Raw genomic sequence first — 72,089 nt, forward strand, 5'->3', positions numbered from 1 at the left:
AAAAAAATCAAACCAAAAATTAAAGTTTTCAAGTGTTTTTCCCCTTCCAGCCAAAATAAACATATTCAGAAACCTTCTTTTTTTAGTGATATGAACATAGTTATAAAGAGAAAGTATATGGAGCCAATGGCCTAAGCGTACCATGTGTACAATGAAAGTTTAGAAAGTATTAGAGATATGATTATTAGTGTTACATTGTCTTGTTAGGTTATGTTTTTGGGATGAATGGTTTTATGACGATGTATTAGAATTCTAGATTTAGAAGGTCAAGAATTCGAACCTTAGTGAACCCCAAAATCAGGTTTTTATAACATGAGATGTTTATTATCTCTGGTATCCGGATGACTATTCTGGATAGTATGGATAATGTTCATTTTATTCATAAACCAAAGATTAAAAATTGGAATGGATTGACGAGTCGAACCAATCAGACCGAGAATTAAAAACTTCTACGGTTTGGTCTATAAAAAAACCGCCATTTTAAAAATCGTATGGAAACTGTTGAAGTGGTCAGTTGGATTGAACTGGGATTCGGCCGGTTTACATGAAACGACGCCATTTTATGGTTCGTTTAAATAAGAGAAGGCAATCAGATTCCTTCGTTCCTTGTTCTCCTTCTCCCAGCCCTTCTCCTTTTCTTTCCTTTTCTTCCCTCTTCGTCCTGTCGGCGTGCTCCAAGTCTCCGATCCCTGCTCTCACCGGTCGCAGCTTCTTCCTCGAGGTCGCTCGGCATCCGTCGTCTTCGTCTGCTCAGCTGCGCTTCCGCCACCGTCCGTCGCGCTCAGGAGCTTCGGTCCTTGTCTGGTGCTCATGCTTCAAGTCTTCGACCCCTCTCCACCATTGCCGTCGTTGAGTCGTCCGTCGTGCTTGTCCCTTGAAGGTAATGGTTGCTCATCCGTCGTGCTCATCAAAGCTTTTTTTTTTCATGTTTTTTTCAAAAATCATATTGAAATGTTTAATGGCTACTCTGAGTTTGTTTTGTTCAGAAATCAATTTTTTGTGATCAATGCTCATACTCTGAATGTTGTTCTGTTTTGTTTTAAGGCCGTGTTTGGAAGAGGTGATTGATTTCTGAGTGTTGTTCTGTTTCTGTTTTAAGGCCGTGTTTTGTGCTCAGTTTTCTTTTTGTAGGAAATCGTTTGAGATATATAAGAATTAAGAAGAAGGACTATCCTAACGGTACTACTCTGTTGATTCTGGCCTCCCACAAGCTTGAACATAGAATTGAAGAGAGAAACCCTTCATTATTTCATCATTGGCCTGTTTTGGCCATTGCATTTTATTGTAGTTTGTTTATTCATTGAACTTTCATAGAACCAGTAGTTTATGATCCCCTTTTGAAGTTAAAAAAATTGTGCTCACTGCTAGGGCTTGTTCTTCGTATTTTTTATGCTCTCTGGTCTGACTCGCTGTGGCTCTTCTCCTCCCCTTTGCCACCCGTTTAGGCAAGTCCTCCCCTTTATCTTCTTCAATGTTCAATCTGTTGTACTTGTGCTATATTGTTTTCTTCTTTGTTTTGTTCTTAATATGCTTATGATGTATTATTGATGATTTTGCTGAGTTTTGAGTTATTAATTTACTGAATTTTTATTTGGATTCAGATTGTTGATATTGAATTAATTCTGCTGAGATTGATTTATAAATCCAATCTGTTGTACTTGTGTTGTGCTGTATTGAATTTTTCTTATGAGCTATTAATCTGTATGATTGAATCTTCTCTGCTGCATTGAACTGAATTTACTTATTTAGACTTTAGTTAATTAGTTGTTCATGGCTAGTAGTTTGGTTGTTTTATTTGCTAATTGAATTTATTTTTGTGTCATATAAACTTGTGAGTTGTAAATTTTTGTTTTGATTTGTGAGTTGGGTTGTGAATGTGTTATGAGTTGTAACTTTTGATTTGTTCTGGTATATATTAGGTTGAATTTGTTGCTAATTATCATCACTGAACCTTGAATTTGTTGCTGTCTTACTAAAATAATTACTTAGCTAAATTTTGTTGCTATAAGTCATCTTTGGAGCTAAATTTTTTGTTGATGAAAATTATCATAGTTGAATTTGTTTTTAATTCAATGAAGGGATAGATGAATTAAATTAACTCAATTAACTAGATGAGTAGATGATTGAATATTTGTTATTGGTTTGGTTAGTTCAATGAATTTTTTGTTTCTTGTGACTATCTTAATGATATCAATAGTGATATAACAACTAATGAATGATAAATTGTTAATAATTGATGAGATCAAATGTTATATTAGATTTTAGTTGATGTAGTTCTTTAAATTTTGAACATTTTAAGGTTTATATTAGACTATAATTATGTTTTAGGGTATTTATTTATATTTATTTATTATTTTATTATAAAACAGTTTTTATGGTTAAATCACAGTTGAACCGGTTGGACCAGTGAACCAGTGACTAGAGTTTGATGACTGGTCCAGTTTTCAGAACCTTGATTGCAACAGAAGAATCACTAGATTTTGAACTCCCTTTTCCCACGCCAAGTCCAGACTGATGAGGTCTGCCGTCAGTGCGTCACAAATACCAACCTTTTTGGCAAAACCAGTAACCCATCTTCCATCAGAATCTCTAAGAACTGCTGGTCATGGACAACCCTTCGCAGCGCCGTCGGCGTTGAGCTTATGCAACTTTACGGGTGGCGGGCTTCAAGCTATAAGGTTAGTTTTGTCTGCTGAGAATTAAAATAGGCTTCAAGTGTCTGTTGAGAATTATGATGTTAGCTAGTAGTAACTGGGATTAAAATGATTTATTATTTTTTTAAATAGAGTAGATACATTGCAAAATTTTCAAGAACAATATAAAGTAGATTTAGCATGAGGGGTGGTTGAAGACGCTGTTATGTTGGGGCCCACTTTAACCAGAAAAACAAATATTGAGGGCTTTACATGGTAGTGGACTAGTGGCATGCTTTGGGAGTTGTGTTGGTCAGAATATACCCGTGAGGTTGAGTGTGAGAGTTAGTGATGAAGCCCCAAGTTGTTCCTCACTGTATTGAGTATATTCCTAATCCCACAATCTCACTCTTCACCACACTCCAACCTAATTTTAATTTTGCATCTTACAGACCCAGAGCCATGGCGGTGTCCACTCCCAATGCGCCTCCCCACCTGAACCGCTTTGCCGACGTGGCCAACAAAGTTGCTGATGCTGCCGGAGAGGTCATCCGTCAGTATTTCAGGAGTAAATTCGACATTATTCAGAAAGACGACCTCAGTATGGCCCCCTCCAACCTTCCAATGCTTTTCATTTTCTCTCTTTGTTAATTGGAATTGTCGTCGTTGCATCAGGTCCAGTAACAAATGCAGATCAATCCGCCGAGGAGGCCATGGTTTCCATCATATTAGACAATTTCCCTTCTCATGCCATGTGAGTCGAGTCTTAACCACAAGGCCCTTTGTTGCCTTTTGCATTCACTCACTCATGGCATATTGAGAATTGCAGTTATGGAGAGGAAAAGGGGTGGAGATGTAAACAAGACACTGCTGACTATGTCTGGGTCCTGGATCCTATTGATGGCACAAAGAGCTTCATCACTGGTAACTGCTATCATTATTCATTGCCTCTCGTTAAATATTCATCCATTCATTTTGACTCTGCCTCTCATTGCCTCAGGAAAACCCCTTTTTGGAACTCTGATTGCTCTTCTGCACAACAGTACACCAGTATGCACGCGCCACTTTAAACTTGCTCCTTTACATTTGAATCCATGTAGCGTGTGATTGCCATTACCATCAACCATATTTTGTTTCCTTTCCTTTTGGTTAGATCCTTGGCATCATTGATCAACCTGTCTTGGGAGAAAGATGGGTCGGGATGACCGGAGAGATGACTACACTCAACGGAAAACATGTATCCACACGTGCTTGCTCCAACCTCTCTCAAGCATACCTGTATACCACAAGCCCTCATCTCTTCAATGGAGATGCAGAGGATGCATTCATCCGTGTTAGGGACAAGGTAGGTCTGTTGTGTTATTACATGGATTCCCTTTCTTTCTCAAGATGAATATTCTTAATTTGCATTCTGCAGGTTAAGATTCCGTTATATGGTTGTGACTGCTATGCATATGCTCTTTTGTCTTCTGGCTTTGTGGATCTTGTTGTTGAGTCCGGTCTCAAGGTACTATATTTTCTCAACTCTGCTTCCAAATTCAAACTAGTTTGTTACATGCCTATCTTTGCTGATCTTTTGTGTTTCAGCCATACGATTTTCTTGCATTGATACCTGTTATTGAAGGAGCTGGAGGTGTCATAACTGATTGGAAGGGACAAAAACTTCATTGGGAAGCTTCTCCGCTTTCAATTGCAACTAGTATGGCCATGTTTATTTCAATTGCTTCCTCCTACTCCTAGTCCTGTTATCAACTTGAGGTTTTCGTGAATTGCATGTCACAGGTTTTAATGTTGTGGCGGCTGGTGACAAACACATCCATCAACAGACAATAGATTCATTGCAGTGGAAGTGACATCGGGGATTCTTCAGAATTCAGTTGTTGTGATATCGGTTTCGACCATTATTTAACTAATAAGTAGTTCAAAGGCACTTACTCTAATATCTCTTGCCCAAGTTAGCATTCCTATATTGATTGGATGAGCTACAAATGATTATTTTTCCAACACCTTTAAAATGTGTTTTTCCCAAGTTTAAATATCGCATGATAATCCGAACAGTGAAGTATGTTAGCAGGCTCCATATAATTACATATCTAGGCCCACTGCTTGCTTTAACTATCACTAATAATATGATCATGTTATAATCAGAAGGAAAATCACTTTGCACTTGCTAGCTATACATAAATGTGAGAAATCAGAATTACTAAACAATTGGAGAATCAATTTGCTAAGGCTTGTACATGGTATTGAACCTAGTAATGTGGCAAATGCGTATTTTAAAATTGTGAAGAGGCCTCAGGACATCTCTAATGATCGACCAGCACACCGAAGTAGAAGTGTTCAAAATTCAAACTGATTAAAATTAAACTGTTTATGTAATTTAATTCAAACTAAAAATCGATTAAAATCGTACTAATTTGAATTTGATTAGATTCTAGTTTTTGTAAATTGCTGGATTGGATTAGATTTTTTATTTATTTTTCATAACAGATTTAATTCAAACTCAATAATATGTTATAATATTATTATTTTATTATTATATTTATAATTATATTTATAACATGTTCAATTTGTTATATATTTTTATATTATTCATATATTATTATTTAATAAATATTTTGAGTTTAAAATGTGGTTTATTTATTTATTTTAACTAACTTATAATTTTATTTTTATTATTATATCGTTAGTTTTTTAAGATATTGTTGATTATTTAAAATTTGATGTTGAGACTTGTTATATATATATATATATATATATATATATATATATATATATATATATATATATATATATATATATATATATATATATATAGTTTTTTTAATTTAAAAAATCACATCCAATTCAATTCAAACCGTTTGAAATTGGATTAGATCGGATAAACCATCCAATCTAAACCGTATTGCATATGTAAAATTAGTGTTCAAATCAGATTGGTTTTTGACTCAAAATCGATCCAAATTGCACTACAAACACCCCAATACGGGAGGGAATTTAGATCATCCTCAGTTTTTGAGGATTCGTTATTTGCAACCCGTAAATTGTGAGTACAATTACAAAATTAGAACCAAGTCAATTCACTAAAGCACTACATTAGCGGGGTATAAAATAGCATTTATAATTACAACTAGCTTTTACAAACAAACAGAATGCAACACTTTAATTTCAGCAAAGGGAAACATGAATTGCAGTCACGTTAGGCAGGCATATATAAATTTGTTTTCAAAGATGTCCTCAATTATGTTTAGTCACTTGCTATACTATAGAATACATAAATATTAATGCAATAAATTGTTAAATAAAATTATTTAAATTAATAATTTTATACTTAACTATGGCTTTGAGTATTTAAATTAATAACTTAGCTAATAATATTCATTATTTTTGTGTGGATTCAAGTGATAAGGAGAGTGCACAAGAGTATGCTGCCACTGGAATCGGTTTGTTGGCTGGTTCCTCCATCTTGCTTCTCACGCTTGTGTGGGGGCACTTGTGTCATTGTTGGCAAACAAAAGTTGAACTATGACCTTGAAGGAAGAATTATATCAAAAACGGGAAGGATAATAAATTTATTTTACGCTATCATCTTGGTTCCTTTCATACTTCTCTTGATTTTATAATGTTATAACAAATAATGGGTTTTGTGAAAAATAATTTTTGCCACTGTATTACCAACTTAGTGTACATGTACATGCTATGCTGACTCACCCTAACTACTATGAAAACAGAAAAAGATTCTTTTTTGTAAATAAGGCTAGTCATGTTAGGAAGCTAATAAAATATTTATACAATGTATATAATACGTTAAGTTATAAAATGAATATCACTCATAAAATTACTCATTCCAAAAGCTTAAGTTGATTTTGGTATTCACCAAGAATTAAACTCTTAACTTTTCGGATTTAGAATTTTAATACTATGTCATGATACCACTAATCCTAAAAGTTTATGCTGATAGGAAAAGGAAACATTAATGGTTATATCTCTAATACTCCCTTAACTTTTATTATACACATTGTACAAATATTCCATTAACTCCCTATACTTCCTCGTAAGGCTAACTCACTGCAACAAATTAATAGCAAGTACAGTGTGGCTATGCTATCATCTAAAATATAAGGTTTGGTATTTATCTTGGAATTGGAATAAAAAATATAATAATAATAGAGGTCAGTCAACTCTTGCATTTCTTCTGTTTGGAGTTACATACATTGACATAAAAGAATGTTGACAAAGTATTTGATGAGTGCTCCATTAGATAGGATTAGGGATTATCTAAATTATTTACAAAAGAGTAATTAACTCATGATATAATTACTTGTGCAACAACATTTCTTTTTTTGTTCATGTATTAATTTGGGTGGGTCAGACCACCCCCGATCTGAACCAGCTACCTACATAGACCTTATTGTTAGACTCATTGTTGTCAAATTCGCAAATTAATTCATAAACTCGTAGTTTACAGTTTAGGTAGTGAAATCGAGTTAACTCGGATATAAATTCTTTTTTGAGTAAACTCGAGTAGACTCGGCTAGAATCGCATAAACTCGATCAAACTCGCGAGTTTGAGAACGAGTTAACGAGTTTGCGTTGAGTGCTCATTTTGGCAAAAAACGACGTCATTTTGGCAAAAAAAAAAAACACTAAAAAACGCTACCCACTTATCCTAAATCCCTAGTTGGCTCGCTGACTCCCTCTTCTCTCACTCTCTGATGTTTTCTCTCTCTCACTCACTCATTGTTCTGACTTCACTCGTCTGCCATTCATCGCTGTTCTCTGCCGGTTGGCATTGGTTAGCACTGCTGCTCCTTTGTCTGCTCAGCTTCGCGCACAGCTCCGCGTCTCACTCTCTGCTGTGCTTCTCGCCTTCTCTTTATCTTGCTCTTTGTTCTCTTTTATGCACGTCGATCCTCTGTTGTGTTTGTTGCGCTGCCGTCGAGCCTCTACTGTCGCGCATAGTTGCATACGTTTGTCGAGCTTCTGTCGCCTCTGTTGATCTATTCTGCTTTGCTGTCATCGTTCACCGTTTCTCTATCTGCACTGTTTTGTATTTCAATCTAATTTTAAAATTTTCGATTTACTCAATTTAGTCTCCCAACTTAGTAGTTATGACTCACATTGGTTTCTGATCTTATTTTTGTCACAGTCTCAGAATTGTTAACGGCATGCTGAGATGGACTAACGACTGCTATGTTATACGTTCTAGTGACTATTTGATGTGACAATTGAAATTTTTTTACCTTAATATTTTTCCAACAAAACACTTAAAACCTTAATATGAGTCACAGATACCTAAGTCAGAAAATCAAATTAAGTAAATTGAAACTTTAAAAATCAGATTGAAGTTCGAATATAACTTCAAAACAGAACTTTAACTTATGTAGTGATTAATTTAAATGTGAATAAAATAAATCAAAATTCAATATAGTTTTTATCAATGTTTTCAAATTCGAAATTTCTATACCAAAATTACCTAGGATTTCTCTTTAATTATTTCAACCAATGTCTCAATCAATTATTTTTATGTCTTTAAAGAAAAAAAACTGTATATGAGAAGAAATTAATCAGTTTGTCCACTTTAATAAATAGTTATTTTACTAAAATAAAAGAAATTATTTTTTTAGAATTTTTTAAAAATTAATTAATATTATATATATATTGTTACACTACATCTAGTTATAAAAATTTTATTTATTTTTAATACTTAGATTAAAAATAAAAACAAATTTAAATTAGTGAATTTTAATCTATAATGTAATAATAATATAGTAATTGTTTTATATATCGCACGAATATAAATTAATTATTTTTTTAAGGAATTTAATAATATGTGACGAGAAACACAAAAAAGATTATATAGAAACTAATTAAAACGTAACACGAAAATCTCTTTAGTAAAAGATGAAATAGACATATTTATTTGAGTAATTTCTTATATTTTTAGTACACACTTTTAAATATTAATGACTAACTGATCGTCAAAAATAATAAATTTTATTAAAAATTCTAAAATTAAATCCGTGACATTTTTATTTTAACATAACATAGCTAGCTATTATCTTAGCTAATCTCAAATTTATTATTATCAATATTTAATTTGTAAAATATAAATTAATACAAACGTGTCTATTAATACTCTAATATTTATAAAAAAAATAAAATATTTATCATTTTAACTAATCTCACATTTGTTATATTATTGTTATGGATATTCAATAAAAAAAATATTAATCAACCAGTTAAATTTCTAATAATGCGAATTCGGAAATAGTCAACTATATTTCTTTTTCCTTTTGAACTTCTCTTTTTCTTTTTCAATTTTTGTTCATCCATTTATCGTTGGTTAAAGAAAAGTTGTTTCTTTAACTGAACAAATATAAATCATGATGAGACAAAAATACAAAATAAATTTACAAAATTTAAAATGTTATTTAAAAAATAATAAAAAAATCAATTCAAAACCGTCTAAAATTATTTTATTTTATATTTTTTAAATTATTATTTATCTTTTGTTATATTAGTTAATTATTGTTAGAATAATTAAGTAATACTATATGCAATAAGTGTATAATTATAAATCTTAATGTATAAAATTAGAGAGTTAAGAGTAATATCTCAAATTAGTCTCTAAAAAAATTTGAATCTTACAATTTAATCATTAACAACTTTTAATCACTAAATCAGTCTCTAACATTTTATTGTAATTTGTCGACATATTCTTCATGTTAAATATTGGTAAAAAAAATAGATAATTCAGTCGTTATCATTATTTAATAAAAATGTTATAATTCCTAAAACTTTTAAAAATTTTCGTATTGATCTTTTTATATGGATGAACAAATTGATGTGAGAACTGATTGTCTAATAAAATAAAAATTTGGGAACTGATTTGATAATTAAAATTTGTTGAAGACAAAAGTATCGACTAAAAATTTTGTCAGAACTAATTTAAAATATTATTCTTAACTTACATAAAATATCTTTGGGTTATTATTTTATTGTTGTGCTAGCATTATTGCGGATTTTGTAATTATTCAATAGCTGCATTAATAAATGTATGTAAATACATAAAAATTCTATTAACACATTTTAATGAAATAAAGTGTCAAACTACTTAAACCAACCAAGCATGACAATTATAATTAGATACTTATATTAGAAATTCGGTTGAATGCATGCAGATATATGGAGTAGTGTTCATGAACAACATTCTTGGATTTGTGGTAATATCTATTCTGATATATGTTAGAGATATAACTTGGAAATTCTCAGCAGATGTTCTTGTCGTTGCCATTGTTTGTGCTGTCATGGGGATTGCCTCTGGTTTTCGCGCCACTTTTCCTCTTTGGACATCACTGCCAGCATACCTCTTATACCTTTATTCTCAAAGATATCATCAACTATGGTTTATGAGCAAGTATTATTAAGTGGAATGAAATGTCAAATGCATCACACACAATGCATGTTATTTTAAATAGTATATACCTATTTTGGTTTTTAAAAATTTTTAGATCAAACACTTTAGTTCTCAATTAAAATTAATTACTCGATTGGTCTTAATAATTAACTTAGTTAATCACTTAGATCCTTTATTCCGTCAACTCTAACGGAAAACAAAATAGTCCCTAACAACTCTAACAGGGACAAAATGGTCTATGATCTCATCTGTTCAGAAATGACACTGTTCTCTCCCAATTTTCATCATATCTCGCATAACACTAACAGTTTAACACTGTAACTTCAAACTACACAATATATTAGGAAACCAATGACTATGTCTCTCAACTACTTGTCGTCTTCGATAGATCCTATGAATCTAGACAACAAGTCTAATTTGTTAAGATCCGTCATCGTCATTGCCATCTCCTTCCTCCTCTCTATCATCTCCATGACCACATTGTCTACCACTCCGATTGCTTCCTTCAGCTTCTTCTCCGAACCAATTCTCAGTAATCGTTTTAGTTTCCATATGAGCGGCAACGGCGACATTGCTCGTTGTACTGATAGCTTGGATGCGAGGTCGAAACTGTCTGCCAACTTGGACTCCGAGAAAGAAGGAATGAAGCATTCAGTGTCTATTTCAAATGAGAATTTGCATATGATGTCGAAGGAGAATTTTCTCATGATGTCCTAATGTCCAACAATTTATATTGCTTGCCGGACAGTGGAGAAAGGCATGCCCTTGGGATAGTTGTGAAACTTGGTTTTGAGGATATCGTGGACGTTGTTGGAGTTGGAGGTGATGTTATCGAAGACATGGAAGTAGATGCTTTTGGTGGGTGAAGTGTAGAGGAGGTGGATGTACCGGTCACAAAGATTTAGGAAGTGTGCGGTACATGACATGTTGAAGTAGTTGCGACACGTGTGACAATTACACCATGGCTTAATCTTGGAGTTAAAGAGGAGAAAGGAAAAGATGGAAAAGAAGATTGTGAAGGTAAAGAAGGAGAGTATGAATGTTAGGGTTATACGAGATATGATAAAAATTGGGTAAGAACAGTGTCGTTTTCGAAAAAAGGGGTCAGGAATCATTTTGTCTCTTATTAAAGTTGTCAGAGATCATTTTGTCCCCTATTAAAGTTGTCAGGGACCATTTTGTCTTCCGTCAGAGTTGACAGAGCTAAGAACCTAAGTGACTAACGAAATTAATTGTTATAGATCAATTGAGTAATTAATTTTAATTGAGAACTAAAGTGTCGGATCTAAAATTCTTTGAGAACCAAAATACGTATATACTCTATTTTAAATTCTGAAAATTGAACCGAATCAGCCAATTCGACTAATCGAAGCAAGAATCAATGGCCAAATTGGTTCGGTTCTTAAACAAAATCATCATATTCCAAACCCCGATATCCTTTCTTGGTTTTTCACTTTCTCCTCTTCAAACGCCTCTCGCTCCCTCTTCCAGCAATCTGCCATTTTGGCCATAGCAATTGTTGTCTTCTCCCATTGCGCTTCCAATGATCGTCACCTTTGCTTCACTGCCCCGTTTTTGTCTCTCTTTTTTTGGACGAACGTCTCTAGTCTCCTATTCCTTTACTGGTGTTGAGATATTTGTTGTAATAGTCAAATTAGTCTCAAAAGATAAAGCATTCTTTAAATTTGTCTGTAAAAGATTTTTTTAATCAAATTGATTTTTCAAAAATTATAAATTAATCATATATGTCTTTCAGTTATTCTACTCACAATTTTCGTCAAGAATTGATGATATGAAATGTTAATTGATAGCATATATAATATATAATATGTTTAATTAGACGTTAACTAAATATATTTACCAAAATCTATTAATTTAGTTATTAGATCATATTAGGAATATAATTTTTATCATTGGAAAAAATGACTAAATTAACAAATTTTTATTAATATATTTGATCGATATCCAATTAAATATATTAAGTATTAAATATGTTATCAATTAACGTTTTACAATATTAATTTTTGAAGAAAATTGTTAATAGAGTGATTGGAGGACAAATATGATTAATTCGCAATCTTTGAAAAACTAATTTGATTGAAAAAATCTTTTAAAAATAAATTTAAAAAATATTTTATTTTTGAAGGACTAATTTAACTATTAATCTATTATTGTTGTGCTGATTTAGTCATTTAGTTGTTAATTTGTCCGTGTTGTTGATTTCTTCTTAAATTTAGCTTCTTACTAAATATAAATGGTAATGACTAGTATTGTGATGGTTAATTGAGTTGTTAATCTATTATATTAGTGTTGTATTTTTAAAATTTATAATAAAATATATTTATATTTTTATATATTTATTTATAATTTATATATTATTTTATTATATTTGATTATATCAATTTAATTAATAATTAGAGCAGCTCAATAATTCGTTCAAAACTTTGACAAGATATTTAGTTACTCCGGACTATAATATACATAAAATATTTATGCTATAAACAGTTAAATAAAAATATTTAAATTAATAATTTTATATTTAACTCTGATTTTGAGTAATTTTCCTTTTTTTTTTGTTAATGTACAGTAAAGAAAAAAACATTTTACTCTCTTTTGCTCAACAATAGATTTATTTTTAATTTTGAAACTAGAGTTAAGAAATAATTAAATTGGCTTAGATTAATTATTAATTATACAATGTAATTAAGAATTTTTTAACCAAATTCAATCAAGTTATCGCACATTAATTATTGCTATTTCATCCTTATCTTTATCTTTTTTATCTTTTCTTGAAAACTTCTTTTTTAACATTGTTGTTGTTGTTGCCGCCGCCTATTTCTTTTGTCTAATTTTTTTCTCTTTTTTTTATTCTCCTTCATTATCATCATCATTATCATCATTTTCGTTTTTTAATTTTTTTTATATATATATTTAGAAGCAAGAGTACAAAAATTATAATGCATAACACAAAATTTTAGTATAAAATACAAAAATAGTACAGTATACGAAATCAACAAAATATGCATAATAAAAAATATGCTACAAAATTTACCACTCTATATATGTTATATTATATAAAAAATATGCTAAGAATGAGTGTTGAACCAAAAACCTCTCATTTATATAGAAAACTTATGACTACTAAATCAAGATCTTTAATCAAAAGTTTAATGCTTTTGTTTATATAAAGGCCAAATTTGTTTAGTGATATACAAATACTAAATTATAACTTCAAGATCTCATTAAAGTATTGAAATTACTTTTTTTATGACCCGAGGGTTGACATGTTATAAACCTGTGGGTAAGATATAGTTTAGTTTTAGTGAAAAAATCAACTCGTAGGTTGGGTTAGGGTTGAGTCTAAACATTATCCTATCCTACTCATTGTCACACCTAAACTTAAACTTTTGGAAAAAGTGATTTCACGACATAGTATCAGAGTTCTACGTCCAAAAAGTAGAGTTTGATTCTTGGTGAAACTCAAAAGAGAAAAAATAGCATAAGACAAGTAAAAGGAGAAAAGAAGACTTATGCAAAAATCTAACAAATCCAAAAAATAAACTCTTGTTTGGAGAAAAGTGTTAGAGATATAATTATTCATGTTGCCTCCTTCTATAACTTAATCTTTGCAAATATTTGTATTATATTAATAAATTTTTGTACTCTTCAACAAAAATTTTTATGCTAAAAAAGCGCAATAATAATAATAATAATAATAATAATAATAATAATAATAATAATAATAATAATAATCTAAAAAATATAAAAAATACTCATATTACCAAGATGTAATTAACATCAAAGTAATTATTAATTATTGTATAATTTAAATATATATCTAACTAGATCAGTAAATCAATGCTGCAACAATTTACAATTTTACAAAAAAATATCTAAATTTATTAACACTTGTCGTATTTAGAAGCTGTCAATACTCATCTACACATGTAAATAAAATTTTTATATCTACACTGAAGAGCTTGCCCACCGTTAATTAAAGTTTATAACTTTGTAAATGCTGAAACTTTTTCTTTTCATTGCTTTCTTTTGCAAGCTTGTAAAATAGTACTAACACAATAACCTTTTATATAAAATAATCCAACTATAATTAAGATAATAATTAATTAAAATTTGACATATCATAAAAAATAACTTACATGTTATTTTAGAAAGAGTTAGATAGTATTCATCATTTTTCTATCGTCTAAACTTTTAAAGACAATAAAATTATTTAAATATCCTAAGAGAGTAGTATGATCAAAGGCTATGTAATCATAATAATAAATCTCCTCGTTTGTACGACAAATTTGATTTCTTGTATTCTACTTTATTCCCTAGTTTCTTTCAAATTTCCTAACTACCTAACCGCTTAAATATGATTTACACTAAAACAGATATAGAGGAATATTCCCAATAGTAGAAAATCCTACTTGTTATGTGATACAAGAAGAATACTCATAACTCATAAGTGACATCTGATTACTACGAAATTCAAGGATACAAAACTTCTAATGTGACATTTCTTATTTTCTTTAATTTTTGTTGCCTTCATGAGAGAAACCCGAATTTTCATTAATATTAATTAGTTGTTATGCTAGTTTAGCTTTTTATTATTATACTAAGATGAACCAATGAACAATGATAGTTGAAAAAAAAATTAGATTTTGGAATTTTCCCTTTCAATTCATCCCCTTTTAACGTGTTATGCTCAATAACATACGCCACATTTTTATTATTTTTTAAGTGCCTTTCTGCCGTGGCGCTTGCTTGGCATTGAGGTTTCCAAAACCTTTTATTACTATTCAACTATTACAATTAGTGAAATGCAATACAAAGAGGAATATTATGTTATAGTTTGCACATTTTATATGATATTATGATATAATATTCCAGTTCAAAAATTTTAAATTATTTGTGTGAATCTCACTACAAAATTTTATAGCTAAAATAACATGAAGGTACCAATTAACATGCAACAACATATACCATAAGATGCCCTCTAACTTTACCTGAAAATTGCTCACTCTAAAATTGTTTAATTTTGTTAGCTATTCTTTTCCTATAAAAAGGAATATATATGGATAATAAGCACCAAGTGAGGGTAATAATAATATTGCTATTATGGAAAGTATGCATAAGTTTGTTCCTCTCGTTTGTCTTATTATTATTATGAGTATGGTTAAAATAGTGTTAGGAACAGCAATCGAAGTGAATAAGGGCATAGTAGGAGTTGTTGCAGACTATAATGATAGAAGTGGAAAAGAGGAAATAGTGGCTATTAAGATGGCATTGGAGGATTTCTATCATTACACCAATCAAAGCTTTGGTCTTCACATAAGGGACTCTCATGGGGATCCCCTTAAAGCTGCTCTTGCAGGTTCATATTTCTTAACTCTCATATTCTTTAATATTTGGGTATATACTATAGGAAGAGTTTTAAGTGGATCGTAGATATCAGTATTTCAGTTGTTTTAACTGTTGATCTGAATTATAAAAAATATATATATAATATATATTAATTGAAATCAACGGTTAAAATAATTAGAACACTGATATTCTTTGGTATACTTAAAATTTTTCTTATACTATATACTTGATGGATCACACTAATTTCAAATAAAAAACACTAGGACGTGTCTCTTAGTCCATTATTTTATTTATTAAGTATGTATGATAGTAAATTAGTATAAGAATTTAATTTGTATACGCTGTAAGTGAAAGAAATTTTACACGTGTATTCACTTACATAAGTCAAAATAATTACTGTTTAGATTGATAGTGTAAATAGCATTTAAAAAAATGAATATGTTTGGATGATTATATAAAACGTTTTATAGTATTTGTGTATCAAAATTAAACTCATAAATATAAATAAAAATATTTTAGAAGAAAATTATACACCGAATTTTGCTAATCTTCATTATATACAATAGATATTAAGTCCTAAAAGGAGTATTAAATGTGTCAATAAAAAAAATCCTGTTAATCCTAAATACACTTTAGTTAAGGGAAGAGTACCTTCCACTTTGGCCAATCTCACTTGTTAAGAAAACTAGTCTTGCCATGAATACTTGTGATTTGGAGAAATAGAAATATACATTCATTCATTCATTAAATTATTTGTGTCTAGAGCCAAATATGCAAACAGACATAGCAAAAAGTAGAGATAAAAAGGCTTAAAATAAGTCCTAACCACAGTTATCTTTGGATTTATTTCAACCAAAAAATAAATAATAACATTCATAATCATCCAATTCTAATTGATTTTGTTTTGCAGCAAGGGACCTTATTGACAAAGAGCAAGTGCAAGCAATTATAGGTCCACAAACATGGGAAGAAACAACATTAATAGCTGAACTTTGCAACCAAAACATGACACCTCTTCTATCCTTAGCAGATGTAACTCCAAATTGGGCAACATCAAAATGGCCCTTCATGGTTCAAACTTCACCTAATGCATTAAAACAAATGAAAGCAGTATCTGCTATTGTTCAATCATGGGATTGGTACAGTGTCAACATAATTTATGAAGACAAAGATGCTTCATCCACAGAATCTTTATCCAATATCTATTTAGCACTCACTGAAGCAGGTATCACAATAAGTAATCTCTTGAGTGTTCCTCCTTTTCCTTCCTCTTCATTGTCCAAAGATCTTGAGAATCTTAGAGATGGCCATTGTAGAGTCTTTGTTGTTGTTAGTTTGTCCCTCAATTTGGCCATAAACCTCTTCGAAACTGCGTCGAAAATGGATATGGTTGGGAAGGACTATGTTTGGATCATTACTGACCCTTTTACAAGCCTTGTTCATTCCTTAAATGCTTCAACTATATCCTCAATGCAAGGAATCATTGGAGTCAAGAGCTATTTCCAAGAAAATGGGAAAAAACATGAGGATTTCTACCGGAAATTTCGTCGAAAATTTAGCCTAGATTACCCTCAAGAACTCAACAATGAGCCAGGAACTTTTGCAGCACATGCTTATGATGCTGCATGGACTCTGGCTCTAGCCATGAGTCAAACCAACAATAATGAAGGTGGCAAATTCCTGATGAACAAGATTTTGCATAGTAATTTTCTTGGCCTAAAGGGAAGAATTCAATTCAATGATCATACCTTAGATCCTACACAGACTTTTCAAATCATCAATGTGATTGGGAAGGGATACAAGGAGATTGGTTTTTGGTCAAATGGACTTGGATTTTCAAGCAATATTGGTCAACATGATGTTAGTTATAGTTCTTCAATGAAGGAACTAGGACAGGTTATGTGGCCAGGTAGACCTTGGGAAACTCCAAGAGGGTGGGCCCTACCAACAATTGAGAAGCCATTAAGAGTTGGGGTCCCTGCTTTGTCCACATTGAAGCAATTTATAAACATAACTCATGATCAATTTCAGGGATTCACTATTGATCTTTTCAAAGCAACTATGGACTTGATGCCCTACCATGTTCCATACAAGTTCTATGCTTTCAATGATACTTATGATGAGTTGGTGAGACAAATTTATTTGAAGGTAATAAGTTAGGTATTCAATATTTTTATGTCGTTCTTGCATGATATTTTTAAGTTGCAGATTTCCCCATATAATGTCACAAATTAATGGTTAATATTCAAATTGGTCTTTCCAATAATTCTTTTTATTAAATTAGTCTCTGAAAAATTTTGTTAACAGTCGTTCCGTTCATTAGATGATAATGTGTTACATTAAGTGTTATGTAGCATGATAATATAACATAACATAACAGTTAATGCCATATGTCACAAAATAATTTATCAACCAAATGGCATTTAATGCCATGTTAATAACCAATTATTTTGTAACACATAGTATTAATCTTTCATGTCAACATGCCACATGACATTTAACATGATATGCCATTATATAATAGATTCATTTGACCTATTTTGTGATTTTTTTTTACTTAATCTATTAACTTATCTCTCTCCAATAGTGTAGTTTATGTCTGATATAAACTTTTTCTAAAAACATTACTTAATGACAATTACTTGTTTCTATTTGAAATGGCATGAAGCAGAATTTTGATGCAGTAATTGATGTAACAATAATCTCGTACCGGTACCAGTATGCCGAATTCACTCAGCCATACACTGATCCTGGAGTGGTGATGGTAGTCCCTTTGAAATCAAAAACAGGACACAGAGCTTGGCTGTTTGTGAAGCCTTTCACAAAGACAATGTGGATCCTAATAGTGTTAGTGATTATCTACAATGTCTTTGTTTTATGGATGCTAGAAAGAAATCATTTCTGTGAACTCAAGGGCTCCATACTCAAACAATATGGCAACATTGCTTGGTTGGCAATGACCCCTCTCGTAAACTTAAATGGTAACATTCAGAACTTTTTACAAGAATTAGCTATTTAATTAGTCACCTCAAAATATATGCAATATCAGTTTAGTCCCTCAAAAATTTAGTAAAAGTAAAAAAACATGTTTGTATTCGTAACATTAGTTTAGTCTTTAAGGCTGCGTTTGTTTACAGAGACAGGACACTGAGACAGGAACACAAAGACACAAAATTGTGTTTGACAGAAGAGACATGGATAGAGACCATGTGTCTAGAGACACTGAATTAGTGTATTTTGTGTCCATCCTAATAGAAAGGACACGGAGACACTAACAAGGGACACAACTTATTTTTTATTATTTTTATTATTATTCTTGTTAATTTTTCATAATTATATTTTTTTATTATTATATTTTTCGTCTCAAATTTTTTGAATGAAAAACATGAGAATAAATTAGATTTTTATAATTTGTTCTAGTTTATTACCAAATAAAATATAAGAGCATAAAATTTTGTATCTCTATCCCTTATGTTTTGTTCTCAGTGTCTTGTCCTATGCTATTCTCAAAAACAAATGCAGCTGTGTATAGCATCAAATAAGATATTGAACTTACAGAAAATAAAGAATCAAATAGATATCTTTCAATAATTAGTCAAGTGATGAATTAACTTGTAACTTGTTTGCCTGTGACTGAACATAGACATAGGAGATAAATTACACAACAATTTATCAAGGGTGGCTATGGTGGTGTGGTTATTTGTGGCCCTCATTATAATGCAGACATACACAGCCAACTTAACCAGCATGCTAACAGTTGAAAGACTTGAACCAACAATAGGTGATGTTGATCAGTTAAGAAATAACAATGCCATGGTTGGATACAGTACTGGATCTTTCTTGAAAAATTATCTTCATGATGTTCTACACTTTAACCCTGCAAACATAAGGCAATTTAGATCACATGAAGAGTTCGCTGAAGCTCTCAGAAGAAAAGAAATAGCAGCTGTCTTTATTGAAGCTCCTGGGGCCAAGATTTTCCTTGCAAAGTACTGTAAAGAGTTTATTCAAGCCGGGCCCATGTATAAAATCGGAGGATTCGGTTTCGTATGACCTTCTCCACTTCAAATTAAGTCTAGGGGCCAGCAACTTTTGTGTTTTTTGGCCAGCACTTAACCATTAAAAGAAAAGTGAGTGATTTCTCATTATTAGATGTAATCTCACACCACTAAAAATACTATTGATGGCCAATTGATGGTTACAAAATACCAAAGTTGCTGGTCCCTAGCATTGCTCAAATTTTAATACTAAAAATTTGAAGTTTGTGGTGATCTGTGTTGTGTTGGATGTTTGCAGGCTTTTCCGCAAGGATCTCCATACCTTCCACTTGTGAACAAAGCACTGTTGGATTTATTTGAATCCGGAAAACAGAGGGAACTGGAGAACAGAATGCTTGCATCAGAGAAATGTGAAGAGTCTGAACCGGACACCGAAACTGCCAGTCTTAGCCCAAACAGCTTCTGGGCCTTGTTCACTTTGACAGCAGGTACATCAACAATTTCCCTCTTGATTTATGTCACCGGCACCAATTGGTTAACCTCCGCGGTGATTGAACAATTGGGACAAGCCAAGAGACGACTCTCAAGAAAAGATAGTCATGTTGCAGAAAGTCCTGTGAACTCTCCACATTCAGATTCACATGTTATGCAACTTCCTCAAGCTTGATGATTTGATTTAGGAGATTGTACAGATAATGAAATAGACCTTAGTCTTTACGTTTCCATCATCTGTTGTATTTCTGTTTCAAAATTATGGAGTTGATAATATCAATCATGGTTAATACTTAATACAATAGGTGCCTGTTTATAATAAGCATGTGTTTCAACTTCTATTTTGCTCCAAGTATCATCTAACTAACTAACTAGTAACTGCAGTTATGTATGTACATGTACAATGTAAATACAACCCCCATAATTAATTTGTCTCAGAACCACTCATTCACGTGAATAACACTATCATATTTTCAATAGAAGAGTGTTAGGAGGTCAACAACTTTTGTGATTTGTAACTATCAAATAACCATTAATAATGATTTTAATGGTGTGAAATTGGTTTGAAATTTCATCCAATGACTCACTTTTTTTTATTGGTTACATGCTGGCCAGAATTTAACGAAGTTGCTGCCCCCTAGACTTTTCCTTTTCGATATTTCAAACTCACCAACACTTACAATAAAATAAAAAAAAACAGAGAAACATTTTTAATTTTGAAAAACTATGTTGATTTTTTTAATAAAAACACACATAATCATACGTATATATGGCCTTTATATAGACAAAGGTTGATGCTAATAAATTCATGACTCTTCCAACCTTTTAATTAGCGGTGAATACACATACTTAGCTAATTTTACTTTTAACTTTGACTATTCAAATAAATAACTTAAACATCTTATTTATTTGACTTTTATTAGTTGACACTCTATAATTTTTAGTATAACTATAAATATCTTAAAAATTTTTCAAACTTCCAAAATGATTAGCTTTGATGATAGTTGTATTCAACTAAAAATTTATTTCATCAATTCTTTAACCATGTTTTATGAAAATTCTAGTTCATATGAGATGGTGCAAGTTAATTTAATTTTTTTTTAATCAACATTGTTTTTCTTAAATCAAATTTGCAAAATTAATCATTTCAAGCATTTTTTTTAACTTGTAAAATAGTTTAGTCTTCAATGACTTTGTAAATATATCAGCAATTTGCTCTCCTATAGGATAGAACTCGATCACAACTTTTTTCTTATTCATCAACTCTCTAATTTTGTGAAATAGAATATCAATATACTTGGACCTTCTATGAAATACTATATTTTTGCAAAGTGTTATAGCTGGTTTGTTATCACAAAATATCGTTGTTGGAGTATTTTGTTTCTCATTCAATTCTTCAAGAATTCTTCTTAACTAAACTGCTTGTGTTGCACAACTAGCTACAGCTAATATTCTGCTTCTACTGTAGAAAATGCTACTACTACTTGTTTTTTCAATGACCATGAAATTGTTCCTGAGCCAACATAAAATGCAAATCCTGAAATACTTTTTCTTGTTTCTATATCTCTGGCCCAATCATTATTAGTGTAACTAACAAGATTCACTTCATTAGTATTTTCATAATAAATGGAAAGGGTGTGGAGTACTTGGTTATCGGTGATTGACCAACAATGGTCCATCTCAGGGACAATGAGGGAACATTTTCTGTGTTGGACGGAGGGGTCAAGGAGGAGAGAGGATAGAGAGCAACAGTTGAGATTCTTCTGTGCAGTGATTTGGAATATGGTTGGAGAGGAATAGAAGGATATTTCAAAATAAAAGCAAAGGTGTTGAAGAAATCACCCACATGACTGTGTTGAGCCACAACGGTGGAGAGGTGTGGACCCCTTTAGTTGTTGATGGCAATGCCGAAAATGACAACGGGGCTTCTTTTAATGGTACTGTGCTTTTTGTAATTGGTTCTTTTGTTGTTTCTATTTGACTGCTCCACTGTACTGTGTTGAGCTCTTTACTTTCAAAAAAAATATATTATCATTTAAAGTACCTTTAATATATTGAAAAATTCTTTTTGCTACGTGCAAGTGGTTGGAATAAAGTTCTTCCATAAATCTGCTAAGCAATCCAACTCCAAATACAACATCTAGTCTGGTTGCAATTAAGTATCTTAGACTTCCAATCAAACTTTTGTAAATAGTAGCATTTACTTCTCTTCTTTTATCTTCTTTTAGCAACTTGAACTTCTCTTCAATCGGAGTAGGAATTGGTTTCGAATTATCCATCTGAAATTTCTTCAAAATATCATTTGCATATTTCTTTCTGTGAAATGAAGATTCTATCATCTTTCTAAATGACTTCAATGTCAAGAAAGTAAGACATCAAACTCATATCCGTCATTTCAAAGTACTTTTATCATAGCTTTCTTGAATTATGCAATTCAACAATTATCTTCATATTATTGCTAGTAAAGATCAAATTATCAACATAAAAGTACACGATCAAGATATTTTCAGATTCAACATACTTGATATAAAGAGTATGCTCAAATGGACATCTTCTAAAACCAATCTGAATGAAATAAGAATCAATCTTCTTGTACCACGCTCTTTGTGCTTGTTTTAATTCGTACAAAGCTTTCTTCAACCCGTAAACTTTATCTTCTTCCCCTGGAACTTCATATTTTGCAAGTTGCTCAACATACACTTCTTCTTCTAAAGTGATATTTAGAAATATAGACTTAACATCATTTGATGTATTTTTTATTATATTGAGCTGAGAGTGAAATAATCAAACGAATAATGTCTAATCTAGCAACAAGAGCAAATACTTCAAAGTAACCGATATCTGGCTTTTGTTTGTATCCCTTAACGACTAATCTTGCCTTGAAACAATCAGCTTTACCATTAGGTATATAGTTAGTTTTGTAAACCCACTTTACTCCAATCAACTTCTTATATGTAAGAAAATCTGTCAGTTTCCATGTGTCATTTTTCTTAATGGCATGAATCTCTGATCCTCATCCATTGCTTTCTTTCAATTGTTGTCTCTAAAAGTTTCTTCAAAATTCAATGGCTCATAATCTAAAAATAGAGCAAAATTTATGATTTCTTCATCGGATGAATCGCTGTCATTGCCAACTTTATAGTTTTACTAATCTAGTGGAGCCGCTCTCTTTGAGGTCTTTTAGATGATTCTGGTTGTTTGATTGTGTCTAGTTGTCTTTCTTCTTCTTCTTCTTCTTCATTACGCGTATTTGGAATTAAAATCGATTGTTTTTTTGTCTTTGTATTTGAGTCTCACATGTTATTTTCGTCAAATATCATGTCTCTACTGATGATCACCTTTGTTGATTCTGGATTATACAGTTTGTATGCTTTTACTTTGTGATATAGCCGATAAAGATACACTTCTCGTCTTTGTCATCTAACTTCTTCCTTAATTAATATGGAATATGGGCATAAGCAATATACCCAAAGACTCTGAAATAATTAATGGAAGACCTCTTTTCACTTCAAGCTTCTTTAGAAGTTTTATCACGAACATTCTTCGTTGGGACCTGTTTAAAATATGTACTGCTATCACGATTGCTTCTGTCCAAATCTTTAGGCATTTATTTTGACTTTAACTACATCAAACCATATCCATGATGGTTCTATTCTTTCTTTCAGCAACTCCATTTGTTGAAAAGTATATATAGTTATTAGTTGGTGTTAAATTCTGTATTGCTTAAAGTAATCTGAACATACAATATATTATGTTCTTATGTCTGTGTTAAGGATTTTGATTTTATAGTCACTTTGTTTTTTGACAAATGGTTTGAATGCCTTGAAGGTATCATATGCTTCTAATTTCTACTTTAGAAAGTATACCATGTATATATACTAAAACATCAACAAAAGTGATCAAGTACCTGTTACCACCATTGTTTAGAACTTCAATAAAACAAATATATGAATGCATAATTTCAAGCAATTTTCTAGCTCTCCATGACTTTCCTGCAGGGAATGAATCTTTGTACTTCTTTTCTAGTTGACAAATTTCACAAACATAATTAGGAATATGAACTCGTGATAGATCAGAAACAAGTCATTTTCTTAACAAGTAGTTTATGCTAGAAAAATAAAAATGTGCAAATCGCATATGCCATAGCCAGTCATCATCAAGTATTACAGAACTCATGCAAGAGGGATTAACATGATGAATTTTCAATAAAAACATTCTGTTTAAAGTCATCTTTGCTTTATCTATAAACCTTCTGTTGTTGTCAAATACAATGCAATGTCCACGATAAGTTATCATCTTATATCCCCTCTCACTTAACTTTTTCATACTCAATAAATTATAATCAAGTTCAGGAGCATAAAAAACATCAGAAATATAACTCAGAAGACCATCCTTCAATCTAATTGGTATTGCTCTTTTTATTAAATAGGAATTTATGTACTATTACTAACTTCAATAATAGTTTAACTAAATCATCTCATGAAGAAAATAATTCTTTTATACCAAACATATGATTTCTACAAGCATTATTTAAGTACCATATATTTTCATCTTCAACACATGAATTACTTGTAAAAAATAAAATTTGAGTATCTAGATTCAGTATTTTGATGTTGATTTTCTGTAACATGCTTAATTGTTATTTATCATTTTGAATTTGCAATATGTTATTTTGTGTCCATATTTTCCACAATAAAAACAGTTGAAATTGGTTTGTTCTGGATAAAAATTTTCTCAACCTCTTCCTCAGTTGACAGACCTAAAATTTGTTCCATCTCTTACTTGATTAGGCTGTGCAAAATTATTATAACTTTTACGGTTGTAATTTTTGCGACTTCTTCCTCTAAAACTTTTTCTCCGCTACTTTAAAAATTAATACCATGATCTTGCGTCCTTCTTGTGTACGGCTTAATTCTGTAACATTATTTAAATTCACTCGACTTTTCAAGACTTTTTCGGTTAATTTTTCGTACTTCTCCAATATTATCTGATTTGGATTTCCATGATTCCTTGCAACTTTGCAATCGTCATGGTATCTATATCGTGGGACTCTAGTATTGTAGTTATCTCATGGTCATACTTAATTGGCATGGTGCGAAGAATTTTCTCCATCACTTTACTGTCGGACATACCTTTTCCATAGACTCTCATCTTATTGACAAGATCTATAACACGAGTAAAACATTGCTCAACAATTTCTGAACTACACATCTCATACCTTTGATATTCTCTTCGCAAAGACTGTAACTTTGCTTTCTAGACTTTATCTACAATTTTGTACGATAACTTCAACGTGTTCCAAGCTTCTTTTGTATTTTTGCCATTTGTTATTTTGTCAAACACTCTATAATTAACAACTTGATGAATTTGAGATAGCAATGATTGATCTCTCCTCTGTTGGCAACATTAGATCCTTCTTGTGAACCCGGTTCAATAAAATTTCACAGGTCCTGAGCCTTCAAATGGGTACATATCAAAGTCTCCCAATAACTATAATTGAGTTTCCATCTAATTTGATACCAAACCACATAACATGGAAAGTCTTTGTCATACTGACTCCATGAACAAACAACTATGTGAGAATTCTCCCACATCTCACAAACTCTCAAATACTTGACACTAGATTAACCAGCTTTGATACTAAATATAAATACAATATCCACAATTGATTTGCCTCTAGATCACTCACTCACATAAATGACACTATCATATTTTTAATCTTTGAAACTCACCAACACTCACAATAAAATAAAAGAACAGAGGAATATTTCTAATTTTGAGAAATCATGCTCATTTTTTTTCAAGAAAACACACATACAAACATATGTACATATGGCCTTTATATAGGCAAAGCTTGATGCTAATAATTCATGACTCTTTCAACTTTTCAATTGGCAGTGAATACACATACTTGGCCAACTTTACTTTTAACATTGACTATTCAAATAAGTAACTTTAACATCTTATTTATTTGACTTTTATTAGTTGGAACTCTATAATTTTCAGCACAACTATGAATATGTTGAAAATTCTTCAAGCTCCCAAAATGATTAGCTTTCAACAAATTAATGATTGTTGTATTCAACTAAAATTTTGCTTCATCAATTTTTTAACCATGTTTCATGAAGATTCTAGTCCCTATGAAGTGGTGCAAATTGATTTAATTTTTTTAATCAACATACAATTACATAATTCAAGCATGTGGCCTATAAAATAATTGTTGTTTCTTCTTCTTTCTTCACATTTTTTCTCATTCCAATACAGGATCCTTTTTGTTAAAGAATACTATACTTCATTCTAGTTTTTTTTTTTATGGTATCTTCTAACCCAGCAGGCTAATGATCTCATAGAGCTTAACCTTGTTTAAGGATTTATTGCTTGCTAATAAGTTACTACAAGAACAAGTTAAGGCAGGATTCTATATTTATTTAAGAAAACAAATGAACAAATTATTTAACTAATCTAAATTTATTGGGCTTAATTCTAGCTTTATTTCACATGATAACGTGTACAAATTCCTGATATGAGCAATCTACAAGCTACAGAGGAATTTGGCAGAGAGAATGTTCAATTGAATTAAAGAAAGTCGAGAGAAGAAAATGGCGCTTCTTATTTGAGTGAAAAGAGAAAATGAGAAAACCTAGCTAACTATACAAGTGTTCCTTATATCTCAGCCACACATAGCTATATTTCCCGTGTTAAATAACTGATTGCACTAAAACTGTAACAAACTACTAACTCATTGAAGAATAGTTAACTAATTTGACACCTAAACTAATTAAATAAACAATTCTATATTCAAGTGTATAAGACTCACGTCACACCCTCCCGCAAGTTAGGATTGTATAAATCTCACAATTCAAGCTTGGTAATATTGGCAGAAAAGGGAACCAGGGGCAAAAATTTGATGAAAAAATCTGCTAACTAGTTTTTACTGCTGACAAGCATGAGATGAATGAGTCTAGAAAGAATAAACCTTGTGATGTTTTTTTAAGATATTTTAGGACCAAAAAAGCAATATCTAAGTGAGCAGTGGTAGTAGAGTCTAGAAATTGACTTAATTTGGCCACTACATAAGAAATACCAGATCTAGTATTTGTGAGATAAAGCAGCCTCCCTACAAGCTGCATATAAATTGTACAATCTAGTAAAGGAGTACCATATTCCTTTGATAGCTTATGGATTCTTGTGTAGTCCATTGGAGTTGAGAGAGGTTTACATGCAAGATACCCAAAGTCCTTAAGCATATTGGTGGTGTGCTTCCATCCCTATGAAATATTTCAAATCACCAAGATCCTTGATTTTGAATTTAGCATCTAAGATCCCTTCAATTGTATCAATTTCAACAATGTCATCATCGCCAAAACTAGATCATTAACACACACAAGGATGGTAGTAAATTTCTCTGTCCTGGTTTAAACAAAGAGGAAATGATCATCAACACACTTCTGATAGTTACAAGTGAAAATTTATCCCTCGAATAAGTTACAGTCGAATTTAAAATTCTACCATTAAATTCGACGGTAAAAAGAGGCACAAAAACTAATTTTAGTAGTGCCAAATTTACCATGGGATTTTCCGATGGAAAATTCCGACAATAAAAGAATTTAGTGAAATGCGTCGTTTAGGCAATGACTGGTGACTTACTGAAGGATTTTTTCGCTGGTAAATCCAACGGTAAATTTGGGATAAAATTCAAACGTAAAACCCTTCTCCTTCACTTCTGCAAACTCTCTCTCTCTCTCTCTCTCTCTTCTCTTCTCTCTCATCTCTCTCCCTCTGGTCCATTGAAAAAGGGTGCGCCACCACCACTTGGACTTGCTGTCACCACCAGTAAGTCACATTGCGTCATAGATTGTCATCATCACTGCTGCTTGAGTCTTTGTGGAAAGCCTCCGTTGTACCGCCGCTATTGGTGTTTATTGCCGTCGATTGAAGGTCGTTGCCTTGTCGCTATTACCGCGGCTGAGGTCCACTATGCCAAGGTAATGTTGTTGTCCCATTTCTTTTTGGTTGTTTGTTATATTACTAAACTCTAACTCCAGCACTGTAGGTTTCACTGCTGCATCCTGTCACAACCACACTTCCCACCATTCTGCAGTTACCATCAGAGATAATTTTCTTATAGTTTTGTGTTTTTTCATTTTTTTGTTTAGAATTTTGTTAGGTATTTTGCTAAATTATTGATTAAAAAATTTTAACGAAGTGTGATTAGGGTTTGGTTTGTTATATTAATTTAGTATAATTAGAAATTAAATAATATTAGGTCAGGTAGGGTGTAATTTAGGATTTGTTTTGAGTTGATGGTATTTTGGATGATTGTTAATTTTCTGAGTTTAATGTTGTCTAAGTTAATTATTTTCTGAGTTAACTAGTGTTGATTGTTATCAATTCTCTAAATTAATTTTACCTTGTTAATTTTTTTAAGTTAATTATTGAGTTATTGTTGATTGTTTTTAATTTTCTGAGTTTATTGTTGTTTGAGTTAATTAATGTTTATTGTTGTTGTTACTTCTCTGAATTAATTTTAGCTTGTTAATTTTATAAGTTAATTATTGACTTATTGTTGATTGTTGTTAATTTTTTGAGTTTATTGTTGGTTGAGTTAATTAATGTTTATTGTTTTTGTTAGTTCTCTGAGTTAATTCTAGCTTGTTAATTTTTTAAGTTGATTATTGACTTATTGTTGATTGTTGTTAATTTTTTGAGTTTATTGTTGTCTGAGTTAATTATTTTTTAAGTTAATTAGTGTTGATTGTTGTTAAATCTCTAAATTAATTTTAACTTGTTAATTTTTTAAGTTAATTATTGACTTATTATTAATTGTTGTTAATTTTTAAGTTTATTGTTTCTGAGTTAATTATTTTTTGAATTAATTTTGTTGAGTTGATTGTTGTTAATTTTACTAAATTTGTTGTAATTTACTCATTTGAATATATGAACTTTGATTTGTTTGTTTAATTATAATTTGTGTATTGATTATATTTATAGTTTGTGTGTTGATTATGTTTATAGTTTGCAATTGAAAGTGTACGGCCTGCTATTCTAGAAAATGCTCCTGTAGACAGTAGATTTGTAAGTTATTGAAATTATATAAATTTAAATAGATATATTATTTGAGAGTCATACATATGTTAGTGGATTACTTAAAATCTTAAATAGATATACATACCATTTGTATATTTAAATTTTTTTCAATATTTTATTATCTATAGAGTTTCAACTATGCAATTTATTTAGCCACCACAAGGTATTTTGTTTTTTATATCGAACCTTATGTAAGTTCATCTTTTTTGAATTTAAAGTATATGTTTATAGTGCTACTTTTTTCTACACATGAATAATTTTTTTTCTTTTTCTTAAACTTTGATGTGTGAACTTATTTGTATACTTTTAACGAAAAATTATAGACAAATTATTATAAAAAATTATAAAATTTTAAATTTTGTTAATTTAAAAATTATTAAATCTAAATATTTAAAATTATATATTGAATTCTTAAACAAATTTAAAAAAAATAAAACTTAAGGTTACCGTCGGATTTATCAAAAAATAAATCTGATGGTAACATGTTCTAAAATTTCGTCAATTAAAAATTAATATCTGCCACTAAATCTATAAGTAATTAGTGGCGGACAAAAAAATATGCCTATAAATAATTATTAGCGAATTTTTTGATAAATCCAGACGGTATCAAATGAATTTTTGTTAGTGGATTTTGATGTTAATTTTTTAAAAGACAAACATTGTGAGAAGGGATACAAAGAATGAGATAATTTGTCACTAGCAGTGAATTGAATTTGGTTATCACATAGTGATAATCTTTCAAGTAGCAAGAAATTTCTTTTATTCTAGTGAACCTTCTAGCAGATTTATTAATAAAATGATGCAATGAATGTAAATTGTCTAATATTATATATGGAAGAATCTAGTGTAATTTCTGATTCAAATGTGGCATGCTCAATTGAATAATGTAGTATAGTGTTTGAAGACTATGATAAACTAAGGTGAGAACGAGTATAAGGCAAAAATATAATGCATAAATCATAAATAAATAAATCAATACATGTATTTGATGCGGTGTCAAGTGATAAATTTTGAAGTATAAAATTAAAATTTATGTTCTCAATTGCTGCAGAATTTAAAAAAGAAGATTTTTATAGAATATGACATTTCGAGAAACAAATTTTTTTTTGATGTCACATCAATTAATCTAAAATATGTATGGTACAACTGAAGTAGGTTTGTGAACAAAAATTGAATTAATAAACTTTTGTGCTGAACGTAAGTTTAAGATTTGTGCTTAATTATATGTTAGTGAATCAAATTTAAACTCGGGTAGATCCGCTCATTAATGTTAGGAAATTATTTAATTTTTTAATTTATTTGTGAATAATATATATATTAATTATAATTATAAATTATATTATTTTAAATTAAATGATTTATATAAAAGTAATCTTATTTATTGTTATAAATACTAAATTAAATAAATTATTATTATTTTTAATTTAAAATTAAATAAGAATAAAATTAGATATTATTTTTTATTTTCTAAATTTTAAATATATTATTATTTGGACTTTAGATACTATTTTATTTAGACTTTAGGGTTTAATAGATATTATACTCAAATATAAATAGTGCCTTCAGAATTTCGGTCTCCAATATACTAAAGTCGTCTTTGTCATTTTTTCTCTATTAAAAGAATTATAATTCAACCGCTTAAGATACAGAAGACTTTGATTGAAAAAGATTAAAAGAACCAACAAAACTGAGATTATTTTTCTATTCAATTTTTTATTTTTTTAAATAAAAATATACTTTCACATTATAATATATTTTTTATCATTTAATATAAATAATCTGAATTAATAAAATAATTTATTCCAATAATTAACTCATGCTAAACATGAATTCCAATGAGAGGTAGTATTAAATATGTTGTTTCTTACACTACAAGCTGCTGCTTAACACGAGAAAGGTTATTAATTTTCTTGAAGAGTTGAATCCCAATAAGAGAATGTCAAATCCAGCTGTGACTTGCTGGCTGGAATCCATATAACAAGCTTGTTCAAGATCAATTATTAGCAATAAAATAAGTATTAATTACCTTGGTTCTTAAACTTTCCAAAACCATACAAAATTATATTATATATGTAACTATGCTTAAACGAAGTTGGTTGTTGTTAGTGGTAGTGATCGCGTGGTAGTGATCGCGTAGTAAAATATTTTACAACAGTCGTGTAATCACAATCGTTTTCTTGAATGATCATTTATACAGTCTATATAAAAATAATTATTTTTATTAATGTAATGATATTATGTGATTGAATGCACATGTAAAATAAATTTATACTAATAATATATTAAAATTAAATTCTTAAAAATATTTAAAAAATAAATGAAACTTACATAGAGGTAAGATAACCTTGTTAACATGGGCAATGGCCTTCCAAAATAATTTATATCGGAAAAACTTTGGGGTCAGCAATTTTATTAAATTCTGGTCAGCATGTAATCAATAAAGAAAAATAAGTTATTGGATGAAATCTCACATCAATCTCACACCATTAAAACCATCATTAATGACTATTTGATAGCTACAAATCACAAAAGTGGCTGATTCCTAACATTTTTCATTTATATTATTAGTCTCTTTTAAAATTTTTATTTTAATTCTCTTTTTATTACGAAATAATTTTTAGTTCCTTCCATAAATTCAAGTATTCAACCTAACTTCACCATATTTGTTAACTTCTATTATTTGAAAACTAAGTAGCCTACAATTATCTAAAAAAATTACTTTGAATATTCTTTAATCACAAAATCGATCAATCATTGATTTTGATATTATTTGTTAAAAGTTTTCGATCACTAAAATAATTTTAAGAACTAAGAAAAAAAATAAAAAATAAAAAAATATCGTATTTAACTCAAAATCTTAAAAAATTAAATTAATAGGTCTTTCACTTTATAATTTTTTTATTTTTTTTTAAATATGAATCTAATTCATTACAATTTTCACACATACAACCTTAACAAGTCCCGAGTACTAGAAAAAGGAATATCTAGATGCATGCATAGGTAGTGATTGATCATGCATTTGTTAATACTCTTGAACTGTTGAATAGTTGAACCTCTTGTAGGATAACCAAATTAAATTTTATGTAACTTATTATTTATTTATTTTAGGGTAGATGACATAGAAAAACCAAATGAAATATAATATTTTATAAATGTTAGAGATGGTAAAACTTTTTGAAGCGCGAGAATTCCTATGAGAACTGCTCTAAATAGGGCGTAAAGACAGAATTTTTTTTTTTGTGGGAATGGAGATGAAAAAAAAAATTTTTCAGGCAGATGTGGGAACTCGAGTGGGAATTCCCGTCCCATCCCACTAATATCCGAAATATTAAGTTTACTTAAATATTATTAATAATTTATTTTTAATATAAATCTTTTAGTCATTTCACACACACATATAGAAAATCTAACTCTAATTTTAAAAGTGTCTTTCCTTCTCTCTATAACACTAACATTGCGTCGTTCCACTCCCCAGTCATTCCAGAAGGCGAGAACTCGTACATCTCAATCTACCATAGCGTCACAACCATACCCCTAATCACTCCTGCTCAATGCTCATTGTGTCGTCATCCCCTTGCCACCTCATTGTTTCTTATCGCGGTATTTTTTTCCTTTTCACTGCTTTGTGACTGTGTTCTTATCTGTTGTAATAATGTTTTCTATTTTTTAAATTTTTTATTAGAACTTTCATATAAATGATCAATACAAAAAATGGATAATGGGGCCACGTGGAATGAAGATCCGTGGAAAATAGAGATGGAGGCAATATTCTCCTATGGCAGAGATTGGGACTAGGACAAAGAGCAAATCTAGAGGCGAGGACAGGGAATGGAAAGGTATCCCCACCCTGCCCTGCCCTGCCCACCCTGTTGCCATCCCTAATAAATGTCCTGAATGGTTTTATGGTACATGCATGTCCTGAAACTAGATTCTCTTTGTAAATCGAAGCTACTAAACTCGATTTGGACTATTCAATATAAATCGAATCTATTGTAAAATGATGCTAATAGTTTTGATTTAGTAGAAGCAGCTTCTATGAAGGCAAATCGAAGCTATAAGAGTCGAACCACGGTAAATCGAATCAATTGGTTTCGATTTAATAGTTTTGATGCCCAATGTAAATCGAAACCACTTAATTTGATTTATTGTATTTTGATATACGAACAAGTAAATCAAGTACATTACAAATTTTTATAGTACTCATATTATCTTTTAAGTTATTTATTGTAAGCATTTTTTGTAATTATTGTAAATTTCTTAGATGTTATGAGTATTATAAAAATTTGCAATATACTAGATTTACTTGTTACGTGTATCAAAATACATTAAATCAAATTAAGTGGTTTTGATTTACCATGGACATCAAAACCATTAAATCGAAACCAATGAATTCGAGTTACCTTGGGGGTGCTTCGACTCTTATAGCTTCAATTTACCTCCATAGAAGCTACTCCTACTAAATCAAAACTATTAGCTTCGTTTTACATAAATCGAATCCAACATATTCGATTTATATTGAATAGTCCAAATCGAGTTTAGTAACTTTGATTTACATAGAAAAGCTAGTTTTACGGCATGTATTATCTGTATTGTTTGTCTATGTAACTGAGAGGTCCCTTGTCTGGCGGAGGAGTGACAAGGACAATTTCACCGATGTTTCAAAGGGCTGGAGGAAGCAGGACTTGAAGGGTTAAGTTAGGATTTGAGTTTTAAATGTAAAAACCTTAGATTATATACCCAAAATCTGGTTTAGCTTATTCTTCAAGTTTAAATTTGAGTGTCAGAGTTCTAGAATTGCCTCTGACTTTCCAGAAACCTTATATATTATTTATATGGGCACCATTACCATGTTGAGAACCTTTGGTTCTCATTCCATACATATGTTATCTTTTTCAGATGCAGGTTATGAGACATCACGCTAAGTGTCTGGAGTTTCAGTTTCAGCAAAGTTGGGTTATTGGCTTTGTATGTATGTATATATGTATGTATGTATGTATGTATAGATTTCTCCTTAATATATGTGCTTTACTTTTGTACCTCATCAAGATTTGATGGAGAACTAGAGTTTATTTTGAGTGCATTTGGGAGACTTGGATTGTTTATATGTATGTAAATATTCTCCGACCGACTTTGGCTTTGCAGGTCAAGTTAGGAGCTTGATATCCTGTATCTTTTGACACTCCATTTCTATGATATATATGTATCTTTACTTTTCTTCGTACGCAAGTTTTTGTTACGTGAGCGTTGGACTTTTCTTTTTGCGAATTTGCTTAAACTATCCTTCAAGGCTCCTCGAGTATTAAATTTCTTCAACTATTATTATATATATATTTTATTTTAGAGGTCGTAATACCACATCACCTCTATTTTATGACTTAAGCGTAAAGCTCAATGTGGTAGGGTGTTACATTTAGCGCCACTAGCGCGTTTTGGAGCTCCAAGAAATGCTGCGTAGCTTTAGCTTTTAGTTTTCTTTATTTATTTTCTTTTTATTATTTAAAACAAAACACAATCTTCTAGTTTTTAGAATTTATTATTTTATTTTATTTTCAAATCATTTAGATTAGATATAAAAGGGGAAAAGATTCAGCTCTTCGGGTTCTTCCCTTATCTTCTTCCTCATTCCACACTTTCACACTTTTGAGAACCCTAGTTTTTCTCTTAGCCATGAGCAACTAAACCTCCTCTATTAAGGTTAGGAGCTCTGTTTATTTTGGATGGATTAATACCATTGTCATTCTACTTTTAATTAATGCACTGATTTAAATTTAAGGATTGCTTTCTTTCTTCATCCTAGGAATTAGAGTATGTTGGAAGATAACTCTTTTTCTAATTGAATTCTTCTTGAATCTTAGAAAAGTTAATTCACTTGAATAACAGTTTAAAAGTAACTCCTCATAATTCTCTAATTACATGGATTTAACGTGATACGTGACATATAATCACCTTATTTTTGGGTACTTAGGGTTTGTTTGGCTAATAAATTAGAAGTGAACTTAACCCTTTAATCTAAATAAAGTAACTAAGAAATTGGTGGTTGATAAGGTTAGAGGAGATTAAATTACTAAGGAATTAGGGTTTAATTAATTAAAGTTTTCCATGAATTGAATCTTGCATGATTAAAGTAGTTGGTAAGAATTGTTAATTCGAAAAAATAAATATCTTCAAAATCTTAACTGTTTTCTCACATAATTCTCACAACCCATTCACTGTTTACTTTCTCAAATTCTCTGAGTTACTGTTTAATGCAAATTTGAACCAAACCATTCCTTTTGGCTTGTCTGACTAGTTTAATCACTCAATCATTGTTACTTGATCTATTAATTCTCGTGGAATTGGCCCTCACTCACCTAAGATATTACTTGGTATGATCCGGTACACTTTTCTATTAGTTTGTGATTTTCAAAATCCACATCAAGGTAGTCTATATTGAGGCCATGTGACGAATATATCCGTTGGAATACCTTCTGTTGACCATTAGCTCTAAAGACTGGTCAAAGGGACTGTCTCTACTTCAGGGCCCCTATTGGAATTTTTACTGTACTATTTGACATATTTGTTGAAGTTGAAGCTCTATCCGTCATGATTAACTTACCACTCCATAATTACATACACAGCTTGGCACAAATTTAATTCAGGGTTCCACCGCGTACCAATTTGTTTCACTTGATTTTTGGTATATTTCGATAGTATGTCAAATCGAGTTTGTATCAAGGTCTCGAATATCGGGGAGCAGATACGACTCCTCTAAAAAAGAGCGAGCTCGACTTGAAAATTACTTAATTATGGTATCAAAGTAATTTACGTTGAAATTACTAATGGCAAACTTATGAAAACAAACAACATTAAGGAATAAATAATTAAATAAAGAAGATAATGAAATTGTAAAAATATTGATCAAAGTAAAATAATAACAAAATTCAAAAAAAATAAAAGAAAATGAATCAAATAAACAAAAGGAAGCAAATTAAAAGTTGACTTCTAATACTTATATGCACTCTCATTCCATTTTTTCATTGCGTCGTTGTGATTGAAAATTTTATGAGTTTGCGTGATGATCTAGTATTGTTAGTTGAAGTCCCAAAATTTATTTTCTGAATTTCTACTATTTATAGAGCATAAAGATGTACTTATCATAGAACATGTTGTCCACTATCTTACTTCCTTTTTTTTCTCAGCCATAACCTTGTCTTGACCATGAAGAATCTTATTCCCTAAGTTCTGACACCCACATTTTCTTTGGTCTTCAAGTCCCATGTTTCTTCAACTTGTTCCTCAAATTTTGCACCCATGTTCTCCACTCAGCCTGAAGATCTCAAATAGCAAGCCCTGATGCTCAAGGACAGGTAATAATTACCTTTCGACTTCGACGCTCTTTCTACCATCTTTCTTCGACTTCAGTTTATTTGTCTCTACTTCTGTAGTCGAAACCATTAGCAGTCAAAATGCCCTTTTGTCGACAAAAATCCATTTTTTGTACCAACATTTATATTTATATATTGTTATAATTTTTAAAAATTCTTATGGTAATTATTCATTTTTAACGACTATAACTAAAATTTTAAATTAAACATTTTTATAAAGTTTCAATTTTTTTATTATAAGTATTTTTTGTAATTATTGTAAATAGCTTAAAAGATATTATGAATATTATAAAAATTTATAATGTACTCGATTTATTTATTTGTGTATCAAAATACAGTGCATTAAAACCATTAAATTGAAACCAATGAATTGGAATTACCTTGAATGTGGTTTAACTCTTATAGCTTCAATTTTCCTCCATGAAAGTTACTCTTACTAAATCTAAATTATTAATTTCGTTTTACATAAATCGAATCCAATATATTCGATTTACATTGAAGAGTGCAAATCCAAATTAGTAACTTTAATTTACATAGAAAAACTAGTTTTACGACATGCATGTAACAACGTAAAATTATTCAGAAAATATTGTATTCCATTTAGTTTTTTTTATGTCATTTACTCTTTATTTTATGTACATTTGATTTTCATTATTTTATATCACTGTAATATGGAGTGAGATTTATAATTTAAAGTAGTAGTCATATTCTATTCTACTACACTAAAACAATAAAATAAAATAGTATACTAAATATTAATTTATCATCCAATCACTATTTCTAAACTTATGGTGCTCTTATATATATAAGTCTCTTAGCTTTTACCTAAATGGATAAAAGAAATCATTGCCCACCATTTGCCTCTACAATTTGATTGGATTGGAAGTGATGAGCTTTGGGGTCTATGGAGGCATCTTGGTCTTGGCCCCATTGAAGTTCTTGGAATTAGCCTAACAACCATAGTTACTAAAAAATCAATACGAGGATAAGTAGTTTAGTACACAAGTTGTTTTTTTTATATATATTGTAATTTGTGAATTTTGTTCTTTGTTGTTTTCAAAAATAAGTACGGAAGTAAATGACAGAATTAAAATAACAATCAACATAAATGAATTTGATTTGCATTTTTAATTTTTTATGTATATATAGTAGTCTTTGTTTACATACCTAGCATCATCATTTATATGCTTCTAGAAAATTGATAATATAATTTTATTTGCTATATATGCATAAAACATCAAGTCAATAACAATAAGTTCCATTAGTAAAGGAGAGAATTAATTAATGTTTCACACAATAAACATTTTGTACAACTTGTCCAAAAACTAAAAAAATACCAAGAGGAAATGTAAAATAACATATAATTAGACCTAAGAAAAGAAAAAAACAAGGAAAAAAAAAGTACATCAATAAGACAGACACCCCCTTCCCCAAATTAAAAAAAAAAATTCTCTGATACCTTCCGATCCCATGCACATCCCAATACAATCCCACCATCCTTTGTCTCCCTTAATTATTCCACACCCCCCAAAAAAATCATTGAGAATAATTCTTGTTTTAAATAAAAAAAGTTGTAACAATAAGAAATTAATAAATATTAAAAATTCCAAACCAATCCCAAACTAAAAAGAAAAAAAAAACTTGGACAATGATCCATTTTAAGCAAGATCCACCTTGTCAATTTCCTACCCTCCAAGCTCCATAACCATGTCAGCAGGCCCACATAAACACTGATGGGAGAAGAAACACATCACGTGAAAGTTTCAAGTTAGATACACATCATCCATAATAGCTGCTAGCACCATTCTTTGTCTCTATCTTCTTCTCTTCAACTTAGGAGCTGTTCCTTATTATTGTCATTATTAATATTATTATTACATGCCATGGTTGGAGTATGAAGAGATGAATTGTTGTTCTGCTGCTGGTGATAGATTTGTCTAAGTCTTTCTATTTCCTTCTTCAGTGCTTCTTGATGAGCTGTGATGAAGATTCATAATCAAATTTATATATATGTTGTTAATTATATCCATGTTCCAAAAGGTGACTAATCCCTGCTTAAGATATAGAATAAAAGAACTTGATTCTATCATGTTTCAAAAATATGCTTTTATGCTCCATGTGATGAGATCTTAAAATCTAGATGCGAAAATATGAAATTCTTAGATCGCTTATTTTATCATCGTTTATTGATTTATTTTCAGTATTTCAAAGAAAAAGAAATTATAAGGAAACTTAATTAGGGTTAAATTACACTAGTAGTTCCAAAAATTATATATTTAAAATTCATATATCTCATTATTTACTTAAATTTAGGTGAAAACTCAAGTGCAGTCAACTTCACGTGAAGTTAAGAACTGAAAGCTGTTAGATGATTTGATTGATTTGATTGATTTCATCTAATAATTCTCAGTTATTAACTTCACGTGAAGTCAACTGCACCTGAGTTTCTACCTTAAATTTATTGTCATACCCGATTATTTATCCCTCTACAGTTACGGAAGTTCACATGTAATAACCATGCATTTCACACGATGCACATTTATATCACGCTCCATGCACTGCATCTTGTGAACTTTATTATCTTGAATGTGTGAATAATTATTTATGGAGAACAAAAGCTGAAGTACTTAGAAAAAATAATATATTTTAAATTAATTTTGTGTTTAAGTATATTGGTTTTTTAATATGTGAAAAGAAATAAAGCAATAGTTGGGAATAAAAATAGTGTATGCTATTACCGTCTTTGAAAATCTTGTCTTGAGCCAAAGCAGCAATGCGTTGCTTCAATGCACTATTGTCGACATTAAGAATCAAACGTTGGTGGTCCAAAAATGCTACCCTTGGTGACAATGCTGATACCTCCGTCTTCATTTTTTTCACAAATATTATTTAATTTATTATTCAATGATAAAATAATAATGTGTGAAAATGAAGTTATATTTTCACCTGCAATGTTGTTACACTCCTTTCAAGTTCAGAAATGTATTGTAGCTTTCTCACCCTTGACCTCTGAGCTGATTGCCGATTAGCCAAAATTCTAATATCCATACAAAAATAAAAATAATTACACATGAGATTGATTATTAGAGATAATAATGTACATGAGATTATTGATTATTTGATGGACATAATTAACTTCTACTCAACCACGCACCCATTTAAATCTGTTTGTAAGATTAATTCTGTTAGATCCAAATACAGCTGTATCCAAACAGTTTCGTTTCTTTTTCTTTTTTTGGGTAAGGACTTTATTTACATTATTTATAATAGTATGTTTCTATTATATACCTATATATTATAAGATATTTTAAAAAAGGGTTTATTTTGTCAAATATTTTTAATGATGGATAGAATTTATAAATATAAATTGAAATATCATGCAAATACAACTAATGAACAAAATAATTTTTTTATATTAATATATCTAATTTTATTTGGTTGTATGTATAAAACAGTGTTACAAATTAAATGAATTTATTTTAAAATAAAAAACAATTCGTTGAATAGATGTGCATACATGATGAGTAGTAAAAACTACAATATACAAAAAGAAAAAATGGTAATAGAAAATTGAGACCTTCCAATTTCACAACTATGAAAAAATGGTAAGTAGTTCTCAGTATTACTACAATTTCAACCTAACAGACAGACTAGACTACTAGTAAACTTATGAAAGAAAATAGACTATATTTTTTCAAATTTAATTTCTACTTATCATTTGTGTGAAAATTATATCCAACTAAATATTATCACGTAGTGACAAAAAAATGCTTATTCTCCGTATCTATTATTCTCTGCATAGCATATGACAACTAAATATTAATGTCAACAAAAATTTTATACTAATTTTACATAAAAGGTTAATAATTTATTTTTCTTGCACGTAAAAAAAAATTGAAACAGTTATTAAAAGAATGAGTAAATTATAATTTTTTAAAATTTAATTTTAATTATTATCAATACAAAATAATTTTATATATACGTGTAATTATATAATATTATATCAACAAAAATAATTTATTATCTTTTATATTTATTATATAAAATAATTTAAAATAATAAATATAATTTAATATTTATATAAAATATTTTACATTACAGCTTATAAGTACATTGAATAAATGTAAAAATTCAAGTACAGTCAATTTTACGTAAAATTGATAATTAAAAACCGTTAGATTAAAATTTAATCAAATCAGTCAAATTATCTAACAGGTTTCAACTATTAACTTCACGCTTGAAGTCGACTCTAGCAAGTTGTTTTTAATAATTCATTTAAGAAAGAAGAAAAACACAAGTACCAGATAGAGTTATTGAAGAATTACCTTTTGACTCTCTTTGGATCAACGATGGTTTCAACGGTGCCGGTGGCAGCCGCCTCCTCATTTTTGCCGAAGCTTTCCTCCTCAACCGCTTCATTCTTAAGCTTCATCACGTGATTATCGTTATGTTCGTGCATTAATAATGGTGGTGCAATGTCCAGCGCCATTGCCGCTGGCTTCTCATCGTTGTTACTCGTCTGGTCCGACGACGGCGATGACGGATCGGATGCGGACGACAGCGGCGGAGGATGCTGCATCGCCACAGCTGCAACATCGTCGGAGAACATTGACATGAGCTGGTCATCGTCCAGCCTGTCAAAGAACATGGGAGACTCCAAGAACGCCACGGAGTCGCTTGCGGAGCGGCGGTGCGCGCCCCGCCGCGATGACGAGAAGTCGAGGAACTCGTCAACCCATGACGTTGTTGTCGATGACGACAGCAATTGCTGTGGTTGAACCGAAGATGAAGAATTGTTATTAGACGTTGCCGTTGCATTTGAATTTGGGATGAAACTTGACATTGTGGAATTTGATAGCGGTTTTTGGAGGTGAAAAGGCGTCCAATTCTGGGGTATTATTGGTATTTTAGGAGGTAACTGTGCCATTTGAGTGTTTTTCTGTATGTTATACTATTATATGTGTTTAGCTTATTAGCTTGTAGTTGTTTGTGTTTGTGTGTTAGTCTGTTGAGAAAATGGAAAGAGAAAGAAAACAATGATCCCAACAAACCTAACTAACTAATTAATAAAAGCACTAGTACTCAACACAACCGCAAATCTTGTTAGTTCTTGGGGCTCTCAAAAACCAGTTATGTATGTATCTTTGTGTGGGAGAGAGAGAAGAGAGAGAGAAATGGGGATTATTGTGTCATATGCACAAACTCATGATGATGGGTAGTGTGTGTGTTTTTATTCATATTCGTATGCTGATGCTCCATACAATAATACTATAAGCTAAGGTTATATTCCCACTATTTTATGTTTGCTTAGATTTTGAAGGTTAATGTATGAAATATGAATATGCTTGGTGTTGAGAGAGGTTTTTTGGGAGACAGAGAGGTGGGTCACATGGGGGAAGAGGATTAGAGTTAAAGACAGCTAGCAACAGCTAGGTGGTGAAAGACTCAACGGTTTTAGTGGGAAATTTTATTTGCAGTCTAGTTTATTAACTATAGGAATCAGCAACCACGTGCAGATGTGACCCTCTTCACTTGCCATCCATTATCTCAATCCCAACATCATGCTTATATATCATATGGAAACATTTCAAGTGCATCGGAAGTACCAAATGTACTAGTTGTTTTAATAGTTGATTTGAATTATAAAATAATATATAATATATATTAATTAAAATCAACGGTTAAAATAATTAGTACATCCGTGCTTTTCGAAACACTTAAAATATTTTCAATATTATAATTTTATTAATTTTTTACTATATTATATATTTAGTGATATACAGATAATTTTTTATTTTTATTAACACGCATTGAATAAGATGGTATATAACTATATTAATTTTTTTATCATTTATGTTCTAGCTAAGTTTAAAAGTTTTGTTGAAAACTTTTATTCTCGATATAATACTTCAACTAAGTCATACCCTATTAGTTGATGATAATTAAATTTACATACCTATAATTCAATGGACACGCAAAAAAAAAATGAAATATTTATATAGAATTAGTCTATTCTTTTTTTTTTTTTATCTCAGTTAAAAGATATATATGTGAATGTGATAATTCAATTGATACGAGAAAGGATGAATAGACATAGATATCATTTCATGTGAATTTCATTTCAACCTTTTTTATGAAGTTTTACCACCTATATATATAAATAACAATACACCCTTTATGTTCCAACCTATTACCTGGGATATATAATGGGACCATCTTCAATGCTAGGCACCTTGATACTCACATGGTCGGTGTGTTCATCACCAACAGAACCTTCATTATCAATAATTTTATTACCATATATAATCATATAGTTTCTTTGCATAACAATGTTTTACTAACTATAATTCATAATACATCCGATTTCATCTACCCACATTCATTTTACTTTGTTTTCTGAAACATCTAGAGTACATATTGACTTCGTGATGTTATTGTGCTTATATATGAAGTTTGTGGATTAAACATATCATGTGATGAATACTTTATTGCCATTTCTGGATCAAGAAATTGGTCGACAAGGATGGCTCCCAATATTTGTTCTCTGGTTTGGATCAGATACTGACATCTTATATTATTATTTTAACCTAAGTAGAGTAGGTATAAAAATGAATTTTGATCACCCAATTGAGTATATATTCGGCTAGTGCATCTCATATATACAAAAGATTTAAATAATTAATTTCATTTTTGTACACTACCCTCTAAAACATTTTTTTTACCAAAATTATTATTATATATATTAAAAAAATAGTTAATTTAATCATTTATTATCTAAAAAAAATTAACTTCCATGTATTATTAGTGTAAGAAAATTTCACACACAACTTATTTTTGGAAATTGTTCTAGTCCGGCCCGACAACAATTAGGAATCCACTTGCGGATTTCTGATCTATCGGGCATTTGACTCGCGCTATCTTTGTGACAAATCTAAAAAATTTTAATAATGAAGACAAAATATATAAAACATAATAATAATTTGAGTTTAGCTAATATGTGTCCTAAAGACACATGACAAGCTTAGTATTAGTGGAAGATTTTAAACTTTTTTATTTAATAACTGCAAAATAAATACATAAAAAACATAAGTCTTTTGTATTTCTAATAAAAATATTCTCAATTTATAATCTTAATATGTACCTTTAGGACAGAAGATAAATAAATTTTAATAATTTTTATAATAAAAATATTAATTATATTGTATAACAATCAACTATAAAATTGTTCATTAACCATGCATTATGTATTTGTTTATAAATATATTTATTGTTTAATTCATTTTGAATATGTATTTTGTATTTCAATATGTATTCTATACGGATAGTTATTTTTATGTACATATAGCATAATTATTGTTATAATTATATTTTGTTATTATAAAATATGATTATACTTTAAAATATATAATTTATAAATTAAAATACTAAAATAATAATTTAAATAATAATACATAATTTATAACTATTTTTTAGGTTACATATTTTTTAAAAAATTGAGTAATTTTTTTTAACAATACAATCGAAATGTCTCTATATATAAATAATTATTTAAAAATTAACTTCTCATACAATCAAAAGCCAACTCTCGGTGATATTATAGTTGAAAAAATTCTTTCAATTAATATAGTTGCTAGAGGAAAAACTAAAACTAATTTTAAAAAAAGATAAATAATATCTTTTGAGTTCATTTTTAAGAAAGAACACTAATCTTATTTAAATTGAAAATTGATCATTCTAATTATAACATCTAATATAAAATTTTAAAACTGATTATTAAGTACTAAAAATTGTGTAAAAAATTATTGAGGGATCAAATTCAATAATTTAATGGAGACAAATAAATATTATTATCATATACTACTAAAAAAAATTTCAAATTGTAGTGGGGGCACTATATAGATCCGTCCCTGGACCTACGGACGACCTGGACAGCTAGCAGAAGCTTCCAGGCAGATGGGCCCAAGTGAAAGGCCCCACTCGAGTTTAGAGTATAAGTGGGGAGAGACCTACCCCTCCCCACAGGTACGTCACTAACCCTAATTAGCCGCGTCATCATACGGACACTAACTTTAGCATTAAAATGTCCTTGCAGGTGGTCCCATCCGCCGCCCATCGACGACTCTGATGGTTATCCTCCCTGAAAAGCTCGCACCCAGGTCCAAATCCCCATCTCACGGTTGCTCCAGTCACATTACCGCCCGAACCGCCATTCACCCGAGCAACCGAACATTTGCGCCGTCTGTGGGGACCTGACACCTATGGAGCTTTTCCCCTGTCCAGAGGAAGTACGGGAAGAGGGAGGATCCCGCCTGAAAAGCAAAGTGAGCTCAGTGACCTCTCAAGAGTGCCCCAAACCCCCTCGCACCAAGAAGACTCCCACTCCTGACCTCACGAAGAATGCCTGTTTGGAGGTACGGGTAGTGATAACTCAAGGATTATGCAAGAGCATAGGCACAAAGTGCATAACCTAGAGAGAGCAATTCACTACAGCTTTCGCGGATATTGCGTAAAGGTTCCTAGCGCAATTCACTACATGGATAGCCAAGGCCAAGCACCCGATCAACTTGCTGGGTGTGACCCAGCGTGCTGGCAAGCCGACAAGAAAATTTCTCGACCAGTTCAATGATAAATGTCTAGAGATTGATGGCTTAACAGACTCGGTAGCGAGCTTATGCTTGACAAACGGCTTGTTGAATGAGGACTTCAGGAAGTATCTCATTACCAAGCCTGTCTGAACCATGCAAGATATCCAAAATGTGGCGAGAAAGTATACTAACGATGAAAAGGTTAGCCAAGTCGTGGCCGCCAATAAGCGGCAGCCACCTAACCCGCCAGCACGTTCGACCGGGTACCTAGAGAAGCCAAAAAAGGTGCTAAAGGAGGGAACGTCCAGAAACCATTCAAACTGTTTCCCTGGGTGGGTAAGTTTACTAACTACACTCTTATAACGGCACCTATTGTGGAAGTCTATCAACAAATTACAAACAAAGACATACTGTCTAAACCTCGGCAGTTCAAGGATAGAACGGGCGAAAACAAAAGTCTATATTGTGACTATCATAAGGGCTTTAGACACAAAACTCAGGACTGTTTTCATCTGAAAGATGCTTTAAAGCAGACCATTCAAGAAGGTAAGCTGACCAAGTTCTCGCAGTTCATATGAGAACTGAGAAGGAGAGAGCGAGAATGGTCCGAAGAGGACCGCAGCCGAGCTGTGAAGCCAGGACTGAGGCCTCTTGATAATGCAAAAAATGCTCCGACTGTAGTCATCAATGTTGTGGTCGGAAGAGATGTACCACCCAAGTCAAAATCAGCAGCAAAAAAAGATGCAAAGGTCCTGGCAGTGATGACGAGAAGCCCCAACACTCAATCTGAAGACCGTTGGTGCCACAACCTCCCCAATCTGTGTTGGATTCGGGGAGAACAGGAAATCGGCGATGGCAGAGTTCGTGGTCTTAAGAGATTCCATATCATACAATATGATCTTGGGAAGGGGAACGATCAGTGAGTTGTCAGCTGTTATTTGCACGAAACTTCTCATGATGAAGTTCATAACGGATAGAGGAGCCGCAGGATCTATTAGAGGAGACCTGAAAATAGTAGTCGCTTGGGACAATACCAGTCTTTCATTAAGGAAGAAGTCAAAAGAAGTAGCTGGGTGTTCCTGGCAGACTTGGATGCAAGGATTGACGATAAGCCAAGGCCAGAGCCTCAAGGAGATTTGGAGAAGTTCCGAGTGGGAGACATGGTGGACAAGTTTATCTTCGTAAACCGGAACCTCCCCCACGAGTTAAAGGAACCTCTCATCAAGGCCGTTAGAGTAAACAGCGACTTATTCGCCTGGACCCCGGCTGACATGCCAAGAGTGGACCCCGATTTCATGTTGCATCGCCTAGCTGTAAGATCGAACACCAAGCTAGTGGCACAACAACGAAGAAAGATGTCACCAAAAAGGGCTAACAAATGGGCCAGACAAACGGCCAACTTGTTAAAAGCCGGTTTCATACAAAAATTAGAGTACCCGACGTGGCTCTCAAACATGGTCCTTGTTAAGAAAGCCAATGGGAAGTGGAGAATGTGCGTCAACTATTCGAATCTTAACAAGGCATGCCCAAAAGATTCATTTTCTCTCCCAAACATCGATGCACGAGTAGATGCAACTTAGGGTATCAATTTCTGAAATTCATGGACGCGTACTGAGGGTACAATTAGATCCCAATGCACTGCCTAAGTGATTAACTCATATCCTCTCATCAAGTTAACCTCCTCTAGTACAGTAATCCACCATGTTGAGATGACTCATGTCCTTTCATCAAGCCAGCTCTATGTTTCTCACTGTAGCAGAAGATGAAGTTGTAAGCAATCCATTCCCTTTCACGATCCTACTCAAGGTGCCACAGACAAGACAAATCTTTTGGATAAGAAAGTGCTGCTTCTCTGGCTCTAGCCTTAATGCCACAGAGACCTCACGAACCCATAGTCAACGAAATTTCATGTCATATATCCAAAGTTGCTCAGATGCTCTATTGGAATCTACAATGCAATCTCTAGTTTTAGTTCAATGCTATCCAAGTCAGGAGTCGCACGTAACCCATGTAGAACAAGGGTGATTGTCACGGGTCACCCTAAATTCATAAGATGAAGAATGAGGTTGCATAAGAGAATAGAATCAGACATATTGAATTAGAATAGTAATATTATTAATCCATGAAACTCAGCAGAGCTCCTAACCTTAACCTTAGGAGGTTAGTGACTCATACTGTACAGAAAATAATAATGAAAGGTTTGAATGGGCAAAGATCCCTTACAAGGGTGATCTTTGTTCTATATATACTAGTCTAGTAACTAAGGATTACAGAAAATAAGATAAACTTGTCTTGTAGTGCAAAAATCCACTTCTAGGGCCCAATTGGTGAGTGTTTGGGCTGAGCTTGAGTGTCTCCCACGAGCTAGTACCCCTTAGGGGCGTTGAACGCCACCCTTGGGCTCCCTTGTGGGCATTGGATGCTAGCTGCTCCCCTGTGGGTGCTAGACACCAGGAATAGGGCTGGTGGCTGAACGCCAATTTGGGGCCTTCATTTCCAAAACAAAGTATGAACTATTATCTATTTCTGGAAAGCCCTGGATGTTATCTTTCCATAGTCATTGAGAACGCACCATTTGGACCTCTGTAGCTCCAAAACAACTCCTTCGAGTGCACGGAGGTCAGATCCTGACAACATATGCAATTCTTTCTCTGTCTCTGAATCAGACTTTTGCTCAAGCTCCTCAATTTCAACCAAAAAATACCTGAAATCACCATAAAACACAAAAACTCAAAGTAGAATCCAAAAATATGAATTTTGCACTAAAACCTATGAAAACTTAATAAAATTTAAACAAAATATAAGAAAAACTATATGAAAATAATTCCAAAAAGCGTATAAAGTATCCGCTCATTAGAACACCAAACTTAGGAACTTAGAATAATTAGTATCTTTAGGAACTTAGAATAATTCCATTGAAGCTCAGAATAATTAGTATCTTTAGGAACTTAGAATCTACATGATACTATTGATTCTCTTAGTTACGTTATTTTTTATTCTTGAACACAGCTTCTTTAGAGTTTTGGTCGTGACCCTAAGCACTTTGTTTTCCAGTATTACCACCGGATACATAAATGCCACAGACACTTAACTGGGTGAACCCTTTCGGATTGTGATTCAGCTTTGCTAGAATCCCCAGCCAGTGGTGTCCAGAGTTCTTAAGCACACTCTTTGCTTTGGACCACGACTTTAACTGCTCAGTCTCAAGCTTTTTACTTGACACCTTCACACCACAAGCATATAGTTAGGGAAGCAACTCAATTGAACTGTTTAGGCTAAGATATTTCTTTTTGGTCCTCCTAACCATTGATGCTCAAAGCCTTGGATCCTTGCTCTTGCCTTGTGGTTTAAAGAGCTACTACCTTTTTGCTCTTGCCTTTTGATTTAAAGAGCTATTGACTTTTTCTTTTTCTGCTTGCTTTTCTCTCTTTTTTTTTCGCAAATATATATATATATATATATATATATATATATATATATATATATATATATATTTCTTTTATTGCTTTTTTTGCTGATTTTTCTTGCTCCAAGAATCATTTTTAGGATTTTTCATATCACCAATAATACTTCACTTTTATCATCATTCTTTCAAGAGCCAACATTCTTAACTCCAACATCAAATATGCACTGTTTATTCATGCATTTAGAAAATAAAAGCAATGCCACCACATCAAATAATTGAACTATTCTTAATATAAAACTCGAAATTCATGCATCGTACTTCTCTTTTTCAATTAAAATTTTCTTTTAAGCAAGGTGATAGATGCATGGAATATTTCATAGTTTTAAGACATAAAGATGATCATGCACTAGAAACAGACAATAAACAAAATACATAGAAAACAAAAAAAATTAACATAGGCAACAGAGAAGTAAGGAAATGAATCCACCTTAGTGATGGCGGCTACTACTCCTTCTGGAGGATCCAATGGAGTGCTTGATCTCTTCTATGTCACGCCCATGTCTCTGTTGTTCTTCTCTCATGGCTCTTTGATCTTCCTTTTTTCATGGAGGATGGTGGAGTGCTCTTGGTGTCCCATCTTCGGCTGATCCATGTTGGAGCTCAATTCTCCTAGAGAAGTATGCAATTGGTTCCAATAGCCTTGGGGAGGAAAGTATATCCCTTGAGGCATTTCATGGATTTCCTATTGAGGCAGCTCCACATGCTCTTGTTGTGGTCCATGTGCCGACTCTCTAACATACTCCATCCTTCTTTTACTGATGAGCTTGTCCTCTTCTATGATAATTCCAGTTGAATTGCATAGGTGACAAATAAGGTGAGGGAAGTGGAGGCAAATGTCTTTCCCTTCCTCTTTATTGAGTTTTCACCAGTCTTTAGTGCCATACTTAGGGATGGTAGAAGTCAAAAAGCAAAGCTTCTGCAACACCAAACTTAAGAACTTTGCTCGTCCTCAAGCAAAGAATAGCTAAAGGGAAAAAAAGTAGAAGAAAGGAGAAGGTGGGGTAGGTGGAGATTCTGTGGGCGCCACTGCTCCTAAGAGGCTAGGAAATCAAATTCTCTGCCCCTTGTGGGCGTTGAACGCCCATCTCCTACTCCTTAGCTAACGTTGAATGTCAGCTACATGCTCCATATTGGGCATTGGATGCCCATTGGGGACCTCCATCCTGGCGTTCAATGCCAGGCCTCTGCCTCTTTTAGGGTGTTGAACGCCCAGCCTTTGCTCCCTGGCTGGCGTTCAACGCCAACTTCTTGCTCCATTGTGGGTGTTGAACGCCCACTAGGGACTCCCTAGCTGGCGTTTAACACCAGCAAGGTACTTGCTCCAGGGTGTTCTGTTTCCATCTCTAAACATTTCTGTCTCTGTTCTGACTACTACACATGATCTCAAACATTAAAAAGCAAGGAAAAATTTTAAAAATAAACTAAAATAAACTCAAATAAAAATAAACAGAAGAAATAAGAATAGAAGTACTCTACTCATGGTTGGGTTGCCTCCCAACAAGCGATTCTTTAAATTTATTAGCTTGACACCTGATTGTTGTCTTTCTTCCTCTTGTTCTAGTTGGTTAACAGAAATGACTCCATTGGAGAAGAGGAGGAGATTAATGCCCTCATATTTGAATTCCTCCTAACAAGCTTTCTTTTAGTGTGATGAGCTTGATTCTCCTTGCTTGTTAGGGTAGGGGTTGTATTGTTTCTCCATCCCCTATGCGTCTTCCTCTTGGGACCTTCCTCCTTGGTGGGTGGTGACTGCCCAACACCAAACTTAAGTTTGATATTTGGGGAAACTATATGAGTTTTCGCCAAGGGAGGAGGCTTCAGTATTATACCCTGCATGGAAGTACCTCCTTTGTCAGGGGGGTAGTGGAGGTTGAAGGACCTTGATAATCATGTAATCCTTCTGTAACCTCATCATTAGTTTGCCTCTCTCAGCATCAAAGAGGTTTCTTCCAGTATATAGAGACTATTGCTCCAAAACCTTAGTAAAAGGAATATTGAACTGTAGCTTTTCATAGCCTTCCACGGATTATGAGTAGTGCTCATCTTTGGTCTCCTTTTAGGACATTTGAGGATGTGGTACTTTAGGCTTTCTTCCCATAAGATGGATGTGTAACAATGTGCTTCTAGCCTCTTCTTGAGTTAGTTCCTCAACAGTTTGTACCATCTTAGGCTCAACCTCTTTGGTACTAATGAGGGCTAGACACTCTTCTCTTATCTGTTCAGATAAGTGCTGTCTAGTTTGACTCAATTGTGCCTGTATAGTTCTGTTAGAGGCTCGGGCTTCTTACAGCATCTCTTAAAATTTTAACATTTATTGTGCAAGGGAGTGCAGTTCTTAGGTTAATGACTCACTTTGCTCAAGAGGTTCTGACTCAGTGGACACTGTCTTAATCTCTCCTTTTATTAGAGTCTCATTAGATGAGTACAGATGCTGATTGCTAGAAACTATCTCAATGAGCTCGTGAGCTTCCTCAATTGTCTTTTTCATGTGGATTGAACTACCAGCAGAATGGTCTAAGGACATCTTAGCCATATCTGTGAGTCCGTAATAGAAGATGTCTAACTTTACCCATTCTAAAAACATTTCAGTAGGGCATTTCCGTAGCATCATCTTATATTTCACCCAAGCATCATAAAAGGATTCCTTATCTCCTTGTTTGAAGCCTTGAATGTCTAGTCTTAACTGGGTTAGCATCTTTGATGAAAAGTATTGATTCAAAAACTTATCCACCAGCTGACCCCATGTTTTCAAGCTTGATTTGGGTTGATTATCCAACCACCTCTTTGCTTGGCCTTACACAACAAATGAAAAGAGCAACAACTTGTAGACATCCTAGTCTACTCCGTCAGTGTATACTGTGCCAGCATATTGCAAGAATTCAGCAAGGAATTCTGTGGGCTCCTCTTGAGGAAGTCCCTGAAACTAGAAGTTTTGCTACACTAGAGTGATTAACTGTGGGTTGAGCTCAAAATGAGCTACTCCAATCGGAGGTATGTTAATGCTGTTTCCATAGAAGTCAGGAGTGGGGGCTGTATAAGATCCCAAAGTTTTTCTGAATTGTTCATTCCCATTTGGGTCCATGGTGGACTCTTCCTGTTCCTATGCACTCAGTCAAGAAATAAGGTAATGGGAAGGTAGGTGTCTCTATATCAGAATATAAAGCACTTCCCGTGATATGTCTTGAGAAGACAAGAAGAATGAAGGTAGAGGAAGAGATGGGTTCGAATTTTTAGAATTAAAAGGAAAAAGGAAATTAAAATATTTTTGTTTTATTTTTTTATTATTATTATTTTTCAAAAATTAAATAAACAAATAGAATAAAAATAGAAAACTAATTTGAAAATAAAGAAAATAATAAGTTAAAAAATTTCAAAAAAAATAAGAAAAGGAAAGATTAAGAAAGATATGAACAACCAATTAACTAACATGATTTAAAATTAAGGAGCAAATTTTCGAAAAGTGGAAAGAAAAAGTCAAATAAAGATTTTGAAATTTTAAAATTAGAAAGAAAGAATGAAGAGAGAGAAATAAAATAAGATAAGTTTTAAAAATTTAAAAGTTTTGAAATCCAAATTTGAAAGAAGATTTGAAATTAAGATAAGAGATTTGATTTTGAAAAGTTTTGAATTTAAAAAGAGAAAGTCAAACAAAATATTTGAAATTTGAATTTAAAAAGGAAAGAATCAAATAAGATAAGATAAGATTCAAAAATTTAAAATTTAAAAGATTTGAAAAGATTTTATTTTAAAATTTGAAAAATGAAAATTTTGAATTTTGAAATCTTGAAACTTGAAAATTGAATTTGAATTAAGATAAGATAAGAATTTGAAAAAAAATAGATTTGATTTTAAAAAATTTTGAAATTTAGATTTAGAAAAGATAAGATAAAAATTTAAAAAGATTTGAAAAAGATTTGTTTTTGAATTTTGAATTTGAAATATGATAAGATAAAGATTTGAAAATAGGCTAAAAAGATAAGATATGGTGAAGATTTGAAAAGATAAGATTCGAAATTTGATTTTTGAAAAAGATTTAATTTTAAAATTTAAAATTTTAAAATTTAAATTTTAAACTTGAGTTTTAAAATTTGAATTTGAAGTAAGATAAGATAGGATTTTTTAAATTAAAAGAAAGATAAAAAAAGATAAAATAAAGATTTGAAAAAGATATGATACGATAAGGATTTGAAAAAGATTTAAAAAGATAGGATTTAAAATTTTAAATTAAACTTTACTAACAAAAAAAACACCAAACTTAAAAAATTTTTGAAATCAAAAGCTAAAATTTTCGAAAATTGAAAGGGAAAAACACAAAAAGACACCAAACTTAAAAATTTTAAGATCAAACAAAGAAAAATAACAAGAACAATTTGAATACAAGGAAGAACACTCAAGAACACTTTTTGAAAATTTAAGAAAAGAAAAACACAAAGAGACACCAAACTTAAAATTTTAAGATCTAATGACACTAATTTTCTAAAATTAGAGAAAAACAACTAAAAGACACCAAATTCAAAATTTTTAAAATCAACTAAGAAAATTCACTGAGAACAATTCAAATATGAAGAAGGGAAAATAAGAACACCTTAAAAAATTTAAAGAAAAAGACAAAAACAGAGGGGACACCAAACTTACAAACTTACACATGACTCAAATAAGAGACAAAGGTTACTAAAGAAAAGAAAAGATTTTGAAAAATTTTTTAAAAAGAAAACAAGAAATAGGTAAGACTCAAAGTAAGAAAATCAAAAGAAAATACATAGCAAAAAACAGAGAAGGTTTTGAAATTTTTTTGAAAAGAAAACCGAAGACACAAACAAAAGAGCGAATAAACCATAAATAATACCTAATCTAAGTAACAAGATAATCTAGTAGTTTGTCAAATCTGAACAATCTCCGGCAATGGCACCAAAAACTTGGTGCACAAAACTGGCTCCACAGAATTCGCACAGATAGACTGGAAAGTATACCGGGTCGTCCAAGTAATACCTCAGGTGAGTGAGGGTCAATCCTACAGAGATTGTTGGTTTGAGCAAGCAGTGGACTCCTTGTATATCTTAGTTAGGCGGATAGAAAATATAGTTTGTCAAGAAAAACATATAAAACAGATAAATAGAACATTACTAGATATATGAGAATTCAATGGTGATAGAATGGTTTAGGCTTCGGAGATGCTTTATCTTTCCGAATTAACTTTTCTTACTGTCTTCTTCAATAACCTTCTTATTCCTTCAATGGTAGCTGTAAGTGATTAACTCATGTCCTCTCATCAAGCTAGCTCCAGGTTTCTCACTATAGCAAAAGATGAAGCTCTAAGCAATCCACTCCCCTTCACGATCCTACTCAAAGTGCCACAAATAAGACAGATCTTTCAGATCAAAAAGTGCTACTTCTCTGTAAGATAAATTAGTCTTGTAGTACAAAAATCCACTTCTAAGGCCCACTTGGTGAGTGTTTGGGCTGAGATTGAGTGTCTCCCATGAGCTAGTACCCCTTTGGGGCATTGAACGCCAACCTTGGGCTCCCTTGTGGGCGTTGGACGCCAGTTGCTCCCTTGTGGGCGCCGGACGACAGGAATAGGGCTGAAGCTGGCATTAAACGCCAGTTTGGGGCCTTCATTTCCAAAGCAAAGTATGGACTATTATATGTTTTTGGAAAGTACTGGATGTTAGCGTTTTATAGCCATTGAGAGCGCGCCATTTGGACTTCTGTAGCGCCAAAAAAACTCCTTCGAGTGCACGGGGGTCAGATCCTGACAGCATCTGCAGTCCTTTCTTTATCTCTGAATAAGACTTTTGCTCAAACTCCTCAATTTCAGCTAGAAAATACCTGAAATCACCATAAAATACACAAACTCAAAGTAGAATCCAAAAATGTGAATTTTGCACTAAAACCTATGAAAACTTAATAAAACTTAAACAAAACATAACAAAACTATATGAAAATAATACCAAAAAGCATATAAAATATTCGCTCATCAGCCACATATCAAAGATTAATGAGCAAAGTCTACAAGGAGCTTATCAGCAAGTCAGTGGAGGTATACATCAATGACATATTGGTAAAGACAGACAAACCAAGCAACTTGGTTGCCGACCTAGAAGTTGTCTTCGAGTCGCTTCGAAAGCACAATATGAGGCTGAACCCTTTAAAATGCACGTTTGCAATGGAGGCAGGAAAGTTTTTGGGCCTTATGACCATGCAACAAGGGGTTGAGGCCAACCCAGATAAATGCAAAGCCATCCTTCGGATGACAAGCTCAAGGTGCATCAAGGATATTCAACGATTGGCCAGTAGGCTCACAGTTTTATCCCGTTTCCTCGGGGCATCGGCAGCAACGGCCCTCCCTTTATTCAATTTAATGAAGAAATGAATTGCCTTTAAATGGACTCCAACTTGTGAGGAAGCCTTCAACCACTTCAAGAGGATCCTATCGAAACCACCAGTGCTCGGGAAGCCAAAAGAAGGGGAGACCCTATACCTCTATCTAGCCGTGACTGAGGAGGCCATGGCGGCTGTTTTGATTCAGGAAGAAGACAAACTCCAGCAACTAGTATACTTCATTAGCAAGGTGCTCCAAGGAGCGAAGCTGAGGTATACCAAGTTGGAGAAGTTATCCTATGCTCTATTGATCTCCTTCAGGGGGTTAAGACAATATTTCCAAGGTTACCCGATCACACTATTGTAGAAACCTGACCTAGTGGGTCGTATGATGACTTGGGCGATAAAGCCATCCTAGTATGACATCCAATACGAGCTTTGACACGCAATCAATCTCAGGCAATGGCAGATTTTTTGGTAGACGTAACCGATGATTCTTCCAAAAACCCAGGCATACGGTGGAAGCAGGCTCTGATCCAAGGCTTAGTGAAGGAACCATTGGTGGCCCTTTGCATGACCTAGGCCCCAAACCTTTCTTCATGGATTGACCCGATCCACTGTTTCCTAGAAGATGGAATACTGCCTAAAAATGAAAAAAAAGCCAAAGTTATAAGAAGAGAGGTTGTCAAATATGTAGCGGTTCACGAACATCTATACAAACAGGGACTTAACCAGCCCCTGCTGAAGTGTCTGCGCCCCGACCAGACAAACTACATTCTAAGTGAGGTCCACGAGGGGTGTTGTGGCCATCACATTGGAGGAAAGGCATTGGAAAGGAATCTCGTGAGAGGGGGATATTATTGGCCCTCTATAATGACGGATGCCCAGGAATTCATGAAGAAGTGCTGGAAATGCTAGGAGAATGCAAATTTTGACAAGGCCCCAACAGAAGAGCTGAGTCCATGTTGGCCTCTTGACCTTTCTCCCAGTGGGGAGTCAACTTTCTGGGCCTATTCCCGGTAGCCTCAAGAAAAGTTAAGTACCTCATTGTGGCCATCGATTATTACACAAAGTGGGTGGAGGCAGAACCATTAGCCAGCATATTATCCACAAATTGCCAGAAGTTCTTCTGGAGACAAGTAATCACCATGTTCGAGATTCCAGAGACCGTGGTCTTGAACAATGGAACACATTTTTTTGATAGAAAATTTGGAGAGTTCTTAACTTAGTTTGGGGATCAAGCAAAAGTTTTTCTTGGTGGAACACCCGTGGAGTAACGGTCAAGCCGAGGCGGCGAACAAGGTTATCCTCAATGGGTTAAAAAACCTCTTGACTAGTGAAAGGGTTCTTGAGCAGACGAACTAGCTTTCGTTTTATGGTCTTATAGGACAACATCACAGTCTTCCACCGGGGAGACGCCTTTTCAACTTACTTACGGGGTCGATGCGGTCATTCTTGTGAAAATCAGAGAACCAAGTCCGAGGCTACTCCTAGGCGGCGATGGTGAAGCAATTGAAAAATATTTGATTGATGAAACAAGGGAGATATTCCCTTATCGAAAGTTGCACTAAAACATAAGATAGCCTTGCGTTACAATCGCAAGGTGCTAAACAGGAACTTCGAAGAAGGTGATTTGGTGTTACGACGTAACAACATTGACCTACCGACTCCGAGAGGAGGCAAGCTAGCAGCCAACTAGGAAGGCCCGTACAGGGTAAGAGAAGTTCTTGGGAAAGGGGCATACAAGCTAGAGCGGTTGGATGGGATCGAGGTCCCGATAACGTGGAATGTGGTGAACTTGAAAAGGTTCTACTCTTGAATGAGGTCCTGACCTAACAATTTTTTTCTTCAACTCTTGTTATCTTTTATTTTACCATCCCTTGTTAGATGTTTCATTTTCTTTCACGCGTTTGTACTTTTGTTCGATTATTAAGGAGGCACTCTTTCCCCCTACCCTCCACACGAGGTAATGACAAGGGGTTTTTAACAAGACCTACTGTTGAAAAATCCAATGATTAATATACGTTATTCTCTGTAATACTTGTGGTTTATTATTGTTTTATAAAAACGGCAACCCGAGACTATTCACCCTAGAGGCCATGGTGATTGCAGTTAACGGATATCCAACGTATAGCATTTTATGACCTGATGGCCAAGCAAAGAAGCAACAAGTGAACCAAAACATTCTATGAATGAAGACGGTAGTTAAAAAAGGCATCGCGTTAGCCTATTAATGGTCTATAGTCGACAGCACCAAAAGTCACAACAACGACTTAACGACAATAAAAGTGAAATTGTTTCAAAGTTACAAGTCGGGGGAACCACATCGGCCCAATAAAACAAAAAGCAAATAAAAAGTACAAAATTTACATTTTAATAAAGAAGCCTCACTTCCTCGGAATGTCCACAATTTTCCCGTCTTGAACCATCTTGAAGGCTCCAATCAAAGAGGTATTAAGGTTGGGAGTGATAAACCCCAATTTTAGGATTTATCTTGTGCTTGATTTAGGGGGATTTTATCAATTTTTCTCACATTTATTCAATGAAATAGCATGGTTTTGTAATTCTCCCTTAATTTGTACTTAAGTGTAAAAACATACTTTCTAGGTCTTTAATTTGCTAATTTTTTAATTCCCCTTTGATTTCACTAGAGGCCTTGATGTGTTTATTAGTGAATTCAGGTTGAAAAGGGTTAGGAATGGATCAAAGGAGTGAAGAGAAAAGCATGCAAAGTGGAGAATTCATGGAAAATCAAGGATTTAGAGTGGTTACATCGACCTGCACGCGTGACAGACGCGCACACGTGAAAATGAGGTTGTCCAGGTGACGTGTACGCGTGGGAAGCAAAATGCCAGACGACGCGTACGCATGGACGCGGCGCAGCTCGCACGTGACCTCATTAAAGTAAAAATGCTGGGGGCGATTTCTGAGCTTCCCAAGCCCAAATCCAACTGATTCCAGAGACTATTTCATGCAGAATTCAAGATGGGTCGGGGGAGAGCAATTAGTTTAGTTTTCACCATGCTTTAGTTAGTTTCTAGAGAGAGAAGCTCTCTCTTCTCTCTAGAATTAGGTTAGATGTAAATTAGGATTTCTTAGATCTAGGTTTAATTCATGCCTTGATTTACTTTTCCTTTATCATTTCTTGTTCCTTTACCTTTACTCTCTTAGTTTAGTATTTTACTCCTTGTATTTGTTTACTTTGTTGTTGATGCACTCTTGTTATTTTGATTTCCTTTTAATGCAATTTATGTTTTATGTTCCTTTGTTATTGATTTGAGTTGTTGTGTTAATTTTCTTGCAATTGGTAGTTGTAGATTTACATTTCTTACAATTTTACCATGCTTTCCTTTTATGCCTTCCAAGTGTTTGACAAAATGCTTGGAATGATGTTAGAGTAGATTTTTGTGTTCTTGACTTGGGATGGTAACTTAGGTGAACTTGAGTTGCTAATGTCCAAGTGATTGATGATTGGAGTCCATTGACTTTAGCTTTCACTAAGTTAATTAGTGAGGTGGCTAGGACTTATGGATTAGGATTAATGTAGCTCATTTGACTTTCCTTTACTTGTTAAAAGATGAATTAATGGGATTGATCCTTGCAATTTTCATATTGTGGTTAGTAACAAAGATAAAGATCCTTAACCATCAACCCTTGCCAAGACTTTTTATCATTTGAGTTTCCATTTACTTTCTTGTCATTTACATTTCTTTTTCCTTATTCAAAATCCCAAAATATACAACCCATAACCAATAACATAAACACTTCTTTGCAATTCCTTGAGAGACGATCCGAGGTTTAAATACTTCAGTTATTTTTATTGGGGTTTGTACTTGTGACAAACAAATTAAATTCTGATTGAGGATTGTTTGTTGGTTTAGAACTATACTTGCAACGAGAATTCTTTGAGAAATTCTATACCGATATAAAATCCTACATGAGGGAGTAAGGAGGGAGATTTGAGTCGTAATCCCCTCTTTGGTAGCCTTGACCACTTTCGAGCATCCTTGAAAATTTCCTTGTTCTTTTTCTTCAAAGCCAAGGCATCTCGTTCAGCGGCCTCGGAAAGCTTTTCCTCCAGCTCCTTCACCTTTGCCTCAGCTACGGTGGCCCGACCTTGAGCATTATTTAGTAAGCTGGAGAGTGAAAGGTCACGCTCCACCAGGCGATTAATCTCGACAGCACTCTCCTTAGCCTTCTCCTCCTCCTCGGCAAGCTGGGCCCTCAGAGACTTTTCTTGGGTTTTCAAGTCAGTGATTTCTTTTTGGTCAGCCCGGAATTTCCCCTCCCAGACGTGGCCCTGCGCTAGCACGGGTTCTACCTTCCTAGCAATGGCAGCTGCCCAGAGGAGGTTGCGGTACGTCCACCTCCCTGGGCAGTTAGGTCCTCGTCCCGGAAGAACTCCTCGGTATCCGGGAGAAGCTAAGAATCGATGAAATAGCTAGCATCAAAATTTTTCTCCATCAAAGTAAGAGTCTTTCCGTACTTAAGGGTTTTCCTCTTTTTGGGATTGGTAGTGAGGGTTAGATCGGGATCACCTTCGGCCTGAACCTCTGCACCCCGTTTCCCTTCATTGGTGATAGGGATCTCCTCAACAAGCACCTCGGGAGAAGGTTGAGGTTCAGGCTGAGCACTTCCCTCGCCGACGACCTGAGGTCCATGCTTGGCCGAAGGGGTCGCCGAACTATCATTGTTGCTATCCTCAGCAGGAAAGAAATGTGTCATCAAATGAGCTATCGAGGTATTCCCGGCAGCCATGGTAACTACAAAAATTAAAGATAAGTTAAGAAGCCGAGAAAACAGGAAAGTTTTAAGCAAACAAGCTAATCGTGAGAATGAAACAATGAATAAGTTCAAGCTTTACCTATACACTCATGATCGGATTCCCGATCGCCCATCAATATGTGTTGGTTAAGACTCTTGGTGCCAAAGATCGCTAACAAGATGTCTCCAATCTGACGGTCCTCCGAACATAGCCACTCATAGGACACTTTTATTAGATAGTCAGAGCTGGCACCGAAGCTCCAAGAAGTTGGGATTCGCCTCTCGCTCTCCAAGGTAAGCCAAAAAGGGTGGTGACCTGGTGCTGGCCGGACCTTGAAGTAAATACTCTTGAATCCATGGAAAGAATCTTCGAAGAGTCTGAAGATTCGGCGATTTTGCACTGCTCGAAAGGACATGTAGCCCTTTTTGTGTTTGCCCTCTCGGGTAAGGTTGGTGAGTAGAAAGAGGTAAAGGAATACATTGATAGAGGCCAAAAGCTCCAAGTACTTACACACCATCTCGAAGCAACGAATAGTCACCCAGCTGTTCGGGTAGAGTTGTGATGGGGCAACGTCACATTGGTTCTATAATCCTATGATAAAGGGAGAAAAAGGGAGACGGACGCCCGTGGTGAACATGGGTTTGTACACCCATAACCAATCGGCCACCAGTGAGATGACATGTTTATCTGGCATATGCGTTCTTGATCCCTTGAGACGAAAACATTGTACTTTGCTTCCTCCGGGCCACCTCCACACAAGGCCCTGGAATTACGCAACTTTTGGAGTTCTTCTTGGGTTATTTGGGAAGCTGTGTCCTTCACGTCAGAAGTAACCCAAGCGTACTAATCTACACGATTCGGATTTTGTTGTGCCATACCTACAATGGAATAGCGGTTTTTACACTTGCGCCATTTTAACATAAACCGCAACAGAGTGTAGCGATTTACATACAAACCCTAATTTGCGGCAGGGTATCGCAGTTTACATATAAATAGAAAAGTTGCAATTACATATTGTGTGTTAAAAATTTGTAATCTGTTAACGTGTTCCTCCAAAAATTTTAAATAGATAAATTGCCTTTCATATCATATAAGATTTACATAATAAATTGTGTTTATATACTATTACTGTAAAACATTTTTATGAAAATGTTATATTGTTATATTAATAAAAACATAGTTAATATAACTATTTATTATCTAAAGAAATTATTCAAACGTAAACATCTAATAAAAAATATTTATACTATATTGGTATATAATAATTAAAATATTAAATGGCAAAAAAAATAGTTGACATAATTTATTGATAGCAGATATACATATATTTATAAGTATTTAAAGAACTTAAAAATCAAATCTTGAGAAAATGATTGATACTAAATCTACTGAATTTTTTAATTAAATAATAGTAATAATAATAATAGATATATTAAAAAGAAAAAAAAAAGAGTAAAGAAAGACATGCAATGTGGGATCATTCAATTGTTCAGTAGGTGCAGTTACATAAAAGAGATCTCTAGGGCAGATTAATATTTTAATTATGGGGATGGTGGTGTGTAGTGGGAATTGAAGGTGGAAGACTTTGGGGGTAATGATGAGCTGTGAAGAGAATAAGGGTAATGTAATAAGAAGAATCATGTCCTCTTCTCTCATCCCATGTGAAACACTTTGTAAGCTTTCTTTGCTTTGTTCCCAAATCAGACTCACATGGGGGTCTAGCATTCTTGTTCCTGCCTCTTTCCCCCTCTGAAATTTTGGGGTAACCCCATCATTTCATGCTGGCACCTATATATCTTGTATGCTTTTATATTAAAAGTGATAGTACTTAGAAAGCACTAATAATGATTAGGAGGAAAGTTGGAGTGCATGTTAACTATGTCTATTGTTTATGTCTTTTTAAGTTTTAAAATGATACAACGTCCCCCTCTTTTGGAATAAACATATGGTTGTAATTCCACATAATTATTATTTAGGGTACGGTTTTGTTAACCCATGACATTAATTTTTCTTTTTTAAGTTTAAATATTAATGATTAATATTGATATAAGATCAAAATAATTATTTTTTTTAGTTTTTTACGGTATTCCCCAACCCGACAGATCAAGGACTACTAATCCGTCGGGGATCTGAGTTTCATTTAAGGGTCTACTGCTGGTTAATGGGTTGCTACATGCACAAGGCGGAATTTAAACCATCGACACTTGCTTAAGCAGACGAGTGAACTGACCACTCGACCAATCCAAGTTGGTTAAATCAAAATAATTACTACAGTTACAATCCTACCAAGGAACCATTATTTAAGTGGCTAATTATTCTCCCTCTCCACCGTCAATAATCAACATGGGTATTGGGTACTATTTCATATCTCATGCAAATATAAGTATTAATCAAATAAAGATTTAATGTTCATGTATTTTCAGTATAAAAAATTAAAGATATTTTATTAAATAATATCATATCAAATTATACAAGTTACTTTTATACTTACTATTTAAATAATTATTTAAATAAATAATATAATTGAATGATGATATTGTAAAAATTTTCTATCAAAATTCAACTCTTTAAATAATCAGAACTAGCTTAGTGTAATTAGCAATCACAAAACCAATAAAATTATTAAAAGCATTTTTTCTCTCCCCCTTTCTTGTTTTTCTTTACTTAATTTACATAGAAGTTAAGAAGGAAACGCTAATAATGTAATTATATAAGGAGTTAATACTTAATTTAATTTAATTTTTGAATTTGTATATAAATTTTAATTTAATTTTTTAATTTTTAAAATTTTAATTGTCTTTATTTAATACTTAAATTTTAAAAATATGATTTATATTAGTTTTTTTTTTACTATTGTTTATACATAAATATTAATAAAATATTGATACAAATAATTAGATGTCACGATATAATATGTAAAATGACACAATTTTAATTTTAGCGTTTAAATCGTTTAAAAGTGATGTTATATTACTTGTTTTGGAAAAAAAATTTAATAAATACCATCTACAATATTATTTTTAGAATATTTGAGTATTAAAATTAATATGATATCATTCTATAAATTTAGTGTGGCATTCGATATTATTCCATTAAGGTCTGTGTGTTTAAAAAATTTTAGATTAAATTTAAAAATTAAATAAATATAATTAAAATTTTAAAAATTAAATTGAAATTTGCATCATTGAAAGATTAGATTGATTATTCTCTCAAATATAATTAATGATTTAAATAAGTATTGTAAGTTTAAATTTTGTCTTGTATATACAGTAATTTATTGACTAATGACAGACTCATAAATAAAACTCAAATCTGCGTTAGATTAGTTTTTAACCAATCGAATTGGGGATACCGTGAAAACAAAAACTAATGGCTTAAAAGTTATAATTAACAACTCAAGATGTGCATGTGCACTCCACGACTAGCTTAAAACCAGGAGAATTAAGGACAGATATCCCAACATAGAGTCTGAAATTAAGCTTTAATCTTTTGTGATCCCTAGAATTCTGTGGTGCCGTACAGAAAATTGTAGGAGAAAATTGACACTTGGAAGAAGCATAATTGCACGTGGGAATACCAAGCATAAGCATGTCCTCCCTGCCCCCTTTCTCTCTCTATAGTTTTCTTCTCATTTTAATATAATTAAATTAAAAAGGCAATAAAAAGTAGACGCGCAAATTATTATTAAAAGAAGAAAGTTAGACAGGGACCCTTTTGTACCGTTTCCATTTTGGTGGGTATTGTAGAATTAAGCATAATTCTTAAAGGAACATAGCTAAATTTACTGCAAAAAAATTACTAATTTACCAACATTTTTTTTTGGACGACTTGTATAGAAAAATTTTATATATCTATTCAAACCTATCACAAATATAAATGAGCCTCATTCGTTGTATAGAGCCACAAGATCCCCAATTACAATCTAGCAAAATTTTTTATTTTAATTCAATTCATTCCAACTAAATTATGGAATAAAATAAGAAGAATGTCTTTGTAAAAAAAAAAAAAAACTAAATTTGGAAAGAATAGGTGTATGATCGCATGAACTTTACAACTTTAATGAATGAGCGTTACTTTATGCTCACATTTAAAAAAAAAAAAAGTTTAACTAAATAAGATAAAGGATACTACTGGTTAAAAAAACTTTCAAATAAAAAGGTATCCAAACATAACATACTCAATTTCTACCATATGTTAATTATCCAAAGCTGATAAAAAAAAATACTTAGATATCAATAAAATAAAATTAGACAGAGAGTTAAAAAAATATAACAATATTTGATAATATTTATTAGTTGATTAATTAATTTATATGATCAACGTATCCACAAACAATATAAGAAATTAAGAATATAAGAATAGTATATTCAAATAAATTTTAAAATTATGAACATAAAGAGAGAATCAACTTACTAGATGTTAGTATGAATGATGTAATTTCTTACTTAGATGAATGAACTTAATTGTTTGTAGTAAATTATTGCATATAATATTTTATTTAAAATCTTTTTGATTATTTTTTTTACTAAAAATAGAGAGATTCGAACCCATAACTTTTTAAGTGAGTATGAAGAGACTATCACTTTATCCATGTGCATCAAAATTTGAGTATTAAACGGATCTATTGTCATGGAGTGTAAATTATCATTAATTTCTGTTAACGGAAAATTTGTTTCATGAAACTTTTTATCCTATTAAATATTCATTAAAATAGTTATTGATCATATAAAATAATATAATTTATTTAAATAATTCAATAAATATAGATGATAAAATACGAATTTTCATAATCAATATAAAATACCTTAAATAATAATATTTAAAAAAAACTTAACTACATAAAATAGATGACAATACTAATTAAAATAAAAAAATTCAAATAAAATAAGATGTACTCGAACAACACCTATGTAGTTCTTACCTCATACTAATTATTTAAAATTATATAAAATAACGCTAGATATAAATAAAACAATACTTCATGAATAGTTAAAAAATATAACAATACTATATAATATTTATTAGTTGATTAATTAATTTATATAATCAATATATTTATAAATAATATAAGAATATATATAAGAATGTTATAGTAAAATAAAATTCGAAATAAAATATGAGAGAAGATAACTTATCACCTTATTACGAAAACAAAATAACTCATCAGTTGATTACAAATGATGATTTATTTAAAATATTCTTGGTTTCTATATCTTACACATGAGCTTGTCAATTTAAACTTTTGTTGCGAAACTTTGTCCCTATTAAACATTGGCTAAAATAGTTATTGGCCATAAAAATAGTATAATTTATTTTGATAATCTGACAAATATGAATGATAAAATAAAAACTCCCATAATATATACTTTGAAATAATAAATTTTTTAAAAAGAAAAAATTTAACTAAATAAAGAAGACAATAGCACTAACTAAAAAATAAAAATAAAATAAAATAGAATGTACTCAGACATGCTCAATTCCTAATTTCCTACCTCATGCTAATCATCTAAGACGGTATAAAATAATATTAGATATAAATGAAATAATACTTAATGAATAGTTAAACAATATAACAATACTATATAATATTTATTAGTTGATTAATTAATTTATACCATCAATATATTTATTAGTTAATTAATTAATTTAGTTGTTGGACTTAATTTTTTAGGTAGGTGTATAAAAACTTTTTTTTTCTTTAAAAGCACAAGATATAAAAATGATGTCCAGCTAGAGGCTAAAGGATATGGCACTATAAGAAAAACGTTTATAGTTATATTTTTTTAGAGATTTAGCCACGTTTTTTTACTACACTTCAAAAGCGTGATGAAAAGAGTCAATAGCCACGCTTTTATGAAGGTGACAATTGATTCGAGATTTGGCCATACTTTTTTTTGCTACACTTAAAAAACATAGCCATAGAGAAAAACAGGCACACTTTTAAAGTGTGGCGACAGAATTTTGTCATAGGATCATTCTAAAAGAGTAGTCGTTTCCTACAACTCTTTTGACATACTTCAAAAACATGGCCAAAAAGTTTTCAAAAAAAAATCAGAGAATTCCCTTTGAAATTACTAAGTTGCGATTGCAATACCCCATCTACTCTTCCAAACTTTAGCTTTCTTCTTCTTACAATTGCTCTAACTCGTTCAGATAACCCTAAGCCCTCCACCAAGCTAAGCGACAATTGCTCCTAACAAGTTTTGGCATTATTTTGTGAAATAATTCATTCATCATAGAAGGATGTATATAAGTAGTACCTACCTCAAGTCTCAACTCACGCCATTGAATTATTTATCTTTTATTATTGCTATGGAATATAGTGTAAATTGTTGAAAGGATTTAATTATTTCAATCATATATGTCGAACTTGCGTAATTAAGAAATGCTTGTACAATATTAAAATTATTGGTCATTATCTAAATTTTACAATTATTTATGAATTTTATAAGATTTTATTACGAAGACTAAAGAGAAAATAATAGAACCTGAACAAACTTATAGCCACACTTTAAAAGTGTAGTCATATTGTACAGCAGTCATCAATAGCCATGCTTTAAAAGCGTGGCAATAGATAAAAGCGTGGCCATAGGTCACCAAAAGCGTGGCGATAGAGTAACCGGCACGCTAGCAGATGTGACCCTTTCAAAAGCGTACCGGTAGCTCAAAAAGCATGGCAAAAAACTATCGCTACGATTTTTCTAATTTTTTGTCACGCTTTAAAAGCGTAGCAAAATCCTGGTTTTCTGGTAGTGTGGTAAGAAGTCAAGTTACCTCAATAATGAGTTCTTTATAAGCTCAACTTGAAGAAGAGAGGAAGGAGAAAGAAGAAATGAAAAAAAATTGGATGAGACAAAAAGTAAATTGAACTTGGTAATTGAGAAGTTAGGAATATCAACTTCTTTACATTTGCAAAATAATGAAGATGATAAAAGTGAATCAAGTGACTTTGATTGGGCCCAAGTGAAAGGGCCACCCGAAGACAAAGGATAAAGAGGAGGAACCAACCCCTCCTCTAAGGTATGTCACATTATTACCCTAATTAGCTGCCTTCTCATATGGACACTTATTTTAGCATCGGAGTGTCCTTATAGGGTGGCCCCACCCGTCGATCAACTAACGTAAGCCACCAGCCTTCCACTCTATAGATCTCATGCTCAGGATCCAATCCCTATCCTATTCAACCTTTCATCACAACGGACCCCCGAGGAATCGAACAATGGTGCCGTCTATGGGGACCTGACATGAGTCTGAAATATAAGTTTTTCCTCGTCCTAAGGACGAACCAGAGGGTGAGGGAGGCCACAAATGTCAGGGAGGTTGCCTCATGAGCAGAGTGAGCACCGGTACTTCTCGGAGGCACCGAAAAACTTCCTCTGACCAAGGCCCCTCCCATGATTGATTTCCAGGAAAGCGTCCATTCGGCGGTAACGGCAGCAATAACTCTCGGATTATGCAAGAGCTTAGGCACAGGGTTCAAAACCTCAAGAGAGAGTTGACAACAAAAGACCGGTACAACCCCGAAATTAGCTGTAACACCGCCTCGCACGCAGAGCCTCGGCTCAGCCATTCTCGCACCCGGTCCCCTGTGAGGAGGTCAGGACAAAGGCGCCAGAAAGAGGAGGACGACGGGCACGGTCAAAATGACGGTCCAACCCAGTCCCTCTACTCCCGTTGAAAGTCGAGAAGTCAGGAACGTAAGGGGGAGCGGAAGAGGAAACGTCGGGATCTCGTAGTGATCAATGCAACTCCTTTCCACTCTTCCATCCTAAAAGTCCGATTACTTAAGAACTTCGATAGATCGACGGACATGAGGTACGATGGCACCAAAGATGTAAACCCCAGGTAATTAATAAATAATAGCTAATAAATTACTTATTATTCAAAGAAATTAAGAAATAAAATTTTATACGTTGAGGAAGTAAAAATATTTAAAATACAAATTTAGATACAAATTTGTAAGATTTTGGCCCAAAGTTGGGATAACGGACCGAACCGGTTTAATCGGGTCCGTATGGGGTTCAAGGCCCAACATATAAATGAAGAATTAGCCTTCTCTTTCCCCTCATAAATTGAAACACGCTGAATTAGATGAGGGAGGGGGCGAGAACCCTAAACCTGTATGACACAAAAGATTCATTAGATCATAACTTTCAATCCGCAATTCCAATTGACGAGTCGTTAGTGGCCACGCATTCATCTTAAAATTCTCTTCAAATCCATTAGAACAACGTGGTAAGAAATTTCCCATTTTTCACCCCTTCAATTTTGTTATTTTGGGTATTAAATGTTGAGGAATTTGGTATTTTTGATGAATTAGGTGTACTCTAGTGACGAATAATTGTTGGGTTTTGCTCAAATCATCCGTGGGTAAAGTGAGAAACTTATTTTCCTGGTGAATTTTTCTTATTTTTATAAGATTAGGTATTGAAATTATGGCTATATATAAAATTGTGTAGTGTTAGATTGAATTTATGTAAAATTAGACTCAAAGTGGTGAATTGGAACAAAGTTGTGGTGGATGCAAGATGGTTGGGTTGATGTAAAGACCTTGGGGCTTATGAAGAAGAGAATTTGTGGCATTTGTGACTTAGAGAAGAATCGGCCAAGGTACGGTTTTGGTTTCTCGTAGTTAATGTATAATATCATGTGAAAACTTAGGCTAGCTGACCGTAGGATAAGTTGAATTATGTAAATAGTGCATGTTTAGTGGATAAGAAATAAATGTTGAGTTTGATGTGAATTGTTGTTGAAAATTATTGAGTGGTATTGATAAATTTATATATTGAGGTGATTGTGGTATGGTTGGTGTTGAATTGATATGAATTGGTTGTTTTGTTTGAGTAGATATGGTATGTGTATATAATGTGTAATGTTGATGATTAATGTTGGATTTGATGAGAAATCAGGAATGAGTATGTTGAATAGATTGCAGGTTTTGGATGTTAGCATGTTGTGAAATGAGTGAAGAGTGTATGAATGGGGTTTGAACACAATTGGTATTGTTTTGGTTGTGAAATTATTGGTTTGAAATTGAGAATCTTGAACAACTAGAGATTTTGTAAATTTTGGTAAAAGCTTATTTTTGACCAACTTTGACGGGCTATAACTTAGTTTTCAGACCCTCAAATTTTATAAAAGCTTGTTTCAAAAGAAAATTAGGTCAGTGAAGTTTACAACATTTGAAAAATGGACTAAAAATTACTTTTAACGAAAAAGTTATGAACGTTCGAAATTGGGTGTGTAAAACTGATATCTGCAGACTTAACTTATGTGGTAACATGCATGCATACGCGAGAATGCTCTCTGTTCAACACACTTGCGTACGCATGAGGTGGATGCGTACACAACTTTACCAATTTTCACACTCATGTGTACGCAAGAATGGCAAAACTTGGAATGTGTGCGTACACGGCGATATCTATGCATACGCGAGCCACCCCCTCTGTTTGAAAACCAGCGTTTAAGGGAGGTGCTCGCATACGCGGAATTGTCAAAATTTACAATCGTGCGTACGCAAGTGGCATGCGTACACATGACCACCCTATTTTGAAAAAGTTGCATTTTTGAGATTTTAGCCAATTCTCTATCTTTCCAAACCTCTTTAACACATACTTAGAGTCCGTTAGCGAGTTTTTAAGCTTTGGAACATGGATGAATACGTTGAATAAGTTTAGTAGATAGTAAGAAGGATTTGTGAAGTGGATAATCAAGCTAATGTGGTGTTGGTAATGATGAATGAGAAGTGATTGATAAAGATGATGATGATAATGATGAATGGCGATGGAATGAAGGATGAATTGAAGTGATGATGAGTGTGATTCGGTGATTATGATTATGAAAGGAGTTAATTAAGTGATAAAGAATTTAATATTAATATTTGTGATACTTGGGCAGTAGCAAGGATTGTGGTTTGTCTCACTTGCTTCGGGTCAGTGATTGAGACACCTGGGCAGTAGCAACAGTAGTCGTTTATTCCACTTGCTCTGGGTTGAGTACGCAATAGTAGTGGTTCGTTTCACTTGCTCTGGGTCAAGTGGGTAATATGCAAGGGGTTGTGGCTCAGTCCCACTTGCTCCGCGATGTGGTGTTTCTGTCCAAGGTTAGCTACCGGACATGTCAAGTTTGGCTATATAACTGACAGATGAGACTCATTAGGCATAGGACAGGCATACATCATATGTATTTTTTTGTTCTTCTTGAATGTGCATTGTTTTGGTTTGCCTAACTATTTAACTATGCTTATCTGCTACTTACTCTACTTGCTGTATTTGTATCCTATCTGTGTTTTCTTTGTTTGATTTGTCTGTATGTGTATCTGAGAGACCCTCTTTTGGCAGAGGCATGATGAGGATTTTCCACCCGGTAGTTAGGAAGTTTGAGGGAGGCAGAAGGTGAAGAGTTAGATTAGCGTTAGAATTTCTTTAGATAGATTACTGATATTATTGGTTTAGAGTAAATTTTTAAGCTTTAACTGAGTGTCAAAGTTTTAGGAATGCTTCTGACTTTCGCGGGACCTTTTATATTACCTATGTGGATACCTTAACCATACTGAGAACTTCCGGTTCTCATCCGATACATATTTTACTGTTTTTCAGATGCAAGTCGAGAGGCACCTCACTGAGCATTCTGGAGACTCTTTGGAAGCAAAAAATTCTTTTGGGACTTGATGTTTTGTATTTTGCTTATGTCTATATACGTGAATAGATTCTCTGGCCTGTACTTTTGTGTAAGTCCCTCTTAGAGGTTGACAATGGAGAAATAGGTGTTTATATTGTAGTTTGAGTTATGTTTTGGGGTTATATATATATATATATATATATATATATATATATATATATATATACTTTGGCCGATCTTAGCTTTGCAGGTCAATTTTGGAGTTTAATATTAGTATCTTTTGAAGCTCTGATCTTTGTATCTATTTTATCCTTCCTTTCAATCTCGTTTATCCGATTTATGCTTATCCATATAAGTGTGACGTGATTTTCTGTTTTGATTTTGTTTAGCTTCTTCTTCAAGGCTTCTAATTATAATCTCTTTTAACTATATTCATTTATATACAACTTTTCAATTTTAGAGGTCGTAATACCTCGCTACCTCTGCTTTAACACTTAAGCGTAAGATTCTGTGTAGTAAGTGTTACAAAAGACCCACAAGAACACATCACGACTTTCGAGGCAAAGATGAACCTAAAAAGTATGAGAGATGCAGTCAGATACCACACGTTCCCGATGACCTTAGTGGGGCTGACAATCCATTGGTTCAACTTCCTACCACAAGTGTCCATAACAGCCTTTGTAGATATCTCTTAGAAATTCCTCGCCCAATGCACCACTCGAATCGTCAAAGAAAAATACCCGATCAACTTGTTGGGGGTGACACAGCGGATTGGCGAGCCCACAAGGAAGTAGCTGGACTAATTCAATGACAAGTGTTTTAGAGATTGAGTGCCTCATAGATTCTGTGGCCAGTTTATGCCTCATTAACGACCCAAAAAAATATAATTTAGTTGATAATATTTATTTATATAATTTATTTATTATTATTGCAAATAAAACTATTAAGAAAAATATGCTAAAACTAAACTGGCAAAGTCTCACTATTTGACACTACATTCACCGTATCAAGACAACTTATTTTCCATCCTTCTAAAATAAATTGTGCAACTTACTATAACATATTAAATATCAATCATGTTCTCATAGGTAACGTTAGGTATATGAAATACATTGTTAGTTCTGAGAAATGAACTTTTTACTTATGTCTTGAATTAGTATATTGTAAATGCTAACTAAAACATTTCTAAACATTCACAAATAAGTTTTAAATAATTAATTATTTTTTTTAGTGAGATATGTAGATGTATATGTATATGGATAAAAAAAAGGTTAACTTTAGATTATATGTTTAAACTATTACACCCTAAAAAGCTAACCTTTAAACATTAGCTGGAAAAAAAATGATAAGTACATGAAATTAAAATCTATAACTTCTGTACAGTTTTAACCAAATCTATATTAACACGTTAAATAATGTATATTATGCAAATAACATTGAAATCATCCAATAAATTGTTCACTATAATGCAATACACACTCTAATAATCATGAAAAATGAGTCATTTTTAGTTATATTTTAAATTAGTATGTAATAAATGCGAAGCTATAAAATATTTTAAAACACAAACAAAAAGCTTTAAATAATTTATTATTCTTTTAGAGAATTGTACCCTAATAGTTGTATAAAAATTAATCATTTTACATGTATTTTAAGTCTTTCTACCATAATATAACCTTTTAAACATGGAGCAAAAATAAAAAAAAATTAAATTTATAATTATGACTTAAAACCATAATATTAATAACAAAAGTTCATTCAAGTCAAGCTATCAAATTCTAAAAGAGATTATACAACTTTCATAAAATTTAAATAAACTTTAGTGCATTATACATATATATTATGTTGTGATTAATAACATTGCAATCATGAAATGCATTATTCATTATAGTGAATTATATATCTAATAGTTGTGAAAAGTGAATTCATTTTGGGTATATATTAAGTTAGTAAATGCTAATTTATATGTTA

The 72,089-nt window shown here is 32.4% G+C and overlaps 4 protein-coding genes across 6 annotated transcripts; 3 read left to right on the plus strand and 1 right to left on the minus strand.

Moving 5' to 3' along the window:
• The first annotated feature begins 537 nt into the window (after window positions 1-537).
• LOC112703639 (bifunctional phosphatase IMPL2, chloroplastic) lies at window positions 538-4,669 on the plus strand. 3 transcript variants are annotated; one of them, XM_072199787.1, is made up of 12 exons: window positions 588-880; window positions 1,118-1,179; window positions 1,369-1,445; window positions 2,390-2,678; window positions 3,086-3,234; window positions 3,309-3,387; window positions 3,463-3,557; window positions 3,634-3,683; window positions 3,787-3,978; window positions 4,051-4,140; window positions 4,221-4,332; window positions 4,416-4,669. In XM_072199787.1, exons 4-12 carry the CDS (start codon window positions 2,515-2,517, stop codon window positions 4,484-4,486), a joined length of 1,002 nt encoding a protein of 333 aa, XP_072055888.1. In that variant the 5' UTR covers window positions 588-880; window positions 1,118-1,179; window positions 1,369-1,445; window positions 2,390-2,514; the 3' UTR covers window positions 4,487-4,669. The 3 variants fall into 3 exon arrangements, with proteins under 3 accessions (XP_025610976.1, XP_025610975.1, XP_072055888.1); XM_025755190.3 differs by lacking the exon at window positions 1,118-1,179 and having other exon boundaries at window positions 574-880; XM_025755191.3 differs by lacking the exons at window positions 1,118-1,179; window positions 1,369-1,445 and having other exon boundaries at window positions 538-880.
• Window positions 4,670-10,769: 6,100 nt separating this feature from the next.
• Window positions 10,770-20,179, plus strand: LOC112701681 (glutamate receptor 2.8-like). The gene is made up of 6 exons (XM_029288073.2): window positions 10,770-10,911; window positions 15,242-15,430; window positions 16,331-17,568; window positions 18,092-18,401; window positions 19,064-19,467; window positions 19,717-20,179. The coding sequence occupies exons 1-6, from the start codon at window positions 10,770-10,772 to the stop codon at window positions 20,083-20,085; spliced, it is 2,652 nt and encodes an 883-aa protein (XP_029143906.2). The 3' UTR covers window positions 20,086-20,179.
• A 17,424-nt stretch (window positions 20,180-37,603) lies between these two features.
• Window positions 37,604-41,822, minus strand: LOC112703640 (basic leucine zipper 34). The gene is made up of 4 exons (XM_025755192.3): window positions 40,687-41,822; window positions 39,308-39,398; window positions 39,100-39,226; window positions 37,604-38,338 (listed from the first exon to the last, which is right to left on the minus strand). The coding sequence occupies exons 1-4, from the start codon at window positions 41,286-41,288 to the stop codon at window positions 38,190-38,192; spliced, it is 969 nt and encodes a 322-aa protein (XP_025610977.1). The 5' UTR covers window positions 41,289-41,822; the 3' UTR covers window positions 37,604-38,189.
• Window positions 41,823-45,798: 3,976 nt separating this feature from the next.
• Window positions 45,799-46,526, plus strand: LOC140174427 (uncharacterized). The gene is made up of 2 exons (XM_072198885.1): window positions 45,799-45,982; window positions 46,033-46,526. The coding sequence occupies exons 1-2, from the start codon at window positions 45,799-45,801 to the stop codon at window positions 46,524-46,526; spliced, it is 678 nt and encodes a 225-aa protein (XP_072054986.1).
• The last annotated feature ends 25,563 nt before the right edge of the window (window positions 46,527-72,089 follow it).

The sequence above is a fragment of the Arachis hypogaea genome, chromosome 7 (assembly GCF_003086295.3).
Source record: "Arachis hypogaea cultivar Tifrunner chromosome 7, arahy.Tifrunner.gnm2.J5K5, whole genome shotgun sequence".
NCBI lineage: Eukaryota > Viridiplantae > Streptophyta > Magnoliopsida > Fabales > Fabaceae > Arachis > Arachis hypogaea.

Coding starts and splice junctions, on each gene's coding strand:
- LOC112701681 (XM_029288073.2), top strand. CDS start 10,770: ATGTCCAACAATTTATATTGCTTGCCGGACAGTGGAGAAAGGCATGCC. Junction 10,912..15,241: donor CATGGAAGTAGATGCTTTTG/GTGGGTGAAGTG, acceptor TGGTTAAAATAG/TGTTAGGAACAGCAATCGAA. Junction 15,431..16,330: donor CCTTAAAGCTGCTCTTGCAG/GTTCATATTTCT, acceptor TTTGTTTTGCAG/CAAGGGACCTTATTGACAAA.
- LOC112703639 (XM_025755191.3), top strand. CDS start 2,515: ATGAGGTCTGCCGTCAGTGCGTCACAAATACCAACCTTTTTGGCAAAA. Junction 2,679..3,085: donor GGCGGGCTTCAAGCTATAAG/GTTAGTTTTGTC, acceptor TGCATCTTACAG/ACCCAGAGCCATGGCGGTGT. Junction 3,684..3,786: donor TTCTGCACAACAGTACACCA/GTATGCACGCGC, acceptor CCTTTTGGTTAG/ATCCTTGGCATCATTGATCA.
- LOC112703640 (XM_025755192.3), bottom strand. CDS start 41,288: ATGGCACAGTTACCTCCTAAAATACCAATAATACCCCAGAATTGGACG. Junction 39,227..39,307: donor GGAGTGTAACAACATTGCAG/GTGAAAATATAA, acceptor AAAAAAATGAAG/ACGGAGGTATCAGCATTGTC. Junction 38,339..39,099: donor AGACAAGATTTTCAAAGACG/GTAATAGCATAC, acceptor TCTTCATCACAG/CTCATCAAGAAGCACTGAAG.
- LOC140174427 (XM_072198885.1), top strand. CDS start 45,799: ATGGCAGAGTTCGTGGTCTTAAGAGATTCCATATCATACAATATGATC. Junction 45,983..46,032: donor AGTCGCTTGGGACAATACCA/GTCTTTCATTAA, acceptor TGTTCCTGGCAG/ACTTGGATGCAAGGATTGAC.